The sequence below is a fragment of the Colius striatus genome, chromosome W, assembly GCF_028858725.1.
Source record: "Colius striatus isolate bColStr4 chromosome W, bColStr4.1.hap1, whole genome shotgun sequence".
Taxonomy (NCBI): domain Eukaryota; kingdom Metazoa; phylum Chordata; class Aves; order Coliiformes; family Coliidae; genus Colius; species Colius striatus.
The window spans coordinates 40,344,533-40,416,621 of record NC_084789.1 but is presented as its reverse complement, the minus strand read 5'-3'; the positions used below and the strand labels follow the sequence as shown (position 1 = coordinate 40,416,621).

At 43.7% G+C, this 72,089-nt stretch overlaps 1 protein-coding gene across 2 annotated transcripts; it reads right to left on the bottom strand.

The window, feature by feature from the left end:
- Positions 1-27,801: 27,801 nt before the first annotated feature.
- Positions 27,802-52,441, bottom strand: LOC133628523 (SWI/SNF-related matrix-associated actin-dependent regulator of chromatin subfamily E member 1-like). Of its 2 annotated transcripts, none has more exons than XM_062016803.1 (11): positions 52,118-52,441; positions 51,175-51,225; positions 50,621-50,664; positions 42,405-42,509; positions 40,099-40,179; positions 38,829-38,960; positions 37,092-37,263; positions 31,181-31,353; positions 29,826-29,927; positions 29,083-29,293; positions 27,802-28,325 (listed from the first exon to the last, which is right to left on the bottom strand). In XM_062016803.1, the coding sequence occupies exons 2-11, from the start codon at positions 51,179-51,181 to the stop codon at positions 28,114-28,116; spliced, it is 1,239 nt and encodes a 412-aa protein (XP_061872787.1). In that variant the 5' UTR covers positions 51,182-51,225; positions 52,118-52,441; the 3' UTR covers positions 27,802-28,113. The 2 variants fall into 2 exon arrangements, with proteins under 2 accessions (XP_061872787.1, XP_061872789.1); XM_062016805.1 differs by having other exon boundaries at positions 52,255-52,441.
- Positions 52,442-72,089: the final 19,648 nt, after the last annotated feature.

Below are 72,089 nucleotides of genomic sequence, written 5' to 3'. Positions count from 1 at the left end.
GCCAGGTTTTTTTTTTTTTTTTTTTTTTGGGGGGCGGCTACAGGGGTGGCTAGTTTAAACAAAGAGTTGTCTGTTTAACAAACCTGATCTCCTTCTAGTTCCACTTAAATATAAGAAAAAAATATTTCACTGTGAGGGTGATGGAGCACTGGAACAGGCTGCCCAGAGGACTTGTGGAGTCTCCTTCCTTGGAGGTCTTCAAGACCCGCCTGGACATGTTCCTATGTGACCTGGTCTAGGTGAACCTGCTTCTGCAGGGGGGTTGGACTAGATCTCTAAAGGTCCCTTCCAACACCTACCATTCTATGTTTCTATGATTTCTCACTACAGCTCTTTGCTGTTAGAAAGTGGAGAAAAAGGAAGAAGATGGATTCCATGTTCTTTTTAAAGCCTTTAAATTTATATTTTCCATAATTTGTATGAAGCCAGAAGCCCATAACTGCCACTAAGTTGTAAATAGGCATGCCTGTGTTCACTGCATGGTGTGTGGGGGGTTAAATTCACACTTACAAGGTGTATGGGGGGGGGTTAAATTCACAGCCTGGATAACTGTGGAGTTTAAAGCCCTGATGACAATCATTAAAAACCATGTGCTGAAGCAAATACTGGTGCTGCTGGCTGGCATTTACTAGAGATTATACCAAAAAAAAAAAAAAAAACAGCAAAAGAAAAGCAAGAACTACCAGCACTTTGGGGTTTCCTCCGTAGGCAGATGAGCGACAGGAGGTTGAATGACGCTTGGTGGCAGCTCGGGCTCCTCACAAAACTTGCACAGTCCCTCACCCTGGAGCGAGGATGAGGAGTATTTTTCTCAATATTGCAGCAGTCAGGACTGCGGGGAACACTTATCGGTTAAGAGGGTGGAAGGAGAGATGATGGAAGGAGCAGAGCAGAGCCAGCATGGTTTAATGGCACTGTCACCACAGGGGATTTAGATTGATTTTCTTTAAGTAGTTTTTGTGAAATTGAGGAAATAAATACAGATTTGTCTTTTTTAAAAAACACCAACCCAACAAAACATAAAAAGAAAACCACAACAAAAACCCAAGCCTGTATAGCTGGGGGTCTAGGACAAAAAAGGAGAAATAAACCATCACTGAGTCCTTGGCACAGGGTAGGCACAGAAGCTGGGCTCAAGGGTGATACAGCGGGTGATAAATAAGAAAACACATCATGGGTGTCATGGTTTTGCCCAGCCAGCAATGAAGCACCATGACAGTCTCTCGCTCGGTGCCCCCCATTAACCCCCACCCTCGTTAGGATGGCAGAGGCCCCAGTGAGATGGGAGGAAAAAGATAATCAAGGTTGTTGTGGATTGAGACAAGGGCAGGGAGGGCTCACTGCCAATTATGGTTCCGGGCAAAACAGATTCCACTACTTGACTGAGAGAGGAAAGTGAGGAAAGTTTATTCTACTTCCTACAAGAAACAGAACAAAAAGTAAAAAGAGAGCAAGATGATGAGAGAATTACAACCAGCACTTTAAGATCTCCCTCCCCTATCCCTCCTTTCTTCAGGCCCAGCTCACTGCTCCCAATATCTCTTCTTCCTCCCCCTCAACGTCTCGGGGGGGCAGGGAATGGCAGATATGGTCAGTCTCTCACAGATGGGCTCTGTTGCTTCTCTCTTCTCAGATGAGGATGACTCCTTGCATTCTTCCCCTGCTCCGATACAGGGTCCCTCCCCCAGGACACAGTCCTTAATGAACTGCTCTGGTGTGGGTTCTTCCCAGCAGCTGCAGCTTCTGTCGATACAGGGTTCCTCCCATGGGACACAGTCCTTAATGAACATCTCTGGCATTGGTTCTTCCCCATGGTTGCAGTTTCTGCAGATACAGGGTCCCTCCCTCGGGACATGGCCTCTTCTGGGCATAATTTTAATGAGCTGCTTTGTCGTGGGTTCTTCCCCACAGTTACAGCTTCTGTGAATATTGGATCCCTCAAACGGGACATGGCCTCCTCTGGCCATAGTCACTGCCCCTGATGCAAAATGCAAATAAATCTCAGCTTCAACAGTCCTCTTCGCAGCATGCAGGAGAGTCTCTGCTCCAGCACACCTCTTCCTCTCTTTCCTCACTGACCTTGGGGTCTGCATGGTTGTTTCTCTCTCTCTTTCCACTCCTTGCACCACCACCAGCCAGAGAAGAAGAAAAGGACAGAAAAAGAAGGAACAGGAAGAAACCTCCTCTTGCAGCTTCTTCTTAAAAAATGATCTTGGAGATGTCTAATTGGCTCAGCCTCAGAAGTGGGTCTGGCTCAGAGCTGGGAGAAGTTTTGAACAACTTCTTGCAGGAACCATATTTACAACCCCTTCCTCATTACCAGAAACGGCTTCATGTTAAACCACAATAACAGGGCAGATGAGAAACCCCAAAGTTCTACCTTGAGCCAGGCAGAGAGGATCTGCACCCTGCTCCCTGTAGCCCAGGAGAACATACTGCTCATTAATGGCCTCAAGTTGTGCCAGAGGAGGTTTAGATTGGAGATTGGGAAAAACTTTTTCACTGAGAGGGTTGTTAGACACTGATGGTTGAGTCCCCATTCCTGCATTAAGAACAGTGTGGGCAGCAGGTCAAGGGAGGCTCTCCCTCCCCCTCTGCCCTGCTCTGGTGAGGCCTCATCTGGAGTCCTGTGTCCCGTTCTGTGCTCCCCAGCTCAAGAGGGACAGGGAACTGCTGGAGAGAGGCCAGCATAGGGCTACCAAGATGATCAGGGGACGGGAGCATCTCTCTGACGAGAAAAGGCTGTAGGAACTGGGGCTGTTCAGCCTGGAGAAGAGAAGGCTGAGGGGGGACCTTATCAATGCTCAGAAAACCCTAAAGGGTGGGTGTTGAGAGGATGGAGCCAGTCTTTGTTCTGTAGTGGCCAGTGACAGAACAAGAGGTAACAGGCACGAGCTGGAACACAAAAAGTTCCACTTAAACACAAGGAAAAACTATTTTGCTGTTCGAGTGAGGGAGCCCTGGTCCAGACTGCCCACAGAGGGTGTGGAGGCTCTTTCCTTGGGAGGTTTCCAAACCCACCTGGACATGTTCCTGTGCCCTCTGATCAAGGGGAACCTGCTTTAGCAGGGGGTTGGGCTGGATGAGCTCTGGAGGACCCTTCCAACCCCTACCATTCTGGGACTCTGGGATGTGATGCAGTTCCTGCTCCCTTACATACAGCAAGCTGCCCTGGCCTCCCAGCTGTGCCAGGGCTTGCTTTTGCTTTGATATTTCCCCCCTCTAAAGCTCCATTAATCTAGTTTACTTCTTTCTGTCATAAGGATAATCCTTTATGTACACACAGCTCCTACAGTTGAAGTCCTCTTGTGGCTTGAAGCAGATTAGCTTTGCAAGACTATCCCAGGTGATGAACAGGAGAGTTCATTTTTAAACCCTTGTTTATTTTCTCCAGAAGTTGTGGGGCTTTTTTTCTCCTAAAGTTCAGTTGCTGCACAAACATGAGACTTTTGTCATCCACAGGAAACTAACCTCAGTTAGGTTATATATGTAGGTCAACTTTTGAAAGGGTTTATAGGTGCATTGAGCTCTGAAGAGGCTAAGTCCTCTGGACTTCACCAGGTGTGAAGCACTTGTCCTGTTGAATTGTTTTTCAACAGTCTCACAAGGTGCCTAGTTCATACTTTAACATATAAATGCCTTCCAGTATTTACCCTTTGGGGACTGTTCTATGCTATGTACCTGTTACTAGATTTCATTTTTGTAGATCAGAAGGTTTTTTGGGTGATAAAAATCTAAGAATTACATGAATGCTAGAAAAAAAATCCTAAAAGCTCTAAGAGTAATGTTTTTATACTCAGGCTTCCTAATAACTTGCTAAGTATTATTTTTGTGGTGAGATAAAATCCTATTTTTGAGAACTACCCAATGCAGAAGAGAACCTTTTGCCTACTTGATTTTAGCTGCAGAACAAACCAAATGGCAGAGCTGTGGTGATGTCAGAGGTCACAAAGCATGAGTCAGACTTACAAAAAAAAAAGTCCTTTTTTTCTCAAAGAGAAAAACAAATCAAAGCAAACAACTCCCCCACTATGATGGATTTGCCTCTTCACTTCCTTGTCAGTCTCTCTGTGGATGTGAAAGACTTGTCAGCTCTTGGGTACCTTGTGGGATATGGCTCACCCCCCTCAAGAGGACGCTGGCCTCTGTCTCCAGCAGCACAGGCCCCCTCAGCCATCCCCACACCACCCCAGGTCACCAGCCTGCACCCACATCTACCTCCCCATAGGAGCAGCTGGGAGACACCGCAGCTTAAGGAAGAAAGAGCCCCAGAGGTCCAGGAGTTCACATCTACTTGCTGAAATAAGCCCACAAGAAGCAGAGAGGTAACTCCAGTGAGCCCAGCAACAAAAGCACGACAAGCTGGTGGGCTTAATCTGCTCCATCTTCCTCGTGGGAGGTTTTCAGGCCCTGTTGAGGACTCCACACTGATGTGCTGGCTCCTTGGGAGCTCCAGGCCACTGCAGAGAAGGTTGGTAACAGCTCAAGTGGAGGTGATCAGCAGGTACCAGGCTCCTGGTCCCAGGAGCAGTGAGGCTGAGAAAGGACTGTATGTGGCAGGAGCACAGCAAAGGAGCCAGGTTCCTCATGGGGCCAGGCCCTCAAGGGAAACCCCTCTCTTGTACCCTGATGCTTGTGGCCTTTGTGGGCACCTCTGCCAAGCCCCACGGGGCTGGTCAGGGTGCAAACACTGCCCACTGGGCATTTGTTCAGAGGATTTTCATGTGCCTGGAGAAGTTCTTTTACCCTTGAAGATGACACATACTCATTTGGGTGCACACCCTTAGCTGCAACACACCCTGTCTTTGCCAATAAATACTGTTATTTACATACACCTAGAGAATATGTAGCAGATGAAAAGCACAAACCTTCAAAACTCAAGGCTGTGGCACAGATTAAAACTGTTGCACAACCTGCCTTAGCAGCCCTGGAGGTGTGGAGCCTGCTCCTGCACCCACCAGTTCCACCCAAGCCCCTGTGGGTCAGGCCCCCAGTCCCAGCAGCAGTTGGTATCAGCTCCTCCCAAACTGCTCTGGCATGGGGCCTCCCACAGCGGGCAGCTCTTCACACCCTGCACCAACGTGGGTCATCCACTGGGAGAACAGTCCTTCAGGAACAGACTGCTCCAGCCTGAATCCCTCACAGGATCACAAGTCCTGACAGTAAACCTGCTCTGGCGTGGGCTCCTCTCTCCCCACAGACTCCCAGGTCCTGCCAGTAACTTGCTCCAATGTGAGGTTCCCACAGAGTCACAGCCTCCTTCAGGCATCCACCTGCTCCGGTGTGGGGTCATCCACAGGCTACGAGTGGATCTCTGCTTCCCAGTGGTCCTCCATGGACTGCAGGGGGACAACCTGCTTCACCATGGTCCTCACCATATATCACAGGAGAGTCTTTTTGTCAGGGCCTAAGTACCCTCCTCCCCCTCCTTCTCCACTGACCTTGGTGTCTGCAGAGATGTTTTCACATTCTCCCTCCTGTTGCTGCTGCAGTTTTGCAATTGCGCAATGACTTCTTCTCCTTTTCAAATATGTTATTCACAGAGGTGTTTCCTCAGACACGAATTGGCCAGGGCTGGGTCAGGTGCAGGGTCCAGCTTAGAATTGACTGGCCCTAACCCTATAAGCTACAGGGGAAGCTTCTGGCAAGTGTTTGTTTAAAGAAGCCACCCCTGTAGCTTCCTCGCTAGCAAAAAAACCTGGCCCAGACAAAACCACTACACAGAGGTTTTGAAAGCTTGTGGTAAGCAGAACAACTCCTCTTTACCATTTGTGCTCTATTAGCAGCCCTCTGCTCAGAGAACATCTACATGACAGATGCTCCTCTCCTTTGTGCTTTGCCCTGTCTCTGGCTGAGGTCACACTGTTACAGATACAGGATTATTTTAGTTAACAACTTAACAACACAATAACTAGTTAAGCACTTGTTAAGCACTTGTTAATCACTTGGTAAAAGTTTAATCACTTGCAAATAGCTAAATCACCTAATGATTAAGTATTCATTTGAATCACATAAGGACCAAACTACAAGAGTTACATACCACAACTGATAAGAACCTGTTAAGACAAGACCCTGGGACCTGTTGAGACAAGACCCTGGTATATGTATTTGTTAGGTTACCTTGATGGGCAAAGGCAGACATACAGAAGGGAAAGGCCTGAGAAAGTTAGAAAGACATGATTCACTGTAAACTAACACCATGATAAGAAAACTCAGCTCATTTGAATCTGAACCGCTGGTTAGTAAAGGCCTTGAAGACCCTGAAAGCTGATAAGTAAGAAGCTGGTGTGCAGACAGCTGCAGATAAGAAGGACTTAGAATGTGGAAAACAGAATTGTTTGCATCCTACTCCATGGCATGGAAATCTACCAGAGACACTGATCAAGTGTAAGCTTGAAGAGGACTTATTACAATATGAAGCGGGGATAGGTCATGAATATGTAATAGGTGCTTATTCATACCCCTACCTGTACCCTATAAGTAGCCCTTTGTTAGACAATAGTGGGTGCAAGCTGGGCAGAATTATCTCCCTCACACCTGCCGGCACAATACATACCTGCTTTATAACCCTTAACCATGTTATAGAGTTTCTTACGCAACGTCAATTGGCGAACTAGCAGCCTCTCTGGCGAACTAGCAGCCTCTCTGCCCGGCTGCTAGATCGAGTGGGGTGTGGGACATTCTAGGCTGTGGACTGTTTCTCTGGAGAGTCTCCCATCCCTATCTGATCGCTGCAGGGGAAGAGACGGACCGGCCAGTGGACCAGGTATGTAAATTGGGGAAACCTGCAGGGGTAGAGGGGTCAAGTCCATAAGCTGTGTATGGGACACCTCATCCTTTGACTGATTTGGGGAAATAGACTCTATAACTCAAAAGTTATAAAGAAGGTATGTTTATTCGGCGCCGGGTGCACGGGGGGGGGGGGATCGCTCCACCACAAACGTGCGCACCCGACTTGCTTGACTTATATTTGTTACAAAGTTACAAAATCATATGATGACATTATCCGCCTAGACAAAGACACAATCTGTCCTGGATTTGGCATGTAAATTAGGTCTTTTCTTCCTTTCACTTGGGTGGTGTCTCCTGGTGATAGTTGGTGATGGGCTTTGGGGCCTTGGGAGATGAAGGCTGATAAGTCCTGAGGCTTTCTCACCCCTGATCTTTGGGCAACTTCAGGTATCACATGGCCCCTCGCAGAACTGGTTTTTGCCCTCAAGGAAGTTGGAGGACCCCTGAGGTATTGTGTGAGGAGATAAGCATGACCTTTTTACAGCTTGTATGAATTTTGTCTCATCTGAAAAATAAGCTTTATACTATTGCGATAAGTTAGTATAAGGTTTATTAGTACATGTTAGTATAAAGCTCTACATCAATCCCCCCTTTTTATAAAATTAGTAAATTCTTTTACTATTGATACAGTGATTCCTTATTAAGCATTTTACTAAAGTACTTATTTGATTCAAGCTTGTCTTAGCTGCCGATCTTTCCACTTAAGAGCATGCATCTCCCGGTGCTCTGACAACAAAAGAAACATCTGATACAGATGACAAATAGCACAATGATAAGAATTATCAGAATTATTACCACAAAAGTTGTTTCAACCCAGCAAAGTTAGGTAACTATGAAGTTAATTTACTCCATAACTCTTGTCACTTCTCACACTTTTGCTGTTCTTGTGGGAAATGCCTTTGGCCAACCTGAAAAGGTGTCAGTTAGCACTAACAGGTCCCTTTTCTCTGCCAATTTGACCCATCTCTGGTTTAGGAGTGTTCTTTGGATTAGTTTGGAGGCAAAGATCACATTGGCTAGTTACTTGTTTTACAGTACTATATAAATTCCTGGCTATAATTTGCCTGATTAGATGTCTGTGCAGCGCCTCTGCCCCCCAGTGTCCCTTTGTGTTCTTCGCTCACTAAAGACCATAGTATGTAAGTGGGAATGACTAATTTTCCTTGTGGGGTAATAGCCCACAATCCTTCCTCATTATATGTGCCCTCTAGATCTGTGATCAATTTCTTATCCTCTTTAGTATAATTTGGCTTACCTTCCAGGGAGATTTGTCCATCTGGAATCAAGGCTCCCTCAAACCTTACCTCTCCTTTTGCAGCCTGTTTTGCCTCTCTGTCCGCCAGCTCATTTCCTCTTTCCAACTCTGAGCTTACTTTGTGGTGCGCTCTCATATGCATAATAGCCACATTCTCAGGGAGTTGTATGGCATCAAGTAGTTTTAAAATTTCTTCCTGTAGGTAGTGATCTCAATTCTATTACCTCTTGACTGGTCGTGACTGCATACCCGGCATATCTCCTCCCTTGCAGAACATAGCTGCTTCCATCTGTAAACCAGCTTTCCACGTTGTCTAGAGGGGTCTCCTTCAGGTCCAGGCAACTTGAATATACTGCTTTGATGGTCTCTAAGCAATCATGTTGCACTGGTTCTCCAGAGTTTCTGCTAAGAAATGAAGCTGGATGATAATGTTGGTGATCACAATTCCCACATCATCCTGTTCCACTATTATGGCTTGATATTTTAGGAACCTTTGGGGAGAGAGCCAGTGTTCCCCTTTTGCTTCTAAAACTGTCGATACTGTGTGAGACACCAGCACTGTCATCTTCTGACCCAGAGTAAATTTCTGGGTTTCTTGAATGTTTATTACAACAGCTGCAACTGCCCATAAACATCCAGGCCAGCCTTTTGTTGTTGCATCCAGCTATTTGGAAAAATAAGCAACCACCCGACAATATGGGCCCAAATCCTGGGTCAATATTCCCAGGGCAATCCCCTGTTTTTTGTGTGAGAAGAGAAAGAATGGTTTACTCGCATCTGGAAGTCCTAAGGCTGGGGCAGACATCAGAGCTTTCTTTAGCTGATCAAAGTTCTGTGCAGCTTCTTTATTCCATTGTAGATATTTTTGCTCTGTGTTCACCATCGCATATAAAGGCTTAAACAACAGTCCATAATTATAGATCCACAATCAACACCACCCAGTCATTCCCAAAAAGGTTTGCAGTCAGGATTCTGCGGATTGTGGAAACGGATCAAGTTTTGGTGTTTAGATTTTACTATAAGGCTTTGTTGAGTTATTTGGTTAAGCTAAAACACTTTATTGCCCTGAGTGCTTATAATCCCTGGACAGGAGTTGTTGTTGTTGTTATTAGTTGTAGTTTGGTAAAAACGATTTCTGTGGAAGTTAGAGAAAGGTAAAATCGGAGGTGTAATGGGAGCAAAACTGAGAAAGGAATTTCCCCAAGCAAGCCCCTTAGGAAGCATACTGAGACACTGGAAGGAATTGGCTGGGGGTCCAGAGGAACAACAAGGGGTTGAATTTCTAGTGAATACTTGTGCTACGTTTTCGATATTGAATCAAGCTTTGATGCCTGTAGATGATGATTTTGTAACGGTAAAGAGAGCTACTGGCCAAAGTGAACAGGCATATTTTCTCCAACCTTTAAAGTCTGAATTAGAAAACAATTGGGGACCCATAAGTTTCTTTATATGCCAACCTCACCCAAACTAATGTTGGAGCAGGATTTATTAGAAAAGTTGGAAGCAGAAATAAAATTTGGGAAAGACGGAGTAGAAATTAAAGTGGGAGGTGACTAGTTAATTGAACTTTTAAGTTTAGCCCTGAAAAGTCCCTCTGAAGAGATAAGAGTGCCAAAGGCAAAGGTGAACTAGGCATTCCCTGGGGTACAGGCCACTGAAATGCCCAGCAAGGCAAAACAGCCTTACCTATAACAGTTAAAATAAAACCAGGAACCAAACCGGTAAGAGTGAGGCAATATCCTTTGAGGTTAGAAGACAGAAAAAGAATCTGCCAGATCATGGAACAATTTTTGGAATATGGATTACTAGTAGAATGTGAATCTGAATAGAACACTCCCATATTACCAGCAAAGAAGATGATGGGAATTACAGAATAGTTCAGGACCATAGGGTCATGAACAAAATAACTGAGAATTTATACCCTGTGGTGGCCAATCCATATACTTTGCTGACAAAACTGAAACCTGAATTGGTCTGATTTTCTGTACTGGATTTAAAGGATGCTTTCTTCTGCATACCTTTGAGCCCTGAGCTGAGAGTCAACTGCTGTTTGCCTTTGAGTGGGAGAATCCAGAGACAGGGAGAAGGACACAACTTACATGGACTGTGCTCCCACAAGGCTTTAAAAACAGCCCAACTCTCTTTGGCAACCAGCTGGCTAAAGACTTAGAGCAATGGGGTTAGAGCACTGTTAAAGTATGTGGATGACATCCTGGTAGGCACAGTAACAGAAGAGCAAAATATAGCATGGACTGTAAGTTTATTGAATTTTCTCGGACTGAGTGGTTATCGAGTTTCTCCACAGAAAGCTCAGATAGCCCAGCAAAAAGTGACATACCTAGGATATGAAGTCACAGCTGGTGAACGGACCCTGGGAGCAGCACGGAAGGAGGCCATCTGCCAGACTCCCAGACCACAGACAGTCAAGGAGCTCCGTATGTTCTTGGGAATGACAGGTTGGTGTCAGTTATGGATTTATAATTACGGACTGTTGGTGAAGCCACTCTGTGAACTTTTAAAGAGTGACACAAAGAATCCCGCTTGGACTGGGGAAGCCGTTCAGGCTTTTCACAAATTAAAGTGAGAGCTAATACAGGCACCGGCCTTAGGCTTGCCAGACCCTACAAAACCCTTTTGGTTATTCTCTCATGAAAAGCAAAGAATTGCACTGGGAATACTGGCTCAGGAGCTTGGCCCGGACCAAAGGGCAGTGGCATACTTCTCCAAACAATTGGATGAAGTAAGCAGAGGATGGCCGAGCTGCCTAAGAGCAGTGGCAGCAATAGTAATTAACATCCAGGAAGCTCCTAAATTCACGATGGGTCAGCAGATCACAGTGTTGGTGTCTCATACAGTGTCCACTGTACTGGAAGCAAAAGGGGGGCACTGGTTATCCCCACAAAGATTCCTCAAATATCAGGCCATTATGGTTAACAGGACGATGTCCAGATAACAGTAACTAACATTGTCGACCCAGCATCTTTCCTTAGTGGAGTAACAGGGAAACCAGTGACTCCCGATTGCCTGGAAACCATTGAGACCGTCTACTCCAGCCGACCAAACCCGAAGGAACATCCACTGGAGGATGCTGAGGACACATAGTATACAGACGGCAGCAGCTTTGTCAAAAATGGAAAGCGCAAAGCAGGGTACGCAGTGACCACTACAGAAAAGGTAATAGAGTCTGGGCCCCTTGCCTCAGGCACCTCTGCACAAAAGGCTGAAATAATAGCTTTAACTTGAACATTAGAGCTTGCTAAAGACAGGAAGGTTAACATTTGGACAGATTCCAAATATGCCTTTGGAGTGGTTTATGCCCATGGAGCGATCTGGAGAGAAAGAGGATCACTGTCGTGGTTTTGCCCAGCCAGAGCAAAGGGGAAAAAAAAAAAACCAAACGCGACTCCTCCCCTTCCCCCTCCCCCTCCTGGCGGAATGCGGAGAGGATCGGAGAGGGAGAAAAAAAAAAGTAAAAGAGCCCGTTTCAGTTGAAATAAGAATAATTTACTAGGGAAAATTGAAGAGGAAAAACTATAACAAATTCAAGGGGATATTACAAAGAAAACTGGTGAGTGATGCAGTTGCTCACCACCGGGGACCCAACCTAAGCGACCACTCCGGACCAGCGACCAAGATCCCGTGACCCCGGAAGAGAGCTTCTTCCAGCCAACCCCCACCTATACACTGGGCATGGTATCGAATACCTGCTAGCCAGCCTGGGTCAGCTGTTCAGGCTGTACCCTTTCCTGATTCCTCACGGGAATTAACTCTATCCTGGCTCAAACCAGGACATCCACCCAAGCACATAAAACATGAAGAGGAAATTCTGAAACTGTTAGAAGCTGTACAGTTACCAAAGGAAGTGGCAATTATGCATTGCAAAGCTCACCAAAAGGGAACAACTGCACAAGAGGTAGGCAATTCCATGGCGACCCGGGAAGGAAAGAGGGCAGCTGAGAAAGGTACGGCAGAAATACAGTCTCTGATTCCAGATGGAAAAATCCCCATCAATCAAATTTCCAACTATTTGAAAAAAGACTAAAAGTTGAATAATGATTTAGGGAAAAAAACAAAGGAAAATGGGTGGGCTACAACACCACAAGGGAAAGTAGTGGTGCCTAGCACATTACGTTGGGCTATAATCATGGCTGAACACAGAAAGTCTCATTGGGGAGTCGAAGCCCTGTATAAGTATCTGAGCAAACGCATTGTCGCCTGTAACTTGTACACAACCATCAAACAAGTAACACAACAATGTGAGATTTGTTTACAGGATAACTCACAGGTAAGCCGGATAATGGAGCTAGGGCAGATAGGGAAGAGTAATTTCCCTGGACAGTGGTGGCAAATTCACTTTTCAGAACTTCCAAGAAAAAGGGGGTTCCGATATCTACTTGTACTAACTGATACCTTTTCAGGATGGCCAGAAGCATTCCTTTGCCGAACAAACAAGGCTAGAGAGGTAACTAAGGCTTTACTACATGAAGTAATACCAAGGTTTGGGGTCCCAGCAGTAATATCCTCAGAGGCCCTCATTTTCTGGCCAAAATTAAACAACAAATTAGTCGTGTTCTGGGGATAGATTGGCAGTTGCATACTCCCTACAGACCCCAAGCAAGTGGCCAGGTGGAGAAGATGAACCACCTTCTTAATTTACAGATTGTAAAATTGGGCCAAGAAGCTGGACTAGCCTGGCCTCAGTCACCACCTCTAGCCTTGCTGCGAATAAGAACCAAACAAAGAGCTAAGGAGGGATTGAGTCCCGTCAAAATACTGTATGGAAGATGCTATTCGTTCAAGCAGGAACATCAACACAAGTTGGTGCTGAGGTGTTAACTGACTATGTAATAAGCTTAAAAAAACAACTCAGAAAAATAGAAAAACTGGTATTAGGGACCCGTGCTTGTGGCCTGGATGGGCCAGTACATAATATAGAACCAGGTGATTATGTATATGTCAGATCTCTTTCAGATTCACCCCTGGAGCCAAAATGGGAAGGACCATTCCAGGTTCTGTTGACGACACACACAGCTGTTAAGATATGGGAACAGACATCGTGGATACATCATACCAGAGTAAAGAAAGCTCATAAGCAGCGTTGGGAAGTAACAGAGACTGGGCCCTTAAGACTCCGACTCCGGCAAAGGTCCTCTCACAATCTTAAGGGCAGACCTTTAAAATGGAGAGTTTAAGCTGTTTTAGTATCTTCTCCCTCGCCTGCAACCAAGAGCCTAAGGGCTGGCCTTGGAATCATGCTCAGAAGAGCCATATTGTGATGAAGGGAAAGGTGGATCCAAGAACAAGGCTGGCTACGATGGCTTCTCATGGGAATGAGGTATACCACAAAAGTCAGTGGGACGAGATTACCCGGTTATGGGCAAAAATGGGGAATGAGATAACAGTGGGGGTGTCAAGCATATCACGAGGATGATGAGACTGTGATTTCAGGGGAAACTATGATTAGTATAAGGATGATGACATCCTCAAATGAACTTGGAGAAGTGTGCCTAGAGAGACCTGAGTGCTGGTTTAATTTTAACCTAACCGAACCAGCCCTGGTCACCTGCCTATGGCAAGGATTGGAAGGTCAGGTACTGCACTATAAAGTCGAAATTGACCTGAGGTTAGAACTAAAGACCTTTGAGATTGCGCCATATGTGACCAAGAATATAGGTCAACAACAAATGTTGTTTAACCCAGAATGGTCTCTTAAACATGTTGAGATGCTAATACGAATCAATGTTTCTGACATTCAGCCGGCATGCTCTCCCTTCCTGAACACATCTTTTGAGGACTGGACAAGTTGGCTGCAGAAACAAGGGCTCTTTAGGGGCCAAACGCAGAGAGACCTAACCGGCATATCGGGGACAGGATTGGATGTCCTAAATGGAGTTGATTCAGAAATTTTGATGAATAGATTAGCCACTGCAAATAGTGGTCTGATAAGATTACAACAACCTTTACAATATTCTCTATCAGCATTAGGAACTAGCAAGTGGCTTTTATCAAAAGGGTTACCAAGGTGGGAAAAGGTGGAAAAGCAATACCATGAATGGGTAGCAAACACACTTGATACGGTCCAGGACAATGTTTCTTTGGCCCTCAGTTGCATACAGGTACAATTATGGATGCAGTTGGCAGCCGTCCCAATTATACGAGAGGCTGGTGAAGGTATTTTCCCCACTGAAATTCAGAAAGTGGTTTGGAACAGTGCCACAAACCTAGAGAAGGAGCTTCAGTCTTGATGGACTCTGGTAAATTTTACCTATGACCCCATCACTGATACAGCCACAGCCTTTGTGTTGACTAACATGGGCACGAATGGTGCACGGGAAGTGGCAAACTGTAAATTTGGAGCCTTGCATTATTCGAAAGCAACAAGGACTCATCTGTGAAAATAGTACACTCGATGCCCAAGACATCTGCCTCGACACCAAGCAAAGCACCTGTCACTTTGAGATCCATCCAGATGCTAACCAGAAGACTGTAATTGTATATATTGGCCAAGGTTGTGTGTGTTTAAGGACTGCTTGCACCTCTATAGTAATAGGTAAGATAATCATGGATAGTAAGAATCATTCTAATTTTTGCATTTGTAACTTTGTTAAGGTTGCTGGGTGTGACTTTTCTTATTTGGCACCAGTTGTATCTGACCAGCTGATAAAATCATATTATCCAATGTTTCCCAAATTATCACCTGTACCTAATCTTACATTGGTGACACATATAAGGAAACATCGGGATTTGATAAAAATTTTAAACGAGGTCCAAGAAAATAGGAAAAAGACCCTGATAACAGTCCACTATGACGCCGGGGGAATAACCAGGATACTGAAACAACTAAGAGAAGACTCAAACAAGCATTGGTGGGATGTGCTGTTTGGATGGTCCCCCACCGCGACTGGCATCCTAAATAAGATGTGTCACCCCATTATAGTTCTTTTGATACTAGTCTCAGTTAGCTTTGTTTTCTCTGCTGTTCTGTTTATTTGGAATCGGAGAATGCAACGACAACTAACAATTTTGTCTTCCATTTCAAGTGCCCATGAAAATGCATTAAAAGGTGAGCTACAAGTGAATTGTTTTCCAATTCCCCTTTGAGAGGTAGAAATGAATTTGACAAATGAATTTGCCCATATTAAAAGACGGGGGGAATTGATGGGCAAAGGCAGACATACAGAAGGGAAAGGCCTGAGAAAGTTAGAAAGACATGATTCACTGTAAACTAACACCATGATAAGAAAACTCAGCTCATTTGAATCTGAACCGCTGGTTAGTAACGGCCTTGAAGACCTGAAAGCTGATAAGTAAGAAGCTGGTGTGCAGACAGCTGCAGATAAGAAGGACTTGGAATGTGGAAAACAGAATTGTTTGCATCCTGCTCTGTGGCATGGAAATCTACCAGAGACACTGATCAAGTGTAAGATCGAAGAGGACTTATTACAATACGGAGTGGGGATAGGTCATGAATATGTAATAGGCGCTTATTCATACCCCTACCTGTACCCTATAAGTAGCCTTTTGTTAGACAATAGTGTGTTCGAGCTGGGCAGAATTATCTCCCTCGCACCTGCCGGGGCAATACATACCTGCTTTATAACCCTTAACCGTGTCATAGAGTTTGTTCTACTCGTCAAACTTAGCTGTTATGTTAGCTGTTACTAAAATAAAGAGACTGATATTTTTTTTAACCAATCACTATGATATTGGAAATTTTATAATAGTTAGGAACCAATCAAGGTTAAGTGCAAATTAAGAGATGGACATTTTATCCATGCTTTTGTTGGTTAAATGTCGTTTTTTGTTTGAAGTGTATAAAAACCTTGAAAATTGTATCTAACAGTGAAGCACAATTGGAGGAGCTATCCCCCGTGTTTCCCAGTGCTGCATAATAAAGAAGTGCCTGCTTATCTACATTCCCGTGTAGATAAGTTTTTCAATTGCGGATCTGTCAACAGTTTTGATGACCCAGATGGGACCTTGCGAGTGAGACTGGATGGGATTGGATGCTGATTGAACTCCAGCCGGCACTGAGGGATTCTCGGGGAGGACCATCACCTGCGACCCTTACAGCTCCTCGCAACGTCCCCTGGAGTGGTAAGGCACTTCTAATTGGTTGGAGGCGGAACCTGGTGAACCAGCCTGTAAGTCGTGATTTCGGAGATCCCACTTGGTTGGGCCCAGGGAAAGCCCAAGGAGCCTGCCAGTAAGACGGAGCGAAAGTTCCGCTTGGTTGGGCTAGAGGATCCTCTTGGTATTCGGAGCCTAGGCGCCCCCCATAAGGAGAACGCAAAAATGATCACAGGGTTGGCATTGATATTGCAGCCTGTAAGTGGGACGAAGTGATCACAGGGCTGACATTGGTATTGGTATTGGTAATTGGTATAAGTGGACCCACATAAGTATATGGTAAGGTACCTATTGTCTATGGTTTGTATATTGCATATTATTGTATATTGTGTTGTGAGTTGTCTGTGTGTGAGTGATTGAGATTGTTCTGTGATCCTGCCAGGGGTGCAGCTGGAGATAAGCGAAGGGAAAGAAAAAAACGACTGTTGAAAAAGTATTTGTAACTAAAAGGATTTTGAAATGGCAAACAAAGTAGCTGAGAATTCACCCCTTGGATGTCTGTTAGCACACTGGAAGGAATTTAAGGGTGATTTTCATAAAGATCAACTTATAGAGTACTGTAATCATGTATTTGAAGGACACCATAATTTTTGACTATGGCATCTAAGTGGTCAAACCTGTTTAGGAGAGGAAATTCTAACAATAAGGGCCCTGTGCCAAAAACCTCTCCTTTGGGCTGCCTTTTGGCTCACTGGAAAGAAATACATAATGATTTGTGTAAAAAGCAGCTTATTGAATATTGCAATCATACGTAGCCAATGTATGCTCTGGATGATGAGGAAGTGTGGCCCCTGAATGGAATATTAAGTTATAATATTATCTTTCCATTAATCTTGTTTTATAAGAGTGAGGAAAAGTGAGATAAAGTGCCATATGTAGATCTGTTCTTTTATTTAAGAGAAAAATCTGAATGGCAGAAAGTATCTGAATGAACAAATCGGGTAATGTCACTCACAGTAGAAAAACAAAAGGTTCAAAACCGTTGCTCCCCATGTACTGCAGCCAAAATGTATCTTAAACATTTGACCCTTAAGGGAGGAGGGCTGTTCCTATATATATATATATATACGTATATATATATATACTCTCTCTCACTTACCTGCTCCCCAACATGAACCTGAACAGGGACCCAGCAACCTGACAAGGATACATCCCAGAGTGCTGGTTCAAGGGAGGGCTCCCAGCCCTGTCCAGATAGTAGTAATGTGGAAAAATGACGATTCTGACACAGAATCCTCCTCATCGGTGTCCAAGAGAACTCAATGCTGTACTCATTTAATAACCATCTTAAAGATCTCCTTAAAATCTGTGGTAGTTTTACCCTGGCTGGATGCCAGGTGCCCACCACACCGCTCTATCTCCCACCTCCTCAGCAAGCCAGGGAAGGGGAGAAAATAAGATGATAGTCTCGTGGGTTGAGATAAAAGCAGTTTAATAAAGAAACAGCAAAGCCGCGTGTGCGGGAAGCAAAGCAAAAGCAGATAAAGCTGTTACTCTCTACTTCCCATCAGCAGCGATGTCCGGCCACCTCCCGAGAAGCAGGGCTTCGGTACGTGTAGCGGTTGCTTTGGGAAGGCCAGAAATGAATCTTGCCTCCCCTTCCTGCTCCTCTCCCCCAGTTTATATTACTGAGCTGAAGTCATATGGTATGGAATATCTCCTTGGTCAGCCTGGGTCAGCTGTCCTGGCCATAGTCCCTCCCAAGATTGTGCTCACCCACAGCCATTGGTGAAGGTGGGGGAAGGAATGCTGTAGGGACAGCCTTGATGCTGTGCGAGCAGTAGTCATAATATTGATATCAACAGTAAGCACAGTACTGCAAGAGCTGCTGTGGAAAATCACTACCATCCCAGACCCACTAAAAAATCTAAAGTCAAACAGCATATAATTGCCCCATTAAGGTAAGGGGTTGGGCAGAGTGAAACAGTATACATGAAACTGCCTTTCCCACTTTCCAATTTAATTCTCTGTGAAAAAAAAATCAACTGACTTCTATAAGGAAAAAAAACCATCACCAAAAAAAACCTCCCAGAGAATAGAACCAATATAAACACAGGAGTAACGTATTCAGTTTAAAATACATATAGAGGAGCAATAGGAACCAAACCAGCAAATCTTGTTGGAGCCACAGAGGAAAAAAAAAAAGAAAACACCTGGACATTTTTGCAACCTCTGGATCTGAAATTTGGAAACAAAATTATAACATATGAATTTTTGTATGTTCCAGAATGTCTGATACCCCTGATGGGGAGGGACTTGTTGTCTAAATTAAATGCACAAATTGTCTTTGAACAGGGAGACTTGTTACTAAAAAATACCTGAATCAAAGACAGAACAAATAGTGATGATAAAAGAAAAAACAAAGGTGTTAGAATTACCTCCAAAGGTGAATGATGCAATAATCCAAATAGTATGGGAAACTGAGATCCCAGGAAAATCAAAATTGGCACAACCAGTGAAAATTGAAATAAAAGAAAAAGTGAAACTGGTCAAGGTGAGACAATACTCAATAAAACCTGAGGCAAAACAAGGATTAAAAGTACTAATTGACAAATTTTGAAATATCAAATTTTAGAAGAATGTGAGTCAGAGTATAATACACCTATTTTACCAGTATGGAAACCAAATGGAGAATAAAGGTTAGTTCAGACCCATAAATCAGATTGTGAAAGACATGCATCCAGTTGTAGCAAATCCATATACCTTACTCACAGCTCTGAGAGAAAATTATCAGTGCTTGATTTAAAAGATGCTTTCTTTTGTATCCCTTTGGAAAAGGAATGTTGTAAACTATTTGATTTTGAGTGGGAAAGCCCCAAACAGGACTCCAGGTACAGTTAACATGGACATGGCTACCCCAAGGATTCAAGAATAGCCTGACTATCTTAGGAAGACAGCTAGCAAAAGAACTGGAAATTTGGGCTAATGAAAAGACAGTGACAGCGAGATCGGAGCATCTGCTTCTCCAATATGTGGATGACATCTTAATTGCCAGAATGGAAAGGTCAGCCTGCAACCATTGAACTTTTAAACTTTTTGGGACTAAATGGGTACAAAGTATCAAAAGAGAAAGCTCAAATAGCACGCCAAGCAGCGATATATTTGGGCCCAGAAATTTCAAAAGTAGAACGGAGGCTGGGACCAATCGAAAATAAGCCATTTGTGCTATTCCGGAACCACACACTGTGCATGAGTTACGGGCATTTTTGGGAATGACGGGATGGCATAGGCTCTGGATCATGGATTATGGTCCAGAGCCAAGGCAAAAAATCTACCCCTTTTACATGGGGAAAACAACAACAGGAAGCTTTCCGGAAGCTTAAAATAGCTTTGATGACAGCCCCAGCCTTAGACTTGCCAGATTTAACCAAAGACTTTCAGTTATTTGTCCATGAACGATAGTATTTGGCTTTAGGAGTTCTGACACAGAAACTAGGGAGCTGGAAGAGACCAGTGGGATATTTTTCCAAATGTTGTAGGCATCTGGAAGATCTCGGGTTGTAATGCGAGAGGTGGAGGGTACAGAAGAGGTGGGCACAGGGTGGAGTGAAAGGAGGTTCTTGTGTTAGCAGATAAAAGAACATGATGTAAACAATTAGTTGGAATAAAGCATCATCCATACTGTGTATGCAGTGATCTTGTCCTCTCAGCGGGGGTGGGCTGAGTGATCCGTGTGGGCAGCCTGGTGATGTTGCTGGTAACAGCAACATATTGTAATGGGAAAGGTCATGTTCGTTAATCAAATCATAAAAGACAGGTTGAGCAAAGGACCATAAAGATCATTGTGAAAGATAAGTCTTGCAGAACCTTAAACACGAACATTCTGTATTGTAAACAAGTGCAACTTGCTTGAGATGCATACCGTAGAGTTTATATAAGATGCACCTGATTGCGCATGAGCCAAGGGACTCCAAGAAGAAGGGTCACCAACAGGCCACTAGAGGAAGACTACTGACTTCATCCCCATGACCACTGAACAACCACCAGGAGGCAGAGGACTCCCTAGCAAAAGAACCAGCACATGCGCAGAGTGAAGCGATGCACCTGGCCAATAAGGACTGTATAAAAGGACTCTGGTATAGGGGGATGTTACGTGCTGTTGCTGAAGCAGAGTCTCCCCGGCCGCCCAGCACTGTTTTGCTTATTTGCCGCTTGCTTAATAAATTGCTTTAATAACTCATCTAAATTGGCTTGTGAACTTTGTCACAGCAATCTATAACAATGTGGTGACCCCAACGTGATCAGCGGAATGCAGGACGTCCGCGGCCATTGCATAGTTTGAACAGGTGATTAAGGTACTCAAGGCGGTGGCGCCTGAGGTGGGTGAGCGGATTAATCGCACGCCCACGGCCGCGTGCATCCTATGGATGCGGAGGCGGGGTGTGGTATGGGCACCCACAAAGTTATTAAATGTCCAGAATTGGACGGCAGTGGAGGAGGAGATGTTACAGGCTGCCTTAGCGGGGACCAAGGTGATGGATCAACATCTTAAAGCATGGGGGGAGGTTAAGAGGACTCTGTCTAAGGCAGCAGAGGAGAAACAGTTCGGGAAGCTATCCGGCGCAGACGGGTCCGTCACTATGTGGGGACACGGAATGTGATAAACTTGACACCGAGGAGGAGAGTGAGGAGTGCGGCCCCGGAGCAGAGCCCCCGCGGGAGAGCTGCTTCCCAGTCGAGCCCCGCCCGCTGGGTTGCCCCTGGGACGAGTTGCAGAGGATGCGGACTGGGAATGCCGAGCGGGCGGAGTCGGGCGGGGGTACGACGCAGGACGATTGGTGAGAGTGGGGGCGCACGATCCCGTGTTAGACTGGGCACCATCGGGCACGCGAGGGGAGACAAAGAAAAAGAAAACGCAGAAGAGAGTAATATCGACTGCGCCGCCGGTGCCGGGGATGGCACGGATTGAGCTAGACCCCCCCCGCCCCTTCCATCTGCAGCCGCCGCCGCGCAGCTGCTTCCCGCGCCCTTTAAGTTTCTCTGGAGTGCCCCCCCACCCCGCGCGAGGACACCACCGACCCAAGCCCTCACGGACTGCTGGGCTCATCCTTTCCATTCTCAATCCGTTGCCTCAACGAGTGCAAAAACTGTTGGCCGGGATGTCATGCATTTTGCTATAAATATGATGAATAGTGGTTTTCTTACAGTGGAAACTTTCTAAGGTGTTCTAGGTGTCAGGAATGGAACTTGGAAGAACAGAACATTTTGGCATTGAGAAGTCGGTGACACATTAAAAAAAAACAAACGGTGAAGGTTTATAAAAAGTGGTTTGTGTTTTAGACTCATTTGATCAGGAGTAAAAAATGGATTTTGTCATACTGTTGATGCTTCAAATGATTGTGGTAAATGGTTTTAGGCAATTTCAACAACCCAAGCAAAACATGTGGGTTACACTGGCCAAAGTAATAAATCAGTCTACAATATGTTTATCAATGGCCACTCCAGATAATCCTTTTTCTACCTGTTTGGTGGGAGTTCTATTAGATGTGGCACAATGACCTGTACCAAATGCATTAAAAACAAATCCCTTAAGGGTAATGGCAAAGTTGACAACTGGGATTTGATCATTTCATGGTTGCCAATAATGACAACAGAGCCACAGGAGTTAGAATTATTGGGATCTATAAAGATGGATTTTTGTGTTATGTTTCATTTTACCAGCAATACCAAAAAAAATTAGACAGAATGTGGATCCCATCCTGGGCATGTATAAGAACACGACATCTTGGTGCAATTATACTTCACCAAAAAGATCCAGGTCTAGTCTTGTGCCTGTACAGTTACCAAAGGGAATTTTTCTGATCTGTGGGGACCAGGCATGGCCTGGAATACCCTCAAGATCACAAGGGGGACCATGCATTTACTAGCGAATGTGATGACCATGTTACCCTTTGGTCTCCCTCAGCAATAACAGCAACTAGTATATTTGCTCCAGATGTAGGAGTATCTGCTTTATTAACTCAGCTACGCAAATTAGGATGTTGGCTTAGCAAACAAAGTAATCAAACCTCAATAACATTAGAAGGCTTGATTGGTGATGTAAGTAGTATTAGACATGTAGCCTTGCAAAATAGAGCTGCTATAGATTTTTACTTTTAGCACAAGTGAAATAATTTTGTTTGTTAGCTGTGCTTTTTTTTAAAAAGAAGCTTACCAGGCATGGGTTGCACAAAAAGAAAAAGGGGGAATTGTGGAGGAATTTCTGTCTGAATGAAGCCAGGGTCTGGTAACAGTGAACAACCCATGCTTTGAGAACTAATGTGCGGATTGTCCTTGAGCCAATCTGTGAGAAAAGAAGAAGAAAGAATGCCTACATGATAACAAGCTCGAGCAAGGCAGAGGCTGAAGCAGTATGTAAAACTGCAAGGCTTATTGCAGAAAAGTGCATCTGACTTTTAGAGAAAAGACCAATTAGAAGTAGTGTAAACATGCTAGCTTTGCTGCTGATTATAAAAGTCTGATGCTTGTAAGTAAAATTGGAGTTATGACCAAAAGAAAAAAAAAAAAAACAAAAAAACTCCCAAAAAACTGTTTTACTGTGGGGGTGCCGGAGCAGTGGAACAGGATGCTGAGGGGTTGTGGGGTTGACCCGCCTGGACATGTTCCTATGTGACCTGGTCTGGGTGAACCTGCTTATGCGGGGTAGGGGGTTGGACTGGGTGATCTCTGGAGGTCCCTTCCAATCCCTAACATTCGAACATTCTATGATTCTATGATTCAGTGACCGATGGGGGCAGATATGAATGGGCTCCCCTAGAAGCAAAGGTTGTGAAGGAGCTGCATGGGACTGTAAAGACACATGTTTACAGATGCTTCATCAAAGACCAACACAGTGGCAGTGGTTTGGAAACAGGGAGATAGATGAGAGAAAATCTTGAATACTGATGCCACAAAATCGGTGCAATATATAGAGGCCAAGGCCCTTTCCCTGGAGGCATGGCATTCAACGTGCTGCCCCCTGCTCTATTGTACACATCAACAGTCACACTAATATTCCGGGGTCTTTCACCGAAGGTAACCAAAAGGCAGACGAAGCAGCGACATATGTATGGCCTATCTCTGCTCAAGAGGATTTCCCAGCAGCCAGACAGCTACATGCCTTTTGCATTGTGGAGCATAGGCTCTACATCATCAGAGCAAGATCCTTCTCCAAGTGGCAAAGCAGATAGTTGCTGCTTGCCCTCAATGTGCTTCGGCGCTACCATGGGAAGCCGGAGTTAATCCCCAAGGGTGGCTCCCGAATCAGATCTGGAAAACGGATGTCACAATTTATGAGCCCTTTCGCCCCAACCATCACCTCCATGTCACTATTGACACCTGCAGTGGCTACATACTAGCTACTCCCATGCGCCGAGCCATAGCGTGCCACGTGATTAGGCATTGGCTACAATGTATAGCCGTCCTAGGATGTCCTAAACAAATCAAAACTGACAATGGGCCTTGTTACGCCTCCTATGTGACACAGGAATTCTGTCAATCCTGGCAGATCAAATTGGTACATGGTATCCCTCACAATAGCCAGGGACAGGCAATCGTTGAATGTGCTCACACTACTCTAAAAGTACAGCTCAACCGTCTTAGGGAGAAGGAGAACATGGGACATAGTGCATATTTTAATGCGCTGTCTGTAGATTGTTATAAATTGCTAAACTTTCAATTTACCACCATAGGAAGATTTGGAGGTGTTGGGTGGTTCAGATATGATGAACCAAAAACAAGGAATGTGTCTGGAATGACTATGGAATGGGAATGTGAACAGGTTAACAAGACAGCAATCAGGGAGGAGGAATGGAATTCAGTTTGGGGTGTTAGTGTAAACTTACAATTTAGATACACGGCTAAGACATCTCGGTGCTTTGAATGAGCTGGATTTGAATTTTCAGTAAGCAGGTTAGTATTAGATAGAGGTACTTAGTCAAGAGAAAAAAAGGTTCCTTGGTGGGAGTGTGAACAAATATGCAATTGCAGCACAGTGAGCCAAGCAGTTCAGCATGTATCCCAATTGGCAATAGCCTTGAAGATTGATTGTTTATGCAGATGACTGAAGAACAACTTAAACATGACCAGCCTCTGGAGACTTAGCTGTCAAAGCTATACGATTCCAAGCCCAGGACATTTGGTCTGGGCTATGAGTGATGGCACATGGACATCTCACCTGCCAGTAGATGAAAAAGTCAAACAAATAACTCTGGGATTGCCTACACTATGCCCAATTAGGAAAACTCCCTTTAAGGGATTGGAATGATCCAGGTACTGGAGTAAAAATTGGCTGGGCACTAGAATAACTCTTAAATCCTATAGCAACCTACCGAAATAGAAAGTGGTTATATTGATTGACTGGAAAGGATGAATGACTGGCAAATGTGACAACAAAGGGATTTAAACAACCGAATTTACAATTACAGGCTACCTCTAAAATGGCGTTACAAAATAGAATGATTCTGGACATGCTGTTGCTGAAGGAACATGGGGTGTGTGGCTTCCTAAAAGACAGAGTAGACCATGGCTGGCCCTCAAGAAGCCCAGTCCAGCAAGGATAATAGGATGGCCAGGACAGCAGAGGACTTGCCCTGGGTGGAAGAGGAAGAAGATAAAGACCTTTTGGCCAAGCTTAAGGCACATAAGTCAATGGGTCCTGATGGGATGCATCCAAGAGTGCTGAGGGAAGTGGCTGATGTGATTGCTAAGCCTCTCTCCAGCATTTTTGAACAGTCATGGAGGACAGACAAGGTGCCTGAGGACTGGAGAAAGGCCAATGTCACTCCAGTCTTCAAAAAGGGCAGAAAAGACAGCCCAGGAAACTATAGGCTGGTCAGTCTCACCTCCATCCCTGGAAAGGTGATGGAACAACTCATCCTGAATGTTATCACTGAACATATGAAGGAAAAGATGGTTATCAGGGGTATCAACATGGATTCACCAAGGGGAAATCCTGTTTGACCAACCCGATATCCTTCTATGAGAAAACCAGCTGGCTAGATGAGGGGAGAGCAGCGGATGTCATCTCCCTTGACTTCAGCAAGGCTTTTGACATTATCTCCTATAACATCCTCATCAGAAAGTTCAGGCAGTGTGGCTTGGATGAGTGGACAGTGAAGTGGATCGAGAGCTGGCTGAATGACAGAGCCCAGCGTCTGGTGATCAATGGCACAGAATTGAGTTGGAGGCCTGTGGCCAGTGGAGTTCCACAGGGATTGGTTCTGGGGTCAGTCTTGTTCAACATCTTCATCAACGACCTGGATGAGGGGACAGAGTGTAAACTTAGCAAGTTCGCTGATGACACCAAAGTGGGAGGATGGGCTGATTCCCCAGAAGGCTGTGCTGCTATTCAGCGGGATCTCGACCAGCTTGAGAGTTGGTCATGAGGTTCAACAAGGACAAGTGCATAGTCCTGCATCTGGGAAGGAACAACCCCATGCACCAGTACAGGCTGGGCGTCAAGCTGCTGAAGAGTCAAGAAGGCCAATGGCATCCTGGGATGCAACAAGAAGAGTGTAGCCAGCAGGTAAAGGGAGGTTCTTCTTCCCCTCTACTCTGCTCTGGTGAGGCCTCATCTGGAGTACTGTGTCCAGTTCTGGGCTCCTCAGCTCAAGAGGGACAGAGAACTTCTGGAGAGTCTGGCACAGGGCCACCAAGATGATCAGGGGACTGGAACATCTTTCATACGAGGAACGGCTGCGGGAACTGGAGCTGTTTAGTCTGGAGGAGATTGAGGGGACATCTTATTAACATTTACATATATCTATATGGTGGGTGTAAGGAGGTTGAGACATCCCTTTTTTCTATAGCAGCTAGCAACAGGACAAGGGGTAATGGGATGAAGCTGGAACACAAAAAGTTCCACTTAAATATAAGAAAAAATTATTTTACTGTGAGAGTGACAGAGCACTGGCACAGGCTGCCCAGAGGGGTTGTGGAGTCTCCTTCCTTGGAGGTCTTCAAGACCTGCCTGGACATGTTCCTATGCGACCTGATCTAGGTGTATCTGCTTCTGCAGCGGGGTTGGACTAGAGGAGGTCCCTTCCAACCCTACCATTTTATTATTCTATGATTGCTGCATACACATTCCAAACGTTACCACAGATGAACACAATTAGAACACAAAACACAATTTAGATCAACTAGATAATATAGAAAAGGAAACACACATAGAAAAGGGAAGACATGAACATAAGCTGGATAGATATAATTTTTGAAGGACTGGGCCTGGACCTAAAATCCTGGATAAAGTCACTGATTGAAATACGTCTGCTATTTATTATGTTTCTGGCAATCTATTTGGCATATTATTGCATCAAAAGAGAAATAATACAAAGAACACGATGGAGCAATAGAATCTTGATAGCATTGTCAAGAGACAATGATCGGTTCAAAGGTAATCCACCACCATGACAATCATGATTTTGTTATAGAGACAAGGGAAATACAAGAGTGAAAGTATTGGAATGTGATTATCAGTACTTTCAAAGGGGGGAAATCTTACAGATACAGGATTGTTTTAGTTAACAACTTAACATCACAATAACTTGTTAAGCACTTGTTAATCACTTGGTAATAGTTTAATCAATTAGCTAAGCACTTGCAAATAGCTCAAGTAAGTATTAATTTGAATCACATAAGGATCAAACTGCAAGAGTTACACACCACACCTGATAAGGACCTGTTAAGACAAGACCCTGGTATATATATTTGTTAGGTTACCTTAGCTGTTACCTTAGCTGTTACTAAAACAGACTGATATATTTTTTTATCAATCACTATGATATTGGAAATTTTATAATAGTTAGGAACCAATCAAGGTAAAGGGCAAATTAAGAGATGGACATTTTATGCATGCTTTTGTTGGCAAATATAGTTTTTTGTTTGAAGTGTATAAAAACCTTGAAAATTGTAACTAACAACGAAACAGGATTGGAGGAGCTATCCCCTGTGTTTCCCAGAGCTGCATAATAAAGAAGTGCCTGCTTATCTGCATTCCTGTGTAGGTAAGTTTTTTTCGCGATTGTGGATCCATCAACAACACCATCATAGCAAATAAAGGACTTAAATGGTAAAGAAAAACGGATTGTTATTGAAAAGGATCCTGCACCACAGAAAAAATACCATAAAGATTTGTGATTTATTTCAGGGCTATGCTGAGTACTTTGGAAATGGATCTCATGAAACATCATGTGTAAAACACAAGCAAGTTTCCGTTGCTGTGGAACAGCTGCTCTAGGGAGGTCAAAGATTACACCAACCCCCTCCCAAGACGAAGACTCTCAGCCTTGTTCTGGAGCAGCACACACACCAGCTGAAAGCTGGGCTGCTGAGGGAGTGGTTGGTTTTGTTAGCTGAATGGAACACCCTGTTATACCCAGTGCCTTTTGTGCCTTTGCTTAACACCAATATCAACTTTAGGGTGCCTCAGTTACTTTCCAGCCTCTCTCCCAAGCCAGTGCTATTAACCTAATTTCTCGGCCTCCTGGCACAAAGGCTGTGCTGCACAAGCTGCGCATGTGTGGCCGAGCAGGTTCCTCGGGAAGGGCAGGTCAGGGGGTCCCCAGCAGAGTGGGGCTGCACCTCTGCACAGCCACAAATGAACAAAGACCTTTCAGAAAGACTACATTTTCACTATGGCCATGAACTAAATGAAAGAGAGAAGTCTCTAATATGAACCCCAACACTATCTTTGAGGGGAGAACCCCCAAGGAATAGGCAGTACCTCTCTACATTGTAACAGCTGTTTAGACACATGAGATTTCCTTTTCTGTTTGTTTTGAAATAGCTTTTGCCTCTAAAGGCCCCCTGAAGCTGCTGCGCTGACCATAGGTTACTAAACCCCGTTAGCCTCTGGAGACAAGAGATGCAGGCAGGGAAGATAGAAAAGCCACGCAGTAGAGTTTGAAATCAAAACAGTACTTCATTCAAAAGAGACACACAAAATGAGTCAATATTTATTCTTTCTTCTCAGCATCCTCAGTGATGGGCTCTGCAGGAGGCTCTTCAACTGTCGCACTGTTGCTCTCTGAGCCAGTGTTGCTATCACTGGTTCCGTCCTCCACGGTGCTATCAACCCCTTCTTGGCCACTCTCCTTATCATCTGGGGTAGATGTTCCTTCTTCACCATTCTGCTGGTTTTCTGTGCTCTCTTCTGGGCGAGGCTCTTCTGTAAATAAGATATTTCTCAGTGTCATTTACATGTCAATTCATTTATTTGTGCCATTAGAATTTAAGAAGAAACAGAACCCATGATTATTCCTGTCAGTTAGAACGTGCAGTAACAGGCACAGCTCTGAAAGACCTCTCTGTGCTCAGGAGGTACATGGACCTGACACACAGCCTGACCTCAGAAGTCTGGCCATGTGAAAGCAAAGTACCTTGTTAAACCAGAACTAGGATTCAAACTCCTTGGTTCCTTTTCTCTTACATCATTATAGCAGTGACTCACTGAGATACTTTAAATACAGTCCTGTTTTCTAATGTCATTGTACAGAATACAAAAAAAGCTGGCAAATCACCTTGTAAAGGCAGGATGGAAAGAAAAAAAGAGATGTTTTGTCTTGCCTGCTAGATGCTGACACTGGGACAAGAGCACTCAGTTGCTCCTGGCTAATCAATGTCTAAAAGGTGAGTTAGGTTTAGAAAGCATGTTTTCCCCCTTGGATACGTTACACAGAAAACATTTTGTAGAGCTGTGTGGGATCTTACCCCCTCCCCTTTTAAAAAGGAGCAATTTAATAAAAAGAACGCAAACACTTCTGCTCACCAAGCTGAAGTTCACTATTTGGAATGTGGCTCTTCTGAAGCCTTCTTTCCTATTAACAGCAAGTCTACAGGGCACTCCTGGCTAAGCCAGCCCTCTACAGAGATACTTTAATACTGATCCTTCAGGGATCCTGAAGCTGGTCTTCAAATGCAGTTACCTGTCTCCATTGGAGCACTCTCCTCTTCTTTCTTCTCCTCTATCTTGTTAGCTGCCTGTTCTTCCTCAGCTGCTGCATTATTTTCACTGCACTCAGCTTGCTCAGCAGCTTCTTTTTCCCTTTCCTCCTGCCTCTTGCGAGCCTGTTCCTCAGCTTGAGCAATTTCAGCTGCAATTTTTTCCATATCCACTTCCACCTTCAAACTGCATAACTAGCAGTTTAAAAAAAAAAAAGAAAGGAAAGCTGCTTTTATTACCTCAGACTGGAAAACAAAACATCAGTAAAACACAATGATGAGTTCAGTATTTCTACATGAAGCATAATGATTTTGATTTGATAAGTTTGTATTAAAAACATCATTGACCAGGGAGGGAGATACAAGTGTACTGAAAACAACAAAAAAGGGGATAAATAAACAACTGAAATCTTGTTATTTGGATGCTGCCAAGGACAGAGCAGCACATTCTCCATAGTGGCTTCAGTCTACCTTCCTTCAGCTGCTCTCTAGTGAACTCAGCCTGTCAAGCCTGAAGGCACTTCTAAACTGTACAGGCTGAATGTCACCACTTAAAGTGCATGAAATGCTGCAAATACTGTGTGCTGCCACCCTACACCAAGACACTGCCGTCATCGCTGGTGTAATGACACATAACACAGAGCTGGGCCGAAGCATGTAGAGCACTTGTATAAACAGGTAACTGGCAGATTCCTCAGAGTTAAGTGAAGAAAAGTGAGAGTTGTACCCTTTTAAGCTCATTGTTAAAGGATTCTGTGCTTTCCAAAAACTTCCTCTTCTTTTCCTGGTGACGCTCTTCAATCTGCAGCAGCTCAGCTTCTAGTTTACGCTGGGAATGAAACAAGTGGTAAGAACTTTATTGTGCAGTCAGCTGAAGAACTGGACATTTAAAGCTACATACAAAAACATGTAGAGCAATATTTTAAAATATACCCATATAATATACATCATCCTTATGCCTTCCTTGATCCAATAGCTAAGAGGTTCATATTGAAAATGATGAGCACTAACTGGGTCTGTGCAGTAAGTCAGGACTGGATAGATGTATTATAAATGAAAAGCCATATATACTTGATGTGAATCTTCCAGCATAAAATCTTTCATATTACACACCCCACAGGTACATATCCACACATACCACATCAATTACATTCTCTAAGGCAGAAAAATCAAAGGAAAGGAGAGATACGGCCCCCTCCACACTCCAAATCTTCTTTTGTTAATTAAAAAAAAGGCACCAAATCTCTCTATAATTCTGGGCTGCTTTCTTTGCCTACATGTACACTGACAGGGTTCTTTTGTCAACATGGATGTTTGCAAAATATAGGCATATGCCCAAAGGTAGGTGAAATGTGCAAGTGTGACCTCACTAGATGTTGTATGACTTTGCATGCATTTAACTTTCAATAAGAAAATGTTACAAGGAGGATTTACTGTAATTAAGAATAGTTACAAACAAGATTATGAGTCATAAGCTCCCCAAAAGCCACAACTCTACCAGTACCTACTGAACAGAAGACTTACACTACCTACAGAAGGGTGATGTGTAATATGAAGAGCTATGGAGTTAATAGTTCACAGAATCACAGAATGGTAGAGGTTGGAAGAGAACTCTAGAGATCATCCAGTCCAATCCCCCTGCTAAAGCAGGTTCCCCTAGATCATGTCACACAGGAACACCTCCAGAGATGAAGATTTCAGACTCTCCCTGAGCAGCCTGTACCAGGGCTCCCTCACCCTTAGAGGAAAGAAATTTTTCCTTATGTTTAAGTGGAACTGTTTGTGTTCCAGCTTATGTTCATTACCCCTTGTTCTGTCACTGGTGACAACAGAAAAAAGTGGTGCCTCATCCTCCTGACATCCACATTTTAAATAGTTTAACGTGATTCTCAATAACAAAACAGCAGAGAAGGTGAAGTCTCATGTCTTGCAACTCCCCAGAAGCCCCAGAGATTAGCTCTTCAAGAGTACAGAACATTGACACCCAACAAGAATAGTCATGTAGATGATCAAATGATCTGAGACTTGGAGTCCAGCCTGACACCATTACATTTTAGCTGCTTTCATATAATTGATCTTTACCTGATGAACCATTAAGGACTGAACCTGGCGTTTCAGAACTTGCATTCGAGCTGTTGTGACAACAGAGCGGACATCAGGTACCACACTCTCGCTCAGGATCTCGCTGATGAGCCGGTGGTTTCTCTGGAAACGGGCCGTGGCTGTGTGCTTCATGGAAAAGCCATCATCGTAATCTGAAACAAGATGTTTCAGTGCAACTGCTTGAATGCCACAAAAGAAGTGTCAAGTCCAATGCCACTGTACCCACATCACTTGATGGACTGCATTTGTTAGCATGACAGTGACTGGTGTTAGGGGGTTTATTTTGGTCAGTGGTCATCAGAAAAAGGCACTATGAGGATGGAGCACCATTATTGCCTTGAAATAGCTGTAAGAGCTATGATTTCACATGGATTTCCCACATTGGATTGACCTACTTATTCACTGTGTTACTTTCCACATTTCCAGAGATACTATTAATACATTAAATTAAAAAACATTTCTGATTAATCTTGTTCCAGAACAAAATCCAGTGCAAAACTGCAACAGGAGAGTGACTCCTCTATAAATAAGCTTTGTAGTACAGATCAAAGACTTAGTTTTTGGAAAAACTGAGGAATGAAAGCATGAAGCAGTGATACATGTTTACACATCACTGAAAAATCACAGTAATCTATTAAGAGTATTCAATTATTTATTCTTTTTATTAAATGCAGTTCTCTAAAGAACAGTTACTAGGAAAAAAAAACTTCAGGAGCAAAACTACAGAAGCATATCGGTCAAGTGCTGGTCTCCTTATATGCTTCTTGCAGAGACAAGAAATTAAAGGAAGCCTAACAGGAACTAAACTGTCTCGTTTGATGTGCAACTACAAAGACCCAAGAATATTTCAGGTCAATAATATTTATTTTTTAGTATTGGTGAGCAAACAAACTCAAAATAAACTCCTGTAAGTATAATTCATATTTAGTTGAGTTTTAAAATCAGTTAAGCAACAAGTATGAATTATGTTCCAGAGGGATGTGTAAAAGTCCAGAAGTTGAATTCATTATACATAAAGATTTCCTAATGGAGACTACTCTCCAACAAGTCATAGAAATAATAGAATCACAGAATGGTAGGGGTTGGAACAGATCTTTAGAGATCATCTAGTCCAACCCCCCTGCAGAAGCAATAGGAAATCTTATTTTATATATATATAATATATTATATATTATATGGAGATCTTATTAACATTTACAAATATCTAAAAGGTAGGTGTCAGGAATTAGGGACATCCCTTTTTCTATAGCAGCTAGCAACAGGACAAGGGGTAATGGGATGAAGCTGGAACACAAAAAGTTCCACTTAAATATAAGAAAAAACTATTTCACTGTGAGGGTGACGGAGCAGTGGAACAGGCTGCCCAGAGGGGTTGTGGAGTCTCCTTCCTTGGAGGTCTTCAAGACCCACCTGGACATGTTCCTATGCGACCCAATGTAGGTGATCCTGCTTCTGAGGGGGGTTGGACTAGATGATCTCTGGAGGTCCCTTCCAACCCCTACCATTCTATGATTCTATGAAATGCTATGCCATTTACTGCTATGGTGTTAACTGCTCCGATTAAGGAGTGTGTTTGGAGTACTGATGTGTTGGCAGGACACATGGTTGAGACTTTAAATGGTCACTTTTTTTTTCTTTTTTCTTGGGGCTTCCCAGGCAGCATTTGCCATTTGATCTCTAACTGTCCTGCATGGATTCCCAAAGTGGGATCCAGTTGTGTTGTCCGTGCCTACCAAGGCGGTAACTGTAAATCAATATTGTATTCCAGGGACAGAGGAAGAAATTTCCCAAACCATTCAGGTACCTCAAGAATCAGGAATTGTTAGGGAAACTGTCACTGCTTTTAACCACTCTATTTGGCCTGTCCAAAAACCAGATGGCACATGGAGAATGACTGTAGGTATATACAGAATTGAATACACAGTAACTCTTAGAGAAAAAAAATCAGCAGAAATGTAAAGCCTTGGAACATGGTGATAGATGTTGATAATCCTGTCTTTTCTATAATTGTTTCAGAAAGCCAAGATCGGTTTGCCTTTACATGACAGCAAAAGCAATATATGTCCCAGATATTGCCTCAGGGATACAAACACAGTCCCTCCATTTGCCACAAAATGATAGCAGCTGATGTAGCACTATGGTCTGGTACTGTCACTGTTTACCATTATATTGATGATCTATTGATTATGTCAGATTCAATATAAGAAATTGAAATGGCTGCTGAATCAGTGACAGCCTGTTTACAAGACCAAGGCTGGATAATTAATCCAAAGAAAATACAATTAATCCAAAGAAAATACGGAGCTGTAATATTGCTGTACAAATTTGGGGATTATTTTGGCATGGACAAATTAGAGAAATACCAAATAAGGTACAGCAAACAGTCCAGAGATTTCCTGTACAAACTGCAGTGAAACAGTTACAGACCTTTTTGGGGATGTTTAGGGTATTGTAGAACTTTTATGCCTATACTCACTGCCTTGGAGATATCCCTGTATCTCCTGAGGAGAAGGCATTCCCTTATGACAAGTTCACAGAAGAGCACAAAGATGCCTGGTTTACTGATGAAAGCACAGCATACACAGAAACTATAGGGGAAATGGAATCATTTATATCTGCAGATTGCACGATGGGACTGCGACCTATTAGTCTGTATGTGAAGATTCACAGAGTAAGCCCTGAGAATGCCATATGGTTCTGTACCTCAACTTCTCTTATTTTACATCCTTTGTTGATATCAGATTCTCGAGTTCTTGTATTTCAGATATCTTGGACAAACACTTGCGTCTGATCTAGAAGAGGCAGTATTGGAACAGTATTGCAGATATCGTGAACCCAACATCAAATTGAAGTACAATCTGAAAAAGTGAAGTCACAGATCTCCAATGTGTGGACAATTACCCCACATCAAATCATAGAATGGTAGGGATTGGACCTTTAGAGATCATCTAGTCCAATCCCCATGTTGAAGCAGGTCCACCTAGATTAGGTTGCATAGGAACGTGTCCAGGTGGGTTTTGAAGACCTCCACGGAAGGACCCTCCACACTGGGCAGTCTGTGCCACTGCTCCGTCACCCTCAAAGTGAAACAGTTTTTTCTTATGTTTAAGTGGAACTTTTTATGTTCCAGCTTTATCCCATTACCTCTTGTCCTGTTCCTAGATACAACAGAAAAAAGGGATGTCCCAATCTCCTGACACTCACCATTTAGATATTAGTAAATTTTAATAAGATCCCCCCTCAGTCTCCTCCAGACTAAACAGCCCCAGTTCCCGCAGCCTTTCCTCATAAGGAAGATAGGTCCCCTGATAATCTTGGTGGCTCTATGCTGGACTCTCTCCAGATGTTCTCTGTTACTCTTGAGCTGGGGAGTCCAAAACTGGACACAGTACTCCAGATGAGGCCTCACCAGGGCAGAGTAGAGTGGGAGAAGAACCTCCCTCCATCTGCTGGCCACACTCTTCTTCATGCATCCCAAGATGCCATTGGCCTTCTTGGCTATGAGTGCACATTGCTGGGTCATGGTTAGTTTACTGTCAATCAGGACTCAGATCAGGGAACTTGCTGAGGGTACACTCTGTTCCCTCATCCAGGTCATTGATGAAGATGTTGAACAAGACTGGGCCCTGTGGAACTCCACTAGTCACAGGCCTCCAACTCGATTCTGTGCCATTGATCACCACCCTCTGGGCCCTGTCATTCAGTCAGCTCTCGATCCACCTCACTTTCCACTCATCCAAGCCACACTGCCTGAGCTTTCTGATGAGGATGTTATGGGAGACAGTGTCAAAAATCTTGCTGAAGTCAGGGGAGATGACATCTGCTGCTCTCCCCTCATCTAGCCAGCTGGTTATGCACTCATAGAAGGCTATCAGGTTGGCTAAACAGGATTTCCCCTTGGTGAAGCCATGTTGACTCCCCCCGACAATCATCTTTTCCTTCATATGTTCAGTGATAACATTCAGGATGAGTTGTTCCATCACCTTTCCAGGGATGGAGGTGAGGGGGACTGACCTGTAGTTTCCTGGGTTGTCCTTCCTGCCCTTTTTGAAGATTGGAGTGACATTGGCCTTTCTCCAGTCCTCAGGCACCTCGTCTGTCCTCCATGATTGTTCAAAAATGCTGGAGAGAGGCTTAGCAATCACATCAGCCAGCTCCCTCAGCACTCTTGGATGCATCCCTTCAGGACCCATTGACTCATAAGCCTTAAGCTTGGCCAACAAGTCTTTAACCTCTTCCTCTTCTACCCTGGGCAAGTCCTTTGTTGTCCAGGCCATCCTATTCTTGCTGGACTGGGCTTCCCGAGGGCCGGTCTTGGCTGTAAAGACTGAAGCAAAGAAGACATTCAGTAGTTCAGCCTTCTCTGCATCCTCGGTCACCAAGGCACAGTCTGTGTTTAGTAGCAGGCCCACATTCCCTCTAATCTTCCTTTTGCTGCTGATGTACCTGAAAAAACCCTTTACTTTGCTGGCCAGGTTTAATTTAAAAGGGCTTTAGTCTTCCTAGTTGCACTCCTACATGCTCCGGCAATGTTCCTATACTCTTCCCAAGAGGTCAGGCCCTGTTTCCACCTCTCATAGATGGCTGTTTTCTCCCCAAGTTCATCCATGGAGGCCTCCTGCCTCCTTTTCCTGCTTTCCTACATGTGGGGACACACTGGTCCTGGCTTGGAGGAAGTGACACTTGAAGATCATCCAGCTCTCTTGGGCACTTCTACCATCTAGGATCTTATCCTATGAGATCCCTCCAAGCAGGTCTTTGAAGAGGTCAAATCTTAAGGAGAATCCTAACCTATCAAGCCATAAAATATTACCAAAGAAGGTAACTCTAATCCAAGATTCCATCTCCTTTATTTTAAAGTGATAACACTTCTCATTGAGGGATCTGATAAAAAAATGGTGGGAAGGCTAACAGAGCTGCTTAAGACAAAGAAGTAGGAAGCAAATTTGTCTCCAAGTTGTGCCACTGTCCTCTTTATTAGATTTATTTGATGCTAAAAGTTCTTGATCCCAGTGACATGCAGGATGGGACAGAAGCAATATTTCTGTCACAGAAAATAACTTGCTGTTTTGTCTCAGATATGAACAGATGCAACTCGGGGCCTAGTGCAGCTGGTCCTGGCTGAGTTCATTGGGCCCAGGTAGCAGAGAGCAGAATTTGATGTCCCAAAATCCCAACTAAATATAATTACATAAATTCTGCAGTTACCTCACACTGGGAAAAGTGCTATTTGTCATGAGCTTTTTCTCAAGGGTATGCTTTTACAAGGGGAAAAAAAAAAAAAAAGGTGTAACTGTACATTTTTCACCCTCAGGTTTCAACAAGTATTTAGTTATGAATTTAAAAGTAGACATGAGGTGACTGAGTTGGAGTTTTCCCACTGGGTGAAGTGTGCTTCCTTGAAGTCAAATAAACTTTCTGAAATGTCTCATCAACTTGTTAACTTATTTTCTAAACATTTTCAAATGACAGTTGTTGAATGCCTTCAAAGTTCAGGTGTTCGTCACTGTACCAGAGCTCTGTCTGTCAGAATTATGAGCTTCTGGTAACGAAATGCAAAATTCCATTCAAGTTGGATTAAATCAGGCCTCTGAGCCTTTTATAATGCATATATTAAAGCTATTACAGAGTTTTAATCAGACTTATTTGTTTTGAATGTAAGCACTACTTCACACATAATTAAGAAGAGTTGGAAGAACTTTTTGCCACTAGCTTGCCCACCTGAGTTTTTGCAACTGTTCGCAGTATGAAATAAAACGTGAGAATTAAAATCAGTATTAAAGGTACCCAAAGAGAAAGGAAGTCACATTAAGCCTTGCAAAAGTTGTACACTAGTCGTTGTCCTGTAATTAAACTGTCTCATTGGACATGCATACAAATGCATGCTTACCATCTGGGTCTTCTGCTGGCTGTATGCTCATGTAAGGTTCACCCTTCTCCATGCGTGACTGCCTCTGTCGGCTCTCTTCTTCCAGAGCAGCCTCAGCACGACTTTTTGCATTGATGTAGGCAAGGTATGCAGGAGAGTTATGGTAGGTCTTCATGGACTCATTGTACTCTATCTGAAACGTGACCAATATTGTTTGATTGCACCATTGGATGATTTCAGACTTGTCATAACTGCAGTCTGCATAACCCAAATCGTGGTCACAGACAAAGCTATTCTGGATCCTCTGGCTGATGTACAAGTGACCATATTCTCTCGACCTTTCTTTTTACAAATTAGAACTTCTTCTATAGTCCTTCATGTTTTAAAAACACTAGCTGGGCTTTTAGGCATATTTCAGTTTTAATACCTGAGAAGTCTTAACGATAACTTTGGTTTTTGAGATTTAAGAATCAAATGCCTCAGACAAGGCATTTGTGATCAGATGAACTCTGCTAAGATTTTAAAAAAATGAGTTAAAATATTCTCAGTAATTCTCTGGAGTTCTAACTTTTTTCTTTTCTTTCCTTATTTCAATATGTCATGAATCAGTTTTCAAAATAACAAGATTTTTCCATTCTTTGATCCATCTCTGCACTGGAATGATACAGAATGTTACAGCTAGACTACTGTCTCCTCCTGGTAGCAGGACTGCATCACTATTTTCACCTTCTTTGACATATTTTTCCCTTTCAAATGTTTCTTTAATATCACTTTTCAAATTTGCCAAGTCTAAATTTGTACAGTGATTTTCCAATGAAAATATTTCCAATATTTCCAATAAAAAATTATATATAATCTACAATATCATTAAAAGTATCTAACATCTTGTTTTGTTTATGATTATGACTGGAATCCTTCTACCTTGGCAGTGTAAAAATCTAAATTAGATGGCCCCTACCTCAAGGAGCTTACAATCTAAACATCATTGCCAAGTTAAAAAATAGAATTTCTTTTTTTTTTTTTTCCAACTAAGAGCATCCAGCTTTGAAATACTTTTCAATTGGCTTGGAATAAAATCAGCTTAGATTTGACCAGGTTACACACAGCCTCAGATGCCTACCAGGTTTAAGCACAACACGGCAGCTGGACCATTTTCCCTTTGTACTTTAGGATCACAGTAGCAGTCTTGTAGAGGTCCTCAGCACTTACCAACTTAAGACATGAGGCAGTTGTCAACTTTATGTCATTAAGAGCAATAAAAACAAAGCAAAATCACAAGAAAATCCGGAGTGTTAGCATTTTTCTATGAAGAAACAAAACACTATGCCACAGTGAGGAGTTACACCAGATTACACCATGAAAACTAAACCCTATGTGACTGTAAGTCTTTTATGAACATGTTCATGACAACAGAAGTAGTTGCAGAGCACCAGTTTTGAAAGAAGATTTTGGTGTTGAGACAGTCTTTCCAATACTGATGTTGTACAATTAAATCCATTCATTAAACAGTTAAAATCAACACTCAATTATAAATACTTCATTTTGAATTAGGTCTAAAAATTGACCAGTCACAGTTGATGTACAGTTACTTAAAAAACCAAAAATCTATAAGACATGTCAGGACATACTTCCACTTAAGTTACATAGAGGGGTCTCATGAACGTCTCATACACCACTGCATGGGTAAGATGAAGTTTTCTTCTCAGATCAGTTCCTAGAAGAATCAGCTGTAAGAAACATCCCATTTCTTCCATTTACCTTTTCAGCTTCATATTCATTCAAATACTCTTGCTTCTCTTCATCAGTGAGATCTCGCCACATTCCTCCAATAATCTTGCCAATTTCCCATAACTTCAAATCAGGATTGGATGCCTTCACTTGGTCCCAGACCTTAACAGAAACAGGTGGAGCTTTACTAATGATATCTAAATACTTCCAAATTAAACATTTTATATTGTCATTGCAATGTTCTTTCTGGAATCACCATGAAAAACAGGATTAAGTTAGGAATGAGTCTGGCTAAACTATCTCAATTATTCTCTGGGGCAGGAAGTCAGCAGGAAGCCATTTACTGAAACAGGCAATTGCTGAAATGGCTTTGTTTTCATGAGAATATTGCATTTAAACCTCTTAATTCTCTTCTTAAATGCACATCGCTGCATCCCTGGGGAAAAAAAAAAAGCTACTGAGTAAACACATCCAGCAGTAGATTATGATAAAGAGCACTGAGCTTTTCAGATCAGAATGTAATACTACAAAATATTTTTCAGTCTTGCTGATCAATCTGAGTTCCAACAAATTCTAACTCCATGAAAAAAAGTTTTTAACTTTATAGGGGAAAAAAAACAACAAATCAAAAAGGAGAGCTGCCAGTGTTATTACTTGCTGTGCCACTTGACTTTTTGTTGTTGTTGTTGTTGATTTTTTTTTTGCCTAAGACAGACATGCTGGTAAAGATCCTTTACCAGAAGTAGAAGAAATTCCTTCTGGCTCACCCACTTCAGACATGCCCTCCCCATGCCCAATCAGATTTCAGACTCTTGTGAAAAGTCTCTCTCCTACTTTCTGTCAAACAGTTCACAGAATAGCAAAGCAAACATTGCCACAGGCTAGGTTGGTGAAGGAGAACATGCAAAGTCCACTCACTGCTACTCTTCAGTCCAGCTACAGCGCTGTATCAAGTCCAGTATACCACAAAGAATACTTCATTTATAAAAAAAAAGTTCTGTCAGTAAGTCACAGGAACTTCAGAATGTGGCAGGGTGGAGCCTTGTGAGCAGAGACAGTGGTAGTAATTATCATTTTAGACAAAACTTTTCCCCCCAGAAATTGGCAACTGTATGAACAGACTACTGCTGCCTTTATTCTGAAGGGCAATGCATCTGTACTTTACAATTTCCTTAAAATAATGTGCAGGCTGTTAGAAATAAAAAAGTTTAGAAGCTGGAAACTAAGATCAAAGCAATTAATTCTTAGCACATACTAACACTAACTTTTTATTACTACTTGTTTAGCACTGTATACCCACCTTCCGGCTGTACCTCATGTAGGGCATCAGGGGCTTGTCTGGGGGTTTGGGGGGCTTTGGAATGGTAATACCAGATGAAGCCTATAAGACAATCGGATAAATCCATTTGTTAATGTGATCACTGAACAGTTTCTATACACACTCATTCTGGAAAACACTCGTGCAGTTAACACAAATCATATACACCCACACAGAGAAGCAAGCAACATCATAAAAAAAAAATCAGGTACTAAATACAGTTGGTCCTCACAGTAATATTTTTCCAATTTAAATTTGTCCTTTTCTCTGCAAGTTTACTGAGATAAATCTTCAAAAGGGCTCCATATTCTTAAAACTGAAATACACAGCTTAGAAATTCACATGGAAACATCAATCCCAGCAGGTTGTTTTTCTCACTTCTGATGAGCAATTTATTTTACCTGTTATGACAAATTTAATGTGGCTATTATACAGATGAAAAAAGATAAAGGAGAAAGTTTAAGATCATAGAGACATTTTCATTTCATTATTTGTCTGCAAAATGTGTCAGTGGTAATTTGGAGGCAATTAAACCATTAATTGTAAAAAAAGAAAACAATCCTATGCAACTGATCTGTAAATGTGTGCATTATTTGTAGCCAAACTATACTTAATTCTCCAAATTAACCTTAATATCCTTCTGTGCTCTAATCTTCCTTTAAGTTTGGACACTGTCAAGCACATTGCTCACACTACACAAGAGGACATGGAGCACTAAACTCTTGCTGATGGAAAGCTGCTGCATCCCCTCTAGTCCCCTCAAGCTACAACATCCCTGACAGGGTTTTCTCCTAAAATAGTGAAGCACCATTTACAGACCCTATCTTACACAAGCACTTACACAAGTGAGAGTGTTTTTGTAAAAATATAAAGCAGTTTCAGGGCTAAGGCCTTAGATAGTAAATACTTGTATTTGGGCAAGAAGGTTCATGTTTAGTATTCAGCTTTCAAATTTTTCCTCTTGCTATTATGTTTTGCTGAATTTATAGAGCTCTATGAAACAATGCATACAGAATTGTGTATAAATAATGTACATGAGGTATATGCATTTCCAAAATGTATACAGCTATACACATACACATGGGTTTGAAAAACATTAATGGAAATTGTTTAATGCTTTTAAATTAACTGGAATTTAAAGACACCATACATATATTAATTTATGCATGGCAGAGAAGGCTGCATATACTTATGACATACAGAAACAATGAAAGTTCTCAGACAGAACCTAACTTATTCTTGTATAAGGAAAAAAGTCTATGTTCAGACAGTATGTTCTGTTAAGATCCAGCTTGTAGGGAAGGTCTTTTCTATAAATGTTTTAACAAACCAGATGAACTTCATAGATGAAGTTTGAAAGGTTTATATGAGAGGCATAAGAGTACACTTTATTAAAAGCACCATATATTTGTTGCTTGAAAAATTTCTCTATCACATTCCAAACTAACCAGATGTTTTGAGGTAGAAAGTTTTACAAGAAAAACCTTGAAGTTATAAGAATTACAGAAACTTTAAAATCAAGGATTTTCTCTATTTCTTATGTTAGTTATGAAAGTGTGACACTTCCATAGTCTATTTTCATTTCCTAACTGCATTCAGTGCTCAGGACTTTATTTATATTTGAAAGAAGCTGTCACCCTTCTCATTACTTGACTCCATCTCGCTTTGTTTACTCCACAAAAAAATCAATCTAACATCCATTTTCCACACACTGACAGAGTATATAAGACCTGAAAGGATTCTATTTTATTCTCATCACACTTTTGTTGAAAAAAAAAAAAAATCTGAACTTGGGACTTTGTAGTTATTACCAGACTAAGAATGGAAAAAACACATAAAGGCTTGCATCTCTTGCATGACTCAACAGTATGATGCAGCTGCTATCTACTATCTCATTTGCAAAACTTTCTTCCTTATTTTTGTGCCAATAAACCTCCATAAAATGAGCAATTCCCTCCTTCCAAAAATTTGTACCCACACCATAGAACTTTTCCCTAAGGATGTGGTGGTCTCTGAAGACCACAAAGTCTGTCTTTTTGGAGTTCTGCATCATACACCATTACCACATTTTTTTTTTCTCTGCTGAGAAGCCCATTTTCTTGCAAAAGGTTTCAGAGTGAAAGGGAAGAGGGATAGAGGTGGGGAATAAGAATGAGAAGTGGGGTTTGGTTTTTTTTTTGTTTTTATACAGGAGTGGCAGCAGCCAAGACTCAGAAGAATCTAACTCTAAAGCCATTTCTGGTCGATTCCTGTTGTTTGCTGGATGATGTAATAGTTGATTCTCCTACCGTGACCCGGCTGTTGGTACCTGGGTTCCCTCCCAGCCTGTAGTTGTTGTAGGCCAGATGGCTGTATGGATTGTATCCCACAAACCCTGGTGTGCTGGGCATTTGCTGATGGAAACAAATGAGACAAAAACATGACTGAGAAATGAGTTCAAATGAGGAAAACACAGAAATGAAAATGAACTGCAATATGTCATGCAAAAGCAACCAGAATTTAAGCAAGTCAATGAGGTGTAGCAGTCGGTATCATTTCAACACACAAAACTAACTCCAGTATGGAGTTAGTTACGATGGAAACAGGAGTTTTAAGCAAATATGTAACTACAAATTTCTGTCTGAAGTTGGTGAATTTATTTCTATAAAGTGTAGCTCATTTAAACAAGTATACTATATATCCATCTCATGGCTAATAAAGTTTTCCAACATAAGCCAACTAAGGGACTTGGGGGGTGGAGAAGCAAAATAGAACAAGCTGTCCCCTCTAGCTGGGAAACAGGGCAGGACAGAGAATGCAATGATAAGTACCCTTCATCTGAACACTGTGCTGAGATGCAGAAGGCTGACCACCCTGAGAAGAAGCCAAACAGGGAAGGATCCTCCTGCATCCATCCAGGGAAACCTGTGTGTTTGAGTAAGCCCCTGCGTTGATTCTACACCAATGCATGCAGCCTGGGGAATAAGCAGGAGGAATTGGAGATGTGGGTGCGGATGCGGGGCTACGACCTCATTGTGGTCACAGAAACATGGTGGGACAGCTGCCATGACTGGAGCACCACCATGGAGGGCTATGTATTGTTCAGGAAAGACAGACTGACAAGGTGTGGAGGTGGAGTTGCTCTCTAAGTGAAGGAGCAATTAATGTGTACTGAACTGTGCCTGGGTGGGGATGAGGAATCGATAGAGTGCTTATGGGCAAAAATGGGCAAGGCAGGTGATATTGTTGTAGGAGTTTGCTATAGGCCACCTGATCAGGAGGAGGATGTGGATGAGGCCTTCTACGAACAGCTGAGAGCTGCCTCACAATCACAATCCCTGGTCCTCATGGGGGACTTCAACCACCCTGATATTTGCTGGGATAGCCACACAGCCAAGCACACGCAGTCCAGGAGGTTCGCACAGATTGTTGATGACAATTTCCTATCACAGGTGATCGAGGAATCAACAAGGAGGGGTGTGCTGCTGGACCTAGTACTGACGAATAAGGAGGGCCTGGTTGGAGATGTGAAGGTTGGAGGCAACTTTGGCTGCAGTGACCACGAGATGGTAGAGTTCAAGATCCTGTATGGAAGAGACAGGACACAAAGCAGGACCGTGACCCTGGATTTCAGGCGAGTCGACATTGGCCTCTTCAAAGATCTGCTTGGATGGATCTCATGGGATATGATTCTAGAAGACAGAAGTGCCCATGAGAGCTGGTCAATCTTCAAGCACCACTTCCTCCAAGCCCACGATCAGTGTGTCCCAATGCGCAAGAAAGGAGGAAAAGGAGGTAGGAGGCCTCCATGGATGAGCAAGGATCTGCTGGGACAACTCAGGCTGAAAGCAGCCATCTATGAGAGGTGGAAACAGGGACTGGCTTCTTGGGAAGAATATAGGAACATTGCCAGGGCATGCAGGGGTGCAACTAGGAAGGCTAGATCCCTTCTAGAATTAAATTTAGTCGGGGAAGTTAAGGACAGTAATAAGGCATTTTTCAAGTGAATCAGCAGCAGAAGGATGTCGAGGGGGGATGTGGGCCTGCTGCTAAACACAGAGGGTGCCCTGGTGTCTGAGAAAGCAGAGAATGCCGAAGTACTGAATGCCTTATTTGCTTCAGTCTTTACAGCCAAGGCCGACCCTCGGGAAGCCCAGTTCAGCAAGGATAACAGGATGGCCAGGACAGCAGAGGACTTGCCCTGGGTAGAAGAGGAAGAGGTTAAAGACTTGTTGGCCAAGCTTAAGGCTCATAAGTCAATGGGTCCTGACGAGAGGCATCCAAGAGTGCTGAGGGAGCTGGCTGATGTGATTGCTAAGCCTCTCTCCAGCATTTTTGAACAATCATGGAGGACAGACGAGGTGCCTGAGGACTGGAGAAAGGCCAATATCACTCCAGTCTTCAAAAAGGGCAGGAAGAACAACCCAGGAAACTACAGGCTGGTCAGCCTCACCTTCATCCCTGGAAAGGTGATGGAACAACTCATCCTGAATGTTATCACTGAACATATGAAGGAAAAGATGGTTATCAGGGGTATCAACATGGATTCACCAAGGGGAAATCCTGTTTGACCAACCCGATATGAGAAAACCAGCTGGCTAGATGAGGGGAGAGCAGTGGATGTCATCTACCTTGACTTCAGCAAGGCTTTTGACACTGTCTCCCACAACATCCTCATCAGACAGCTCAAGCAGAGTGGCTTGGATGAGTGGAAAGTGCGGTGGATCGAGAGCTGGCTGAATGAGAGAACCCAGAGGGTGGTGATCAATGGCACAGAATCGAGTTGGAGGCCTGTGGCCAGTGGAGTTCCACGGGGATTGGTTTTGGGGCCAGTCTTGTTCAACATCTTCATCAACCACCTGGATGAGGGGACAGAGCGTACCCTCAGCAAGTTCGCTGATGACACCAAACTGGGAGGACTGGTTGATTCCCCAAAAAGCTGTGCCGCCATTCAGCAGGATCTCGACTGGCTTGAGAGTTGGGCAGGGAAGAACCTCATGAGGTTCAACAAGGACAAGTGCATAGTCCTGCATCTGGGAAGGAACAACCCCATGCACCAGTACAGGCTGGGGGTTGAACTGCTGGAGAGCAGCTCTGCAGAGAGACTTGGGAGTCCTGATTGATAATAAGCTAAACATGAGCCAGTAATGTGTCCTCGTGGCCAAGAAGGCCAATGGCATCCTGGGATGCATCAAGAGTGTGGCCAGCAGGTCAAGGGAGGTTCTCTCTACTCTGCCCTGGTGAGGCCTCATCTGGAGTCCTGTGTCCAGTTCTGGGCTCCTCAGCTGAAGAGGGACAGAGAACTTCTGGAGAGAGTCCAGCGCAGGGCCACCAAGATGATTGGGGGTATGGAACGTCTTTCATATGAGGAAAGGCTGTGGGAACTGGGGCTGTTCAGTCTGTAGAAGAGGAGATTGAGGGGAGATCTTATTAACATTTATAAATATCTATATGGTGGGTGTCAGGAGGTTGGGACATCCCTTTTTTCTATAGTAGCTAGTAACAGGACAAGGGGTAATAGGATGAAGCTGGAACACAAAAAGTTCCACTTAAATATAAGAAAAAAATATTTCACTGTGAGGGTGATGGAGCAGTGGAACAGGCTGCCCAGAGGGGTTGTGGAGTCTCCTTCCTTGGAGGTCTTCAGGACCCGCCTGGACATGTTCCTATGCAACCTGATCTAGGTGACCCTGCTTCTGCAGGGGGGTTGGACTAAATGATCTCTGGAGGTCCCTTCCAACCCTACCATTCTATGATATGTCACCAAGTAATTCAGATAGACTCTTATATTAAGCTTACAAAGCAACACAGCATACAGTAATGGGGCAGAAATCCCCAGTATGAACACATTTACTATATAAATGAAAATCCCTGCCTGCTTTTCTTCCCATCATTCTGCCTTTCCAACAAACATTATACTATCAGTAAACAGGTAAAAGAAAATCTCTCAAAGCACCATCTGTGCACGACTACCAGTATGTGAAGGCATCCCTGGTGGTTTGCAAAATTTAGATATTTTGGTGAACTGGGATCAGAAAGCTGGAAGATGACTATTCATAGATACCCTCCTATTATGACATAGGCTGCAGACTGGCAGAGCTAAGAAACCACTGCAGTAAGACCTACAGGTTAAAAAATTAACAGATCACTGAATCCAAAACAATTTAAGGAGTTAATCAATACATCTTCATTCTTGATAGTAGATAGATTTCTTTCTACCTCAGTAACGTAGAGAAAAACCTAATTTCTTCTTACTCATCATCTACATATAGTCAAGTATCAGAAGGTTCACTGTATTTCCCTCCTCACATACACGTTTCTCCTGCCTTTTTCCATGATCTCCCACTTCCCAATCAAATTTTCTTGTAAAAGAAAAAAAAAAAAAAGGGTTCACTATTTAATAGCAATTGTGATTAAGTCCTGAATGTGGTGGTCCAATAATTCTATTAGGATTCATGACTCCTGTCATGTTTCTAGACATTTAAGGGTTATTCATGCAGTCATAGAATAATAGAATGGTAGGGGTTGGAAGGGACCTTTAGAGATCTTCTAGTCCAACCCCCCTGCAGAAGCAGATTCATCTAGATCAGATCGCATAGGAATGCGTCCAGGCGGGTTTTAGACCTCCAAGGAAGGAGACTCTACAACCCCTCTGGGCAGCCTGTTCCACTGCTCCATCACCCTCACAGTGAAATAGTTTTTTCTTATGTTTAAATGGAATTTTTTGTGTTCCAGTTTCATCCCATTACCCCTTGTCCTGTTCTAGCTACAATAGAAAAAAGGGAAGCCCCAACCTCCTGTCACTCACCATTTAGATATCTGTAAATGTTAATAAGATCTCCCCTCAGTCTCCAGACTAAATAGCCCCAGTTCCCACAGCCTTTCCTCATATAAAAGATGTTCCAGTCCCCTGATCATCTTGGTGGCCCTGCGCTGGACTCTCCAGAAGTTCTCTGTCCTTCTTGAGCTGAGGAGGACAGAACTGGACACAGGACTCCAGATGAGGTCTCACCAGGGCAGAGTAGAGAGGGAGAAGAACCTCCCTTGACCTGCTGGCCACACTCTTCTTGATGCATCCCAGGATGCCATTGGCCTTCTTGGCCATGAGGGTACATTGCTGGCTCATGTTTACTTTATTATCAATCAGGACTCTCAGGTCTCTCTCTGCAGAGCTGCTCTCCAGCAGTTCAACCCCCAGCCTGGACTGGTGCACGGGGTTGTTCCTTCCCAGATGCAGGACTCTGCACTTGTCCTTGTTGAACCTCATGAGGTTTCTCTCCGCCCAACTCTCAAGCCAGTCAAGATCCCCCTGAATGGCAGCACAGCTTTTTGGGGAATCAGCCAGATCTCCCAGTTAGGTGTCATCAGGGAACTTGCTGAGGGTACCCTCAGTCCCCTCATCTAGGGACTAGGAGATAAACTATATTGTTAAGTTTTCAAGTACATGTAGACACACTGTGGTTAGTTTATTTCTAAAGGTACAGAGTAAATTTATCCTTTAACAGTCAGCCTACAAACATATATTTTATTGCCAAACTTTTAAAGCTCCGTCACAACAGTTGACATTTACTCAATCTGTATGCCTGTAATCATGACTTACACATTCATTTTTTCATAAGACACCATTTTACTCCAGTTTTCTGTATTACCATAACCACAGAATACGTTTTGAATATGTTGAACTACATCTCTTCAATAAAATCAGATGACACTTGTAATCTCCGTCTGCTTAAGTCTTATTTCTGCAAGACAGGATTTAAATGTTACAAGGGAACTACCTTGCATTACATGGAGAGTTTTTACTTCAGCTGTAATATTGCACTTGTGAGAACTACTGGTATTTTGTTGACTGAAGTAACTGGAACTGGCTGTGGAAGAACAAGCAAGGTTATATGTCTACTGTTATGACTTAACAGAGCACAAACTATCACCTCAAGGACTGCATAAACTATGAATAAACCAGAAAATGCTTGAAGGACCACTAACACACATCACTAGTTGCAGTTTTGAAACGTTTCATGTACTCTTCCAAAGACTTCTAACTTGACTAAACAATGTACCACATCAATATTCACCATTTGACACCATCTGTGTCCATGCTGCATCCCAAAGGAATCATAGATATATATGCACAGGTCTCAATGCAGGAATCCAGTAAGAGCGAATCATAGAATCATGCTGTCATGTTTTTTCTGATACTGGCACAGAGATATTTAAGTGGTGTGTAAAATGAAAACTCTGAACAAATTATGCAAATAAAGTTTTATTTATATAAGTTTATAAGAACATAACTTATACAATGTATAATTTTTCAAGCCTCTTTTTAAATGTAAAGTATGGCACAATAAACTTGAAGGATCACATTTCATCTAAAGCCCATCCTGCAGTTCTCATCCCAGATGCCGAGGTCAGGGGCACTCTACTGAATAATAGCTCTCAAATTCTCTTTGGAAAAAAAAACAAAAACAAACCAACAAAAAAACAAAATCAAGAAACTTCACTGTAGCATCTTTGGTTGTTCTTCTGTACAAAGTATTTGTATTTTCTCCTGTGAACACATTACTCCTAAAATGCAAGCTATTTGGACATGAACACTACAGAAGAGGTGCATTTGCTTTCAAAAGCTTTCCTGACCACAGCATACTGGTATTTCAGTACCTTTTCACACATACATGAATTCCACTGGACACAATTCAAAGCTACCATCAGTGTTTTCCTCAGTGTCATTTCATACTGCTGTACTAGAAAATAAAATATTTCTTGTTTGACTCCAAAACACTAGTGATTTCAAAAAATTTGTATAAGGATGGCATTGTGAGTGCTTCATTATTCTGACTCAATATAACAGAATTTTGCATACTCCTACAGTACACTGAAAATCAGGCAGGTATAAATGAAACATGAAGAAAAATGCATGTTTACCCATGATTTGGGCACAAGTGGGAAGTTTTAGTATCAAATATATCAGTTTGTTCTTAAATATTTGTCATGATTTGACATGACAGCCTTTTCTGGTAAGGGGGAAGGGGCTGTAAAGATGGTTCCTGTAAAAAGTTGCTCACAGCTCTCCACAGCTCAGAGACAGACCTACTTCTGGGGCTGAGCCAATTAGACGCCTCCACAATCACTTTTTAAGAAGCCAGAAGAGGAGGTTTCTTCCTGCATCTTCTGCCCCTTTTCTTCTTCTGGCTGGTGGTGGTGCAAGGAGTAGAAACAGTGAGAGAAACAACCATGCGGACTCCAAGGTCAGTATGGAAAGAGGAGGAGGTGTGCTGGAGCAGAGAATCCCCTGCATTCTATGGAGAGAACTGGTGAAGCTGATTTATTTTAATTTCTTTAAAGACCCTGAGCCAGGGACAGTGATTATGGCCGGAGGAGGCCATGTCCTGTGGGGGGGGGGACCCAACCACTTCACTGCAGACCCCGAGACATAGTTTTAAAGAAGAAAATCACTACCTATGGCCAGAGCAGGCCATGTCCCTAGGAAGGGACCTAATATCCACAGCTGTAACTGTGGGGAGAGACCCACAACAAAGCAGCTCATTAAACTTATGCCCAGAAGAGGCCTTGTCCCGAGAGAGGGACCCTGTATCTGCAGAAACTGCAACCATGGCAAAGAATCCACACCAGAGATATTCACCAAGGACTGTGTCCCGTGTGAGGGACCCTGTATCTGCAGAAGCCGCAGCTGTTGGGAACAACCCACACCAGAGAAGTTCGTTAAGGACTGTGTCCTGGGGGAGGAACCCTGTGTTGGAGCAGGGGAAGAATGCCAGGAGTTGTCCTCATCTGAGAAGAGAGAAGTGGCAGAGCCCATCTGTGAGAGGATGACCACATCCCCAATTCCCTGCCCCCCTGAGCTGTTGAGGAGGGAGGAGGTAGAGATATTGGGAGCAGTGAGGTGGGCCTGGGAAGAAAGGAGGGATGGGGGAGGGAGATCTTAAAGTGCTGGTTGTAATCTTCTCATCATCCTACTCCCTTTTTGCTTTTATTCCGTTCTGTTTCTTGGAGAATAAACTTTCCTACTTTCCTCTCTAAGTCGAGTACTGGAGTCTGTTTTGCCCAGAACCGTAATTGGCAGCGAGCCCTCCCTGCCCTTGTCTTAATCCACAACAATCTTGCTTATCTTTTTACTCCCATTTTGCTGGGGCCTCTGCCATCCTAACAAGGGTGGGGGTGAATGGGGGCACCGAACGAGAGACTGTCCTGGTGCTGCTGTGCTAGCTGGGCCAAACCACGACAATATTCCAGTATACTATGGCAACCTACTGTGAATCATTTCAGACCAACTGACTGCTTACAGAAAATTAAGCTGTAGGATCTAGCCTTAAAGGTCAAACAAGTTTATTCAGCTTCTCTTTTACAAACTACTTTAAAATCATGAGATTAATTTAAACATTGTGTATCATATTAATAACAAAATACAACCAGTTTGTGTTTCCAATACAGGAAGGTGATGCAACTGCAAAATTATTGCTCTGGTAAGTAATTAAAGGCTATATTAACAGCTCTATGTTATACTTACAGTTGCAGGAGCTGGGGTAGGAGGTAGGGCATAAGATGGCCTTTCTGTTAAGACATAAATGTAAACATTTTTTTCTTGTAAATTTGAACAATTTCTTTACAAGGGATGTGCTGTGACAAACAATTTTAGGCAATTTACAAAAATAAGACAGAAATCCTACTCTCAAAGACTTTGCATTTTGCCACTGCAAACCATAAAGCAAAGAACATAAGAGAAAGGAAAAAATATCTTAAGACCACATGATTGCTACATTGCTAGCCTTTTATTTAGGCATAAGAACATGAAATCCATTCATATTCACATCAATTAAAGAGAAGGTATGCAAATATGCAGTCAAACAGGATTTGGGAGATGAGGTGATATTTGCATTTCCTATGAAAAAAAAATTATGCCAGAAATGAGCCACAGCAAGATTTAAGGCCAAGAGTTTTGTCAGAAATGACTACATATAATTCCTTGTAATATAAAGAATAATAGGATTATCTCACAAACAGGATCCGCTGAACCAGATCTGTAATACATCAAATTAAAGGAAGAAAAATCTGAAAACTTACTTGACATTTTGATAGGCAAATTTTCAGCCACCTGACATTATATTTGGACTTCTGAAAGACAAAAGAATATCATGCTATCAAGTACTACGACTTTGCTTCCCCAAATATTCAAAACTTTATTATAGTTACAATCACTTACTGAAAAGTCTGCCAAGTTTGAAATGAAGGCAAAAGAGTTTCTAAAAACTAAGGTGTTACCTCTTTGAAAAATGAACATACTTTCCAAGGAATCTGGCTTTAAGTAGCTGTGAAGTTAACACTTGGGTTGTCTTCTTTGTATTACTGGTTTTAAGGATTCCCCCCCCCCCCCCCCCCCCAAGAAATAAAATGAATATACTCCATTATTTTACACCAACTTTCAGAAAACTGGTACTACTGGATAAGTGACCAAACTAAATCGTATCAAGGTACAAAAAAAATAATCCCTGAAGACAACAGCAGCAGCACCACAGGCCACGGGATGTTGAACATGCTTAACCTTTTAGCAATCAGCCCATCAGTGCGTATGGAAAATGCACTATAATAGGTAATACATTTTTCGGCCTTTCTCTTCAAATAATTCCACTGCAGTTGCAGTTTTAAATTCGCGATTAATATTGTACTTCGCTTCGGGGTCACTCGAACTCTTCAGCTAGGAGCTTGAATGGGGAGCGCGCCCAGAGGCGGGTGGGGGGCAGTGGAGGACGCTCTAGCATCGTTGGTCCCCAGCAGAGACACATACACACCGCCTCGCTCCCCGTGCGCGGCAGACCCTTGCCCAACCGAAGCCGCCTGTGATGGACACAGTCACCCTCCACCTCAACGGTCGCTAATGGAAAGGAGGCCAGGGCCAGGACCGGGGCCTACACCCGCACCCCCTCTCCAGCTAGGTAACTGAGCCACAGGGTCCGCTCTCCCCCCAGCTACCGGGCCAGTACAGGCAAACACTTCAACCTCAACTCACCCACTTCAGCGCCAGCCACGCTCCCTTTATTCCCTAGCACAGCAGGGAAGCAGCGAGGACAGAACCTGCACCCTCTGCTCCGCACTTTCGACACCACGCCGCCGCCGCCGTTTTTAAGGGGAAAGCAGTTTGCCTACCCTGATCGTCCTAGAACTCCTATCCGGCCGACTCTCCAAGGACAGCGGAAGTTGGGAAGGGTGATGGCTAAACTATAGGACGTAGAGGGTAAAGGCGACCTGGGCGCTACGCGCAGGGTGTGGCCCCACCATCACCGGGAAGGAGGGGCCGCCCCTCCTGGTGCGGGGATTGCCAGTGCTCCTGAGGCATCGTGTGGGACGCAATGCCTTTGAAGTCGGGAAAGTATCCGCCTTCACATTCCTGTCAGCACTTTTCACAAAGAGACAAACCCGCATCCTGCCCTGCTGGGGGGAGCCGTCGCCCCGCTGGGCAGCGGTTTGGCCGTGGGCAGTGTGCAGGCAGCGGACCGGCCGGGAGAAGCAGCAGCGCAGTCTCCCGGTGACGAATCTGCAGGCGAGAACAAGCAGGCGAGGGATGGCGTTGGCGCCTAGAGCCCGCGGCCATTTGGTGCCCCTGTGAGGGAGGGCGTGGCGGCGTCCTGCGACTTTGTTTCCTGGGCTGGTCGGGAGGCGTCTGGAAAAATGTTACAGGGTAGTATCCAGGCCTGAATAAATTCCATAAATGCAGGCGAGAAAGACAGGCGAACAGCCCTGGCAGTGCTGGGGAATCTTTTGTTTGTGTCAAGTGTGCAGCAGGGTGATGAAACAATGGTTTGGGAATGGCATCTCTTGTAAAAGAAGTTGAATGGGAGTGTAAGAAACAAACAAGTCTTCTTGTGAAAGATTCTGGTCAGACTCTGCAGTGAAGCAGTTTTATTATGTGTTCTTGTAAGAGCAGGTGTTGTAGGTAGTAGGTACACCTAATCGATAACAAATTTTGGCTTTTTATTCCCTATTCCTGTCTACTAGGTCCCTCCTTTGTTTCTCTGTTGTTTCTCTATTTTCTACACCTACTCCAAGGTGTAGAAAATGTTAATGTTTTTGCAGGATGGAACAAAGGGGATTAACACAAAGAATTTCTAACCATATCTGTTTCTTTGTAGTGCTGTCTGTCTGATGAGTTTTAAATTTTAATAAGAGGGGGTATGAGTGCTTAGATAAGACTGTGGGGGTATGGATGATAAGATATAAGAACCAGACATCCCCTGAGGGGATTGTAAGTGCCTCAGGAAGTTGTAAACCTTGGAGTACCTAATCAATGGGGAGACAAGGTAGGGACCTTGGGGATGGGATAGGGAATAAAAAGCCGAATGTTGTATCCATCAGGTGTGCCTGCTAGCTAGGACACTCGCTCTTGCAAGAACGCTAAATAAAACTGCTTCACTGCAGAGTCTGATCTGAGTCTTTTGTGAGAAAACTTGTTTGTTTCTTACGGATGGGGGCTTGTTGGGGATCCCAAGTTGTCTTCCCAGCTGAGCCTTTGTCGCTGCAGGACAGGAAGATGTGTCCTGTTGATTTCAATGCTCTCCTGGATCATCGACAGGGGTTCCAGAGGACACCAACTGGATCCTGAGACCAAGTTTGAAAGCAGACCCGGTGAACCACAGGGGGAGGGATAGAAATAGTAGCCACGATTGTATTGACCAGACAACTCTGTGCACAGACCAAGGTAAGAAAATGGACCTTGGTGGTCGGGGGATTCTGAGAGACTTTCTGTGTGTGTGCATGAGACGTACAACAGGTACGAAGTGAGTGCAGAGTCCGAATCCGCAGTTCTGTTGTTCCGCGAGGAAAACAGATCGAGGAGGGCGAAGTGAAAGCACAGAGAGACAGTAAAAGTCTCGGGAAATCAGAATGGGAAATAAAAGTGCTAGGCCTAGGTGTAAGAAACTATGAATTAGGGTATTGTTTATTAAAATTTATGTTAAGCTCAATGTAAAGGTTAAGCGACAAAAGAAAGGAAAGTACTTATGCGAACAGCTGCAGGACATCACTCGTGAGATAAGATAACTGCAATTGCCTTCACATACCAGACACCATTTGTGTAAACAGGAGAGATACTGCTCAAGGATGACTACAAGATGTTCTAAGGGACTGGCGAAGATAAGAAAAACAACTCTATCTAAGTGAGGGATCAATTATAAAACAAAGAAGGAAAACTTCTTACTCAGCAAGCACCGAAAGACAGAAAAAAGACCCCTCACAGTAACTGAAGCATGCGCAGAGCAGTTCTCCTACTTTACAGCCACGGATGCAAAATGTATAAAAAAGGACTGTTTAAACTAATCAGTACGGCAGTTGGCGGAGCGCAGACTCCCCTGCCGTCCAGCGCTGTCTTTGCTCTTATTCTACTTGCTACAATTAATAAAATTATAATTGGCTTATGATCCATTGTGGTCTCAACTTATGACAATCTTGGTGCCGTGACTCGGATAAGGAACGGTGAGCTTCAGTCCTCCAGGGAGGCGCCCCGCGGCAATCCGCGGCCCCGTGACTGACAGCCTACCTCAACCTTACCGACGAACCTAAATTCTAGAATAATGAGCAAAGGGGAAACCGGTAAAATCCCATAAAAATTCTGTGCACGGGAGTCCGGACGAAGACGCAGGACGCGTAAGTATATTGCGAAAATTGGTTAGTGGGTTATCCGTTCGGGCGGGATTGGGGATCCTGGATTATAACGAATGAGAGGTTCGATATACTGAACCAAGCGAGTGTGGACCCTTAAGTACTGCGTTTCCCATCTCCCACGAGGGACTGGGCCAGGAACAAGGGGAGCAAGTGAGTGTGTGTTTGTGGATAATCCAGAAGATGGGGGCGAAGGGCAGCAAGCCTTCGACACCCATGGGAAGGGTACCTACTGTACCTAAGGATAGCCCTCTGGCATATATCTTAGACAATTGGAGGTATTTCCCTGGAACACTAGGAAAAGATAAACAGAAAATGATAGAATATTGTACTAAGATATGGGGAGAGAAGAAGATTTCTAAAAATGTCTTTTGGCCAGTCTATGGGTCAGAAGAAGATTGGATAAGACAACAATTAAATCTCTGGGTTAATAATAAAAAGCCCCTTAACCCGGAAGAAAGTCAATATGCGGAAGTGTGGCTAAAAAGACCGGGGGCTAGACTTTACCTCCCGCTCCCACAGCCCCTCCAGAGGTCCCCAGGGTGTCCACTCCCCCACCGGAGTTGGAACGAGAGTCTCCCCCTCCTCCTTTTGGGACCAAACCTTTATACCTGGGATGAAATGCAATCTATCCTTGGTCAATTATTTACTAACGAGGAAAGAGACATGATTAGACAAGCAGGAATGAGATTGTGGGATGCTCAACATGCCCAGGGACCTCAAGCAGATATTAAGTGGCCACTTCAAAGACCTAATTGGGATAACCAGGATCCGGTGCATAGAACTCATATGCAGGACCTGAAAACTATAGTAATTCAGGGAATTAGAAAAGCAGTACCCCGTGGCCAGAATATCAATAAAGCATTTAATGAAATGCAAAAGAAAAATGAGAGCCCTACTGAGTGGTTAGAACGACTGAGGAAAGCCCTTCAGCTGTATCTCGGGGTAAATCCTGACGAAGGGCAAGCACTCCTCAAAACTCAGTTTGTAGCAAAATCATGGGGGGATATCAGAAAGAAGATTGAAAAGTTAGAAGACTGGCAAGTGCGAGGATTGGATGAATTATTGAGGGAAGCCCGGAAAGTCTATGTAAGGCGAGAGGAGGAGAGCAGAAAGCGGCAAGTGAAAATGATGGTAGCAGCGGTCAGAGAGGATCGTAAAAGACAAACTGCTGCTGGAACGAAACAAGGGAATGTAGTAGTAAAGAAGGAACAGAGATGTTGTTTTTACTGTGGAAAAAAGGGACATATAAAGAAGAATTGTAGAGAAAGGATCTGGGATGAGGAAATATTGAAAGCGGAATAGGAAAGTCAGGGGCTCTATATCTTAGGGGACCGGAGTCATCATGACCCCTTGATAAAATTAAAAATAGGTCCCCATAAACTAGAGTTCACCTTTTTAGTAGACACTGGGGCTGAAAAAATCGACTATTAAACAAATACCTGAGGGATGTAAAATTTCCCCTGAAAAAGTACAAGTGATTGGGGCAAAAGGAGAACCATTTAAAGTAAACAAAAATCAAAAATGTATTATTTGAAACTGAAAATAAATTCGGAATGGGTGAACTCTTGCTCGTTCCTGAAGCAGAATTTAATCTGCTAGGATGAGATTTAATTGTTGAATTGCAATCAGAAATTAAAGTAAAGAATCAAGAGCTAACAGTGTCTGCTTATCCTTTGACCGTGGAGGATAAAAAAACAAATCAGCCCTGATGTCTGGTACTCTCCGGACACAATTAGTAGACTGGAAATCCCACCGATTAAAGTCCAAATTTCTGAACCCCACATACCTGTGAGGGTAAAGCAATATCCCATATCCCTAGAAGGACGGAGAGGATTAAAACCAGAAATTGATTGGTTATTAGCACAAGGAATCTTAGAGCCTTGTATGTCACCCTTTAACACCCCCATTCTGCCTGTAAAAAAATCAAATGGGAAATATCGGCTCGTACATGATTTAAGAGGAAAAAGAGAAATATTTAGGACATTATCTGTTTAACAGAAAAAAAAAAAAGATATTGGATCCAGAGCGCATTAAAGGAATTCTGGAATTACCTATGCCTGTCACTAAGAGGCAAATTCGGCAGGCATTAGGACTATTTGGATATTATAGGCAATGGATAGAGAATTATAGCTTTAAAGTTAAATTCTTATATGAACAGCTGTCCAAAGACAAAACGCCCAAGTGGACCCCTCAGGATCAAGAGCAGTTTGCCAGCCTCAAAAGAGAGCTAAGTCAAGCACTGGTTTTAAGCTTACTAGACTTAAAGTGGCCGTTCCATTTATTTGTTAACATACATGAAGGAACGGCATTCGGAGTATTAACTCAGGAATGAGCCGGACAAAAGAAACTGGTGGCATGCCTATCAAAGCTGTTAGACGCTGTGAGCAGGGGTTGGCCGAGCTGCTTACAAATCATTGTTGCTGCTGCCTTATTACTTGAAGAAACAAATCGTATTACCTTTAATGGAGAAGTTGTCTTATATGCTCCACATAACATCAGAGGAGTGTTGCAACAAAAAGCAGAAAAATGGCTTACAGATAGTCGATTATTAAAGTATGAGGGAATACTTATAGAATCCCCTAAACTATCTTTAAAAACTATTGGGGCAGTTAATCCTGCTGAATTTTTGTACCCAGGAGAAGATAATGAACTGTTACACAATTGTTTTCAAACAATTGAACAGCAGACACATATTAGGCCAGACTTAGAAGAAGAAGAACTACAATATGGAGAAGTATTATTTATAGATGGGTCATCACGAATAGTGGAAGGTAAACGATTGTCCAGATATGCCATCGTTAAGTTGGAAAAAGGAGAGTTTAAGATAATAGAATCAGGCCCCCTGAGTGCCAGCTGGTCGGCTCAAGCCTGTGAGCTATATGCATTGTGGAAAGCGTTAGTGTCACTGGAGGGTGAACCCTGGCAGCACTCCACCGGCCCTCCACTAGTCCCCCCCAAGCCTCGGCTGTGGTGGGGTGCTGGGAGAGCATGGAGGAGGTCAGGCCCCGCTTGTGCCCCCACCCTGCTCCTCTTCCCCCTGGAAGAAGTGTTTTTGGAGGGGGCAGCTGGATCATAGCTGTTGGCAGCAGTGGCGGTATCTGGAGCTGTATGGCCGGGTCACAGTGCAGAGCCCCTGGGTGCTGCCCTGAGGATTGTTTTGGCTGCCGTGGGGATGCCCAGGCACAGCCCTGCCTGCCTCCCCTGGCTGCCAGCCTAGGGCTGTGCAGGGTTCCCCCCGAGCTGGTCCTGCTCGCCCTGGCATGAGGATAGGACTTGCTGTTGCTGCTGCCCACTCTCCCCCCCACCCCCCAGCAATGCCGTCCCGGCTGCACTGCAGCGGGGAAGACAGAGCGCTGGGAAATGTAAAAAGGAGGAAAAAGACGGAACTATATATACAGACTCACGCTATGCGTTCGGAGTAGTACACACTTTTGGAAAAATATGGGAGGAAAGAGGATTTGTTAACTCGCAGGGAAAAGAATTGATACACCCGGAATTGATTCAGCGAGTTCTGGGGGCATTAAAAATGCCGAATAAAATAGCAGTTGTACATATAAAGGGACACCAGTGAGGTACAAGTTATCAAGTTAGGGGAAATAATGCCACCGATACAGAAGCAAAACGAGTGGCAGGCAATTATAATACGATTTTGACTATGCACACAGCAGCCTGCGAGACCTGTCAAAAGGTTAATCGAAATAACATGAGACAAAAACCCCTTGGGGGACGTTCCCCAGCACACAGACCCTTCTCACACATACAAGTGGATTTTACTGAACTACCTAAGGGTTGGACATTACAAATATTTATTAGTAATGGTGGATCATTTAACACATTAATGTTTTAATTCGAGATTGTATGATTAATGACTATGTTTCGCAATTAGCAGAACACCGTAACAAGCTTTGGGAGCAGGGACTGATTGTGCAACGACCCCCGTTGGACTTAAAAAAAAAAAATTCATAATGTCAAGCCTGGAGATTGGATATTGATTAAAGTGTGGAAGGAAGAAACTCTAAGACCCAGCTGGGAGGGATCTTATCTTGTTTTGCTTACAACAGAAACGGCTGTCTGGACTGCTGAGCGTGGATGGACTCATGCCAATCGCATTAAAGGCCCAATAACGAGACCCCACTGGAAAGTAATCAGTACTCCAGGTGACACCAAGATAACCCTGAAAAGATAACGTAATGATAGAGACTTTATTTGATTGTTTTGCTGCGTTACCTTTTGGTATAAAGTGTATTGTCATTTATATTTGCAATAATTATTTCTTTGTTTATCTATTATATGGAAGCATACAAAGTGTGCTGAAGGGAATTGCTAAACTCATACAACCACACCATATTGAATATAGAAAATATACTGATGTAAATAATATGTATATATATACACTCTAGATATAAGAATTAGGTGTAATGATTTAAATTGCAATTGGTATCCATTTGCTTGTTTTAGGTGCAAGGTATGCCAGGATAAATGGTGAACGTGGATACCCTCCAATAGGAGTTTGCACACAGTGTTGGGAAACCACTCCAACGAACCAATCCCCTTTGTAGTTGAAATCCTGACTATAAAGAAAAGTGCTAACTGTGTCTTGCTTTGTCCCATTAAAGCCTGTGTAAATAGGTAAAAGGCCCTGAAACAGCTGTCTCCTGAAGAATTCCCTTGCTGCCGAGAAGATGGTACACCCCGTGGCTCGAAGCAACCAAGTCGACGGGCGAGGCAGAGGAGGAACAAACTGTGGAGAAAAGAACCAAAACAATGGGACGCAAAAGCAACCATGGTCAAACTTCCCTAGGACTGGTAAAATTATACTTAAATTGGTAAAATTGACAAATACCGTTTTTCCTGGTATACTGGTGGTTTTGCTATTGATACTAACTCAAGCAAATGGGAACCCCCATGAGCCAGTGCTCTGGAAATTATATAACTTACAGGAAAGTAAGCTTATACAAAATCGAAGCAGTTCGGAAGGAAATTGGAATTTTACTGTATCTTTATTTTCGCTAATACCTTTTGAAGCAATGGGATGTCATCCAACAAACTGTTTAAATTTGGGTTACACCCAAGCGCAATGCAAGGCATGGTACATATGTCCAGCCTCAAACCCTGGAAAAAGTTATTGTAATTACCCGGGACATTATTATTGTGCTTATTGGGGTTGTGAGACAATAGCTTCAGATTGGAAAACAACAGGAGATAGATATATAGACATCACTTGGGGACCTCCTGGATGTAAGAAACCACAACACAGATATGACAAATGGGCTATCCCGACACCAGGAACTAAATGGGTTTGTTCAGACATCAGAATAACACCATGTCTGAACTTCGGAAAAGGTTAGATCAACGTAAAAAGGATCGTGAGGTGGGCAGATCATGGTATGAAAATTGGTTTTAACGTTTCACCCTGGCTAACCACTTTATTGTTTGCCTTAGCAGGACCGCTTATTATGTTGATTCTGGGGCTTATATTTGGACCATGCATATTATGCTATATTTTACATTTTATTAAGGAGCGATTTGACATAGCTAAACTACTCATTCTAACTACGGAGAGCTGAGACAGATTATAAAAGTATACCTACTAATGAAGATGAAGATGACGAAGACTGTTGTGAATGCGATATGCCACGTGAAAACTATGATTGTAATTGTAAGGTATTATCTTGTGAGTGTTATGATACATGTCGGGATTGTGGAAAAACTTTGCCTGCAGTGTCGAAAATGAAAATAGCGTCTAATAAACAATAATAGGATAAAAGAAAAAGGGGGGATTGTAAGAAACTATGAATTAGGGTATTGTTTATTAAAATTTATGTTAAGCTCAATGTAAAGGTTAAGCGACAAAAGAAAGGAAAGTACTTATGCGAACAGCTGCAGGACATCACTCATGTGAGATAAGATAACTGCAATTGCCTTCACATACCAGACACCATTTGTGTAAACAGGAGAGATACTGCTCAAGGATGACTACAAGATGTTCTAAGGGACTGGCGAAGATAAGAAAAACAACTCTATCTAAGTGAGGGATCAATTATAAAACAAAGAAGGAAAACTTCTTACTCAGCAAGCACCGAAAGACAGAAAAAAGACCCCTCACAGTAACTGAAGCATGCGCAGAGCAGTTCTCCTACTTTACAGCCACGGATGCAAAATGTATAAAAAAGGACTGTTTAAACTAATCAGTACGGCAGTTGGCGGAGCGCAGACTCCCCTGTCGTCCAGCGCTGTCTTTGCTCTTATTCTACTTGCTACAATTAATAAAATTATAATTGGCTTATGATCCATTGTGGTCTCAATTTATGACACTAGGGAAAATAAAAGGGATGATGGGAAAAGTCCTAGGAACATTCCTCCAGATAGTCCTTGGGGATGATGTTGGAAGACATGTCAAGGAACAGGGACAAGAAAAAGATGACAAAGGTAAGACCTGTCAGACAGTAAATTTCACACTATGCTTCACGTTGGGTAGGCATAGTGGGAGACTAAAGAAACACCCTGGCAGCTATGGGGAAAGATAAAAAAAATTGTCAATACATGAGGAAACAAGTTTTAAAAATGTTAGTGATTGGCAGCAACTGTGTGGACCTTAGATTTTGTTGTCTCCAAGCATCCAATTATTGGCATTGAGTGAGCTCACCTGAAAAGTTGCATGATATATAAATGATTATGTGTGTCATTTTAATTTTTTTTTGTTGTTGTTGCCTAGAGTATAGTGGGCTTTTTGTGGTGGCTTAATGCATTGTCTTGTTTTCTGTGACATTTTGAAGTAGACAGTAAAGTGGGACTGGTCTTTTTGTTGGTGTCTGCGTCTTTCTCGTCGTCCCTGTCATTTGACAAAATAAATGTAGTGTCCCAGAGAGGATTGTTTAAAATGTCACTTTTAAAATATAAACTAAATGTATCAGTTCAACTTAACATTCCTGAATGAAAAAAAAAAAAGTCTATTGAAAAAGAAAAAGAACTTGTGGGCTCAGGAAGACGGGAATTGATTTTTTTAACAGCATAGTGAAACCAGCTCCAACAAAAGTAGGTGTTAAAACACTCATAGAATGATAACTATGTGATTTGTAAACTGAAATTGTAATATTGTAATATCAAAGCAAAATATTTGTTGGTAAGTTAAATACTTATCAGACTGTAGCAGAAAAGTCTGCAGCAATTGTGTGTACTCTTAACCAAAGGCTCCTGCAGAGCTGGTCTCTGCACACACATACCCTATTTTCACTGTATGTAAGACCAGTGTGTTTATGTGAAATGTTGTGTAACCAGTGAGTGAGTTTTTGTGGAAGCCTTTAACCCCCTGATGTGCTTATATATGTGTGAGGAAGTCAGTGTGTGTTGTTATCCTTTTTTTTGCTTAGGATATAATCTAAAGTTGATGTTAAATGTATGTGAAACTTATTTTGTCTGAAAATAAAGAGAAAATAACTGACAGGAGTGTGGGATGAAATTTTAATTTAGCCTCAGGATGACTTTAGAGCGGGATTATGGTAGTCAAGTGAATGGATGTAGTTTGTCGGATAATGGTTGGAAATTTGATGTGTATGATTGGAATCTGAAGGGAGACAAGAGTGGAGAGGATAGAACCAAGGAAGAGGCACGAAAGTAGCCAGGGGAGGAAGTGTTGGGTGAGGTAAAGGAGAGCCTGGGCAGGCAACGTAGATTCTTTCCTCCCCAGCAGGATGTTTTAAGTCTGAGGAATCATAGAATCATGGAATGTTAGGGGGTTGGAAGGGACCTCCAGAGATCATCTAGTCCAACCCCCCTGCTGAAGCAGGGTAACCTAGATCAGGTCACATAGGAACATGTCCAGGCGGGTCTTGAAGACCTCCAAGGAAGGAGACTCCACAACCCCTCTGGGCAGCCTGTTCCACTGCTCCGTCACCCTCACAGTGAAATAGTTTTTTTCTTATATTTAAGTGGAACATTTTTTTGTTCCAGCTTCATCCCATTACCCCTTGTCCTGTCGCTAGCTACTATAGAAAAAAGGGATGTCCCAACCTCCTTACACCCACCATATAGATATTTATAAATGTTAATAAGACACCAGGGCACCCTCTGTGTTTAGCAGCAGGCCCACATCCCCCCTCGACATCCTTCTGCTGCTGATGTACTTGAAAAATGCCTTATTACTGTCCTTAACTTCCCCGACTAAATTTAATTCTAGAAGGGCTCTAGCCTTCCTAGTTGCACCCTTGCATGCCCTGGCAATGTTCCTATATTCTTCCCAAGAAGCCAGTCCCTGTTTCCACCTCTCATAGATGGCTGCTTTCAGCCTGAGTTGTCCCAGCAGATCCTTGCTCATCCATGGAGGCCTCCTACCTCCTTTTCCTCCTTTCTTGCGCATTGGGACACACTGATCGTGGGCTTGGAGGAAGTGGTGCTTGAAGACTGACCAGCTCTCATGGGCACTTCTGTCTTCTAGAATCATATCCCATGAGATCCATCCAAGTAGATCTTTGAAGAGGCCAATGTCGGCTCGCCTGAAATCCAGGGTCACGGTCCTGCTTTGTGTCCTGTCTCTTCCATACAGGATCTTGAACTCTACCATCTCATGGTTGCTGCAGCCGTGGTTGCCTCCAACCTTCACATCTCCAACCAGACCTTCCTTATTCCTCAGTACCAGGTCCAGTAGCACACCCCTCCTTGTTGATTCCTCATTGAAATTTATACCCTGTGGGGCAAAGTTATCAAATCAACAAATAACAATCTCAGGAGTTAAAGGAGAGAGATTTTCTGTCCCTGTGTTCAAACTGATGTCATTAAGATTAAGAAAGAATATAAGAATGAGTATTGTTTATTCTCAAAGTTAAAAATAATCTATTGGGAAGGGATTTAATTATATAATTGAGGTTGGAGACTGGCACCTTTAATGAACAGATTGTAATCTCCATGAATTTATTAACATAAAAGGGATGAAGAACAAATAAATCTGATAGTCCTCCTGATGTTATTTTACTTCAGTATATTGATGACTTTTTAATTTAGGGGATAGAAAACAATGTGATAAAAGAAGCCACAGACTTTTTTTTTTTTGTTAAACTTTTTAGGAGAGCAAGGAGTATCAAAACCCAAATTGCAATCTGTCAAAAAAAAAAAAAAACAAAACCAAAAGGTATTTGGGACATTTGATTAGTGAAGGGAGACACAGAATTAGTCCAGAGAGAATAAAGGGAATTGTGGAATTGCTCCTCATGCAAAAAAACAAACAAAAAGGAATTAAGAAAATGTTTGTGATTAACTGACTATGGTCCTCTGTGGGTAAACTGCTATGCACAGAAAACAAATGGGTTAGATTCAAAATTGCTAAATGAAGAGCCAAATGTTTTAACTTGCAGGAGAAGAAAAGCTAATCCAGGAATTAAAACAAAGTGTGGATCCTCCTGTGTTAGCACTGTCATCCTTAGATAAACCACTTATTTGTCACAGTAGATAAGGGAGTGTTAGCTCAAGAATGGGGTGGGGGTGTGTCATGGTTTAGGCCCATCAGGGAACAAAGACCACCATTAGCCTCCAGTACCGAAGAGGCTGAGGATTGCTCGAGGGCAGGGAGGGCTTAATTGCCGCTTAAGGTTCAGGACAAAACAGACCAGGCCACTCGGTTTGGGGAAGAAAACAGAAAATAATTTAATGCAACATCAACTAAAACATACCCCCAAAACCCCAAAACATAACCAAAATGAAACAACCCAGAGTAATACATCAATGAAGAGTCCAACCAGCCTTTTTAAGAACACCTTCTTGCCACACCTTCCCTCTTCCCGGGCTCAGAGCCCTGATCCCGGGGTTTTTACCTTGCCCCCCCTGAACGGTTCGGGGGGGCAGGCAGTGGGGGTTTCAGTTAGTCTGTTCCCAATAGCTTCTGCCGTTTGTCCCTCCTCAGGACGGGTGAACTCCACACCAGTCCTCCCTGCAAGTCCGTGGGGTAACTCACACGCATGGCAGCCCTGCACGGGCTGCTCTGACGTGCACTTATTCCAAAGGCTGCAGCTCCTCTTTGCCTCTCGTGTGGGGCTGCTCTGCGGCACACAGGCTCTCCAACACGGCCTGGGCCATGGCCGTCTCCCCACACAGTCCCTCGCCCGTCCGGGCTCACTCACACGGAGCTGCTGGTGGCTCTCAGTCCTGCCACGGATCTCCATATGTTTCAGGGGCACAGCTTGTATTCTCGCCACGGCTTGCAGAAGGGTCTCTGGTCTACTGCTTCTCCTTCCTTCCTCCTTCTCTGGCTGAAGGGTCCGCGTGGTCGCCTCCATCTTGTATCACTCATACACCTCCTGCCTCGCGTTTCAAATTCCCTTTCCCTAAATAGTGATGGCAGAGGCGCCAGATTGGCCCAGCCGGGCCCGAGGTAGGTGTGAACCCAGGAGCCGGGGGGGAGAGTCTGCAAACTCTTTACCAGGTCTTCACTGCAACCCGCACCCCCTGTTACTAAGCCAAAAGCTGCTCCTTGCTAAACCAGAACAGGGTGAACACCAACCAATAGCATATATATATCCAGACTTCTGGATCCTGTATCAAGGGGATGGCCAGAATGTGTACAGGCAAAAGCTGCCACTGCCCTCTTAGTAGAGGAAAGCAGAAAACTAACGTTCAGAAGGGTATTAGTAATAAATATCTCCCAATAAGTCAAAACTATTTTAATCCAGAAGGCTGAAAGATGGCTAACCCATTCTAGGATATTGAAATATGAGGCAATGTTAAAAGGAAAAAAAAAAATAGAAAAATCTCAACTTTAATCTTGACTACCAGCCCATGCCTTAATCTAGTCACCTCACTATGGAAGGGAGACATGGAATGTGAGGACCTTGAACACAATTGTTAATATATAATAGAGTATCAGTGTGACCTGAATTGAAAGAAATACCTTTACATACAGGCCTTGAGAGTACTTCAAGGAAAAAGGCATAAAGGCTATGCAATTATTGAAGAAATGGGTCAAGAGACAAAGGAAATAGAGCGATTACCAAATACCTGGTCAGCCCAGACATGTAAATTATATGATTTAAATAGAACCTTACAACTGTGAGAAGGAAAAGAAGGAACATTTTATGCTGATTCAAGGTATGCCTCTGAAGTGGTATAAACTTTTGGAAAGGCATGAGAAGAGGTTTACTCAATAGCAAGGGAAACGTATTAGTACATGGAGAAGTAATTAAACAGGTATTAAAGAATTTATCACTTCCAAATGAGATTGCAGTGGTCCATGTGAATGGGCATCAAAAACAGAATTCTTTTAGGGCCAGGGGAAACAGACTGGCCAATGAAGCAGCCAAAGAGGCAACATTAAGCCATGAAGCAGCCAAAGAGGCAACATTAAGCCATGAGATTGTGAGTATGTATAATCTCACTCCCCAGGTACCTGCACCAAAGGCAACTCCTGTATTTACAGAAAAAGAGAAAGAAACATTAAGAGAGTTGGGAGACACTGAGACAGAGGGGAGGTGGATTCTCCCAGATGGAAAAGAAATGTTAAATAAACAAGCTATGAGGGAAATTATGGCTATTTTATGTCAAGGAGGTCACTGGGGGACGGAAGCAATGTGTGATTTAGTTTTAAGAAAATATGGATGTGTAGCAATGTATACAGTGGTCAAACAGATTTGTGAATGATGTGTGATTTGTAAGAATAAAAAAAAAAGGATCCTGAGGAAACAACTCCCAGGAGGGAGAGAACCTGGCTTAAGGCCCTTTAAACCAAAGATATTTATTAAAAGATTTAGATACTGGGTGGTTTGTCTTTTTGTCTTTCCTCAGGAAAAAGGGCTTTTGACCCAAACACCACCTCTTGAGTTTGCAGTTGTCATGGTTTAGGCCCATCAGGGAACAAAGACCATGATTAGCCTCGAGTACCGAAGAGGCTGAGGATTGCTCGAGGGCAGGGAGGGCTTAATTGCCGCTTAAGGTTCAGGACAAAACAGAACAGGCCACTCGGTTTGGGGAAGAAAACAGAAAAAAAAAAAAAATTAATGCAACATCAACCAAAACACACCCCAAAACCCCAAAACATAACCAAAATGAAACAACGCAGAGTAATATATCAATGAAGAGTCCAACCAGCCTTTTTAAGAACACCTTCTTGCCACATCTCCCCTCTTCCCGGGCTCAGAGCCCTGATCCCGGGGTTTTTACCCTGTCCCCTCCTGAACGGTTCGGGGGGGCAGGTAGTGGGGGTTTCAGTTAGTCTGTTCCTGATAGCTTCTGCCGTTTGTCCCTCCTCAGGACGGGTGAACTCCACACCAGTCCTCCCTTCAAGTCCGTGGGGTAACTCACACGCATGGCAGCCCTGCACGGGCTGCTCCGACGTGCACTTATTCCAAAGGCTGCAGCTCCTCTTTGCCTCTCATGTGGGGCTGCTCTGCGACGTGCAGGCTCTCCAACACGGCCTGGGCCATGGCCGTCTCCCCACACAGTCCCTCGCCCGTCCGGGCTTACTCACATGGAGCTGCTGGTAACTCTCGGTCCTGCCATGGGTCTCCATAGGTTGCAGGGGCACAGCTTGCATTCTAGCCACGGCTTGCAGAGGAGTCTCTGGTCTACTGCTTCTCCTTCCTTCCTCCTTCTCTGGCTGATGGGTCCGCGTGGTCGCCTCCATCTTGTATCACTCATAAACCTCCCGACTCGCATTCCGAATTCCCGTCTGTAGTGGGTCTGGGATGGTAGTGAACTAAGGGGGAAGACAGCTGTTAGAAAAGGACCGCCCAGGAGAGCTGTCAGCAGAGTGGCTGCCAGAACAAAAGAGGACAATCAACAATCTCCAAGACATAGAAGAACTGCAACTACTTCCTTCGAAGCCAATGAGGAGACTTCAGGTCTGCAATTGCAAGGATCAGATAGCGAATACTCTGATGAAGAACAGAAATAGAGGGTCCCTGCCTCCAGCCAGGAGGAGGAAAGGGATGACCGAATCTACTGGACTGTGTGGGTTCGATGGCCTGGCACATCAAACCCACAAAGGTATAAAGCCTTAGTAGACACAGGGGCACAGTGTACATTGATGCCATCAAGGTATAGAGGCACAGATTCTGTCTGGATCTCTGGAGTGACAGGGGGATGTGAAGAATTATCTGTATTAGAGGCTGAAGTGAGCTTAACAGGGGACAAATGGAAAAAACACCCCATTGTGACTGGTCCAGAGGCCCCTTGTATTCTTGGCATAGACTACCTCAGGAGAGGGTACTTCAAAGACCCCAAGGGGTATCGATGGGCTTTTGGTATAGCCACTGTAGATGCAGAGAAAATCAAACAACTCTCTAATTTACCTGGCCTCTCAGAAGACCCTTTTGTTGTGGGATTGCTGCAAGTTCAAGAGCAACAGGTACCAATTGCTACCAGGACAGTGCACCGGAGGCAATATCGCACGAACCGAGATTCCCTGGCTCCCATCCGTGAGTTGATTCATCAACTGGAGGCTCAAGGAGTAATTAGCAAAACTCATTCTCCATTTAATAGTCCCATATGGCCTGTGAAAAAATCTGATGGAGGGTGGAGGTTAACAGTAGACTATCGTGGCCTGAACGAAGTGACACCACCACTGAGTGCTGCTGTACCAGACATGTTAGAGCTCCAGTATGAACTGGAGTCAAAAGCAGCCAAGTGGTATGCTACGATTGACATCGCTAATGCATTCTTCTCAATTCCATTGGCAGCAGAGTGCAGGCCACAATTTGCCTTCACATGGAGAGGTGTCCAATATACCTGGAATCGATTGCCCCAGGGGTGGAAACATAGTCCTACTATTTGCCATGGTCTAATCCAAACTGTGCTGGAAACGGGTGATGCCCCTGAACATTTACAGTACATTGATGACATAATTGTATGGGGCAACAAGGCAGAAGAAGTGTTTGAGAAAGGGAAAAGAATAATACAGATTCTCCTGAAAGCTGGTTTTGCTATAAAAAGAAACAAAGTAAAGGGACCTGCACAAGAGATACAGTTTTTGGGCATAAAATGGCAAGATGGGCGTCGGCATGTGCCTATGGATGTTGTGAATAAAATAGCTACTATGTCTCAACCGACTAATAAGAAAGAAACACAAGCTTTCCTGGGCCTTGTGGGATTCTGGAGGATGCATATCCCAGGTTATAGTCAGCTTGTGAGCCCTCTCTTTAGAGTAACCAGAAAAAAGAACTGTTTTGAGTGGGGCCTTGAGCAACAACAAGCTTTTCAACAAATTAAACAGGAAATAGCTCGTGCAGTCGCCCTTGGGCCCATCCGTACAGGACCAGATGTGCAGAATATCCTCTACACTGCCGCTGGAGAGCATGGTCTCACCTGGAGCCTCTGGCAGAAAACATCTGGAGAAACCCGAGGTCGACCATTAGGGTTTTGGAGCCGAGGATATCGAGGATCGGAAACCCACTACACCCCAACTGAAAAAGAAATATTAGCAGCATATGAGGGACTTCGAGCTGCTTCAGAAGTCATTGGCACAGAAGCTCATCTCCTCTTGGCACCACGTCTGCCTGTGTTACACTGGATGTTCAAAGGGAAAATCCCTTCTATACATCATGCAACCAGCGCTACATGGAGTAAGTGGATGGCGTTGATTACACAACGATCTCGGCTGGGGAAATCTAATCGCCCAGGAATCCTGGAAGAAATCATGGACTGGCCAGAAGGCAGAGATTTTGGAGCATTGCCTGAGGAAGTAGCTCGCGCCCAAGAGGCACCACCATATAATGAACTGTCAGAAGATGAGAGGCATTATGCTTTGTTTACTGATGGATCCTGCCGCGTGGTAGGAAATCATCGTAAGTGGAAAGCTGCTGTGTGGAGTCCCACACGACGAGTTGTTGAGGCCACTGAAGGAGAAGGTGAGTCAAGTCAGTTTGCTGAAGTGAAGGCTATCCAACTAGCTCTAAAGATTGCAGAACGAGAGAAGTGGCCAGTACTCTATCTTTACACTGACTCCTGGATGGTGGCTAATGCTCTATGGGGATGGCTACAGCAATGGAAGAAGACCAACTGGCAGCGCAAGGGTAAACCCATCTGGGCTGCTGCATTATGGCAAGACATTGCTGCTCGGGTGGAAAATATGACTCTGAAGGTACGTCATGTAGATGCTCATGTGCCAAAAAGCCGTGCCAATGAAGAACAATGGAATAACCAACAGGTAGATAAAGCTGCTAAAATTGAACTAGCTCAGGTAGATCTAGACTGGGAGCGTAAAGGTGAGCTATTTATAGCTCGATGGGCCCATGAAACATCAGGACATCTGGGAAGAGATGCAACATATAGATGGGCTCGTGATCGAGGGGTGGACTTGACCATGGAAGCCATCACACAGGTCACCCATGAATGTGAAACATGTACCGCAATCAAGCGAGCCACACGAATCAAGTCTCCCTGGAACAGAGGCCGATGGCTGGGTTTTCAGTATGGTGAGGCCTGGCAAATTGACTATGTTGGACCACTACCACGAACACATCAAGGCAAGCGGTATATACTCACCATGGTGGAAGCAACTACTGGTTGGTTGGAAACATACTCTGTAAACCACGCCACTGCCCGAAATACTGTCTTGGGTCTTGAAAGGCAAGTTTTGTGGCGACACGGCACTCCAGAAAGAATTGAATCAGATAATGGAACTCATTTTCGAAATAATCTCATAAACTCCTGGGCAAAGAAACATGGCATTGAGTGGATATACCACATCCCCTATCACCCTCAAGCCTCTGGAAAGATTGAGAGATATAATGGGTTACTAAAGACCATGTTGAGAGCACTGGGCAATGGGGCATGGAAGCAGTGGGATAAAAATTTAGCAGAAGCCACTTGGCTGGTCAATAGCAGAGGTTCAACTAACCGTCCTGGTCCTGCCCAAACAAAACCACTACATACTGTGGGAGGAGATAAGGTCCCCGTAGTGCACCCAGGGAAATGGCTGGGGAAGGCAGTATGGGTTGCACCTCCCATGGGAAAAGGCAAACCCATTCGTGGGATTGTCTTTGCTCAAGGGCCTGGCTGTACTTGGTGGGTGATGAGAAAGGATGGGGAAACTCGATGTGTACCTCAAGGAGACTTAACCTTGGGGGAAAAATAACCTGTTATGTGAGTTATCTGTTGTAGATGAACTTTGCAAGAAAAACCGGACAAGTAGACAAACCAAGCCGGTGCTGGTGCCCAACACTGAACATACTGTTTCCCCTGGCCTGGATATTCATCTTGATGGATGAGACAGAAGTTATGACCTGCTCCAGTGAACATCTACAGAGGATGAAAGATATAAGAATGTTGTTTGTTTGTTTGATGCAAGATGCAAGAGGGAATACAAGAATGATGTTTGTCTGTTGAAGAGTGGGGGTACTGGTTAATGAGAGTATATAAGAATGTATATGGATTGTTAAGATGGTTTGTCTGAGCATGACATAAATGGTATGGAATAAGGGGTGGAGACTGTAGTGGGTCTGGGACGGTAGTGATTTTCCACAGCAGGTCCTGCAGTGCTGTGCTTACTGTTGATATCAATATTATGACTACCGCTTGCACAACATCGGGGCTGTCCCTCCAGCATTCCTTCCCCCACCTTCACCAATAGCTGTGAGTGGGCATGATCTTGGGAGGGACTATGGCCAGGACAGCTGACCCAGGCTGACCAAGGAGATATTCCATACCATATGACGTCAGCTCAGTAATATAAACTGGGGGAAAGGAGCAGGAAGGGGAGGCGAGATTCATTTCTGGCCTTCCCAAAGCAACCGCTACGCGTACTGAAGCCCTGCTTCTCGGGAGGTGGCCGGACATCGCTGTTGATGGGAAGTAGAGAGTAACAGCTTATCTGCTTCTGCTTTGCTTCCCGCGCGCGCGGCATTGCTGCTTATTTATTAAACTGCTTTTATCTCAACCCACGAGATTCCCATCTTATTTTCTCCCCTTCCCTGGCTTGCTTCTCGGGAGGTGGGGGGTAAAGCGGTGTGGTGGGCACCTGGCATCCAGCCAGGCTCAAACTACCACAGCGTCCCCTAAATAGTGATCGCAGAGGCGCCAGATTGGCCCAGCCGGGCCGGAGGTGGGTCTGAACCCAGGAGCCGGGGGAGAGTCCGCAAACTCTTTACTGGGTCTTCACTGCAACCCGCTCCCCCTGTTACTAAGCCAAAAGCTGCTCCTTGCTAAACCAGAACAGCAGTCCACATCATCCAGCCTGGAGGGCAGATCTTGATCAAGTCCTGAAAAGAAACCAAACTGCAATCCGAACAGGAAGGCCTGTTTCAGGTGTTACTGGCCACTGAGATGGCAGTAAGAACAGCTGAAAAAGCCAGGACTCATTACACTAGACTCAGAGGACCAGTGGACTCTCCACTCGAGGATGGACA

Bases quoted from the DNA above. Each gene is read 5' to 3' on its own strand.
- LOC133628523 (XM_062016803.1), bottom strand. The intron at 29,294-29,825 runs GTACAACTCTCA...TTAAACTGCTAG, and splicing joins TTAACAATGAGCTTAAAAGG to TTATGCAGTTTGAAGGTGGA. The intron at 28,326-29,082 runs GTAACTGCATTT...TCTTATTTACAG, and splicing joins GAGTGCTCCAATGGAGACAG to AAGAGCCTCGCCCAGAAGAG.